At 40.3% G+C, this 72089-nt stretch overlaps 1 protein-coding gene across 13 annotated transcripts; it reads left to right on the top strand.

The window, feature by feature from the left end:
- Positions 1-13233: 13233 nt before the first annotated feature.
- On the top strand, positions 13234-49202 carry LOC103350842 (uncharacterized). Of its 13 annotated transcripts, none has more exons than XR_016212028.1 (3): positions 13234-13803; positions 15320-15386; positions 48636-48914. XR_016212028.1 is itself a non-coding variant. In XM_089302583.1 (3 exons), exons 1-2 carry the CDS (start codon positions 13795-13797, stop codon positions 15340-15342), a joined length of 678 nt encoding a protein of 225 aa, XP_089158709.1. In that variant the 5' UTR covers positions 13248-13794; the 3' UTR covers positions 15343-15386; positions 22032-22050. The 13 variants fall into 13 exon arrangements, 7 of the variants coding, with proteins under 7 accessions (XP_089158709.1, XP_069903775.2, XP_089158707.1 ...); XR_016212024.1 differs by lacking the exon at positions 48636-48914 and adding an exon at positions 26825-27948; XR_016212029.1 differs by lacking the exon at positions 48636-48914 and adding an exon at positions 22032-22086.
- Positions 49203-72089: the final 22887 nt, after the last annotated feature.

Below are 72089 nucleotides of genomic sequence, written 5' to 3'. Positions count from 1 at the left end.
AGCTGGGAAGAGGCCCAAAAGCCAAAATGCTGCTAGGCGGATGAATGACAAGGCAGGGAGGGACCTTGGCCTTGAGGTGCTGGCAGTGACACTGTGGTATCCCATTCTTCATGCAGAATGAAGCTCTCCCCTACCAGTCTGAACTCATTGCTTTGTTGTAGAAGCCTGAGGCACTAAATAAAAGCAGCTGAAAACCATGAAGCCACAAGGTTAAATAAAGAGAGGGAAGAGACTTTTTTAAAAATCTCCTCTTCTATAGTGGGTGCATCACTATAGTTTACATTCCCAGGGGCAGTGGATGAGGGTATGTTTTCCCCCACATCCTCACCAGCATTTGTCATTTGTTGATTTCTGTATAAGAGACTTTCTAAGTGGACTGAGGTGATACCTGCCCATTTTGTATTTCCCTGATGGCTAGTGATCCTGAATGTTTTCTCATGCGTCTGTTCTTTATTTGAATTTCCCCTCTTGAAAAGTTACCTGTTTATTTTGTTGTTGTTGAATTTCTTGTGCTCTTTATAGAATCTGTATGTTAACCCTTTACCCATTGTGTAGTTTGCAAATATTTTCTCATTGCCTCTTCACTTTGCTAAGTGTTTCTTTTGCAGTGCATAAGCTTGTCAGCTTAATGCAATCCCATTTGTTATGGAAGGTCTTTATTTCACCTTCATTCACAAATGAGAGTTTAGCAGAAACAGTATTCTGGGTTGACAGTTTCTTCTTTTTGGACTTGGACTACATCTTCCCATTCCCTTCTATCCCGCAGGATTTCTCATGAGAATTCACATGTGAGTTTAATTGGAAATCCTCTGTAAGTAATCTTGAATTTCTTTCATGCACATTTTAGAATCTTTATGTTTTACTGTGGAAAGTTTGACTAGAGTGTATCATGAAGATCTTTTCTGATCATGCCTTTTAGGAGTTCTGTGTGCTTCCTGTACTTGGACATCCCTTTCTTTCTACAAATTAGGGAATTTTTCTGTAATTATTTCACTAAGTAGGCCTTCTAATCCACCCTCTGTTTTCACACTTCAGGAACTCCTAAGATCCATATGTTGGGTCATTTGATAGTATTCCACAAATCTCCAACAATGTTTTTTTTTTTTTTTTTTTTTTGGCAGGCAGAGTGGATAGTGAGAGAAAGAGAGAGAGACAGAGAGACAGAGAGAAAGGTCTTCCTTTGCCGTTGGTTCACCCTCCAATGGCCGCCGCGGCCAGCGCGCTGCGGCTGGCGCACCGCGCTGATCCGATGGCAGGAGCCAGGTACTTCTCCTGGTCTCCCATGGGGTGCAGGACCCAAGCACTTGGGCCATCCTCCACTGCACTCCCTGGCCACAGCAGAGAGCTGGCCTGGAAGAGGGGCAACCGGGACAGAATCTGGCGCTCTGACCGGGACTAGAACCCGGTGTGCCGGCGCCGCAAGGCGGAGGATTAGCCTAGTGAGCCGCGGCGCCGGCTCCAACAATGTTTTTAAGTTTTCTAATTTCTTCTTCTTTATTCTTTTTTCTTCTTTCTTCTTCTCCTGCTCCTCTTTTTTTTTTTTTTTTTTGGTCTGACTGTAATATTTCCAAAGATTTGTTTTCTAGTTCATATATTCTTTCTTCTCCTGCTCCTCTTTTTTTTTTTTTTTTTTTGGTCTGACTGTAATATTTCCAAAGATTTGTTTTCTAGTTCATATATTCTTTCTTCTGCCTCAGCAGGTCTGGTGTTAAGGCGTTTTACTGCATCTTTTATTTGATCTATTGAATTCTTCATTTCTAATATTTAATTTTGATTTATCCTTACAATCTTAATTTCATGATACAAATTTTAATTCATGTCATGTATGATTTTCTTTAGCTTGTGGATTTTATTCTTATTGATTTTTAGTTATCCTATGATTTACATTTTCATTTCCATTTATAGCATTTCCTCAATCTCTTCATCTTCTCATTCTCATATTGAAATATTGTTTTGTTCCTTTTGGGGGTGTTATGGTGTCTTCCTTATTCTTGTTTCTTGAATTTCTGCATTTGTTTTTAGGCCTTTGTGGAGTTGATTATTGTTTCTTTCCTTTGATGGCTTTTATCTTTGAGGTATGCCTCTTTGGCTTAATGGAATGTTTTCACTTTCACTGACTACCAAGAGGGTGCGTGGTGGGTGTGGCCAGAGAGCTCTGTTCAGTGCTCCAAGGTGGGACAAGTATCCAGGGTAGCACCCCACTTTTGCCCCTAGTGTGTTCTGTGCCACCGTATGAGCTGCACAAATGATCTGCACCTTCCTCACTGTGAGCACAGTTCCTGCTACAATGACCTGCTCTAGGCAGCCAAGGATCTATGAGCATAGGAAGTCACGCCCAGTGATTTCCCAAAGACCCGGCTACACCCTGCACCTTCTCACATAACCACTAATTCTCCATGGTCTCAGCACACAAGTCTCCCATAGTTGCTGGGTGCAGAGGTTTCTCTGTGTTCTGCCAGCCTGAGAGGCAGATATTTCCCAAGACAGTTCTGCATAGGTGTCTTGATCTTGGGAGGCTGTGGGCACCTCACTGTTTTACATGGTTGCTCAGCCACCTCCCAGCCAGGCTCAAAGTCAGTGAGGACTGTGGATTGTTCCCTCTGCTAGAATCTCTGGATCACTTGCATACATAAGAACCACTGGCTGAATGTTGCTCTCTCCCTGCCACTGCCACCAGTACTGCCAAGAAGATGGCATCCCATCTCAGCCAATTGCTGTGTGTGCACAGTTTTCCACAGCTCCCACCCAAACTGAAAATGACACCTGCCCTTTCTCAGCTGGGCAGTGAGTGCTGTTATGGGACAGTTGGGGAGAGATAACCATGCCCCTCCATTTCCACTCAGTCTGTGGGCAACTGCTAGCCAGTAGAGCTCCAGTCAGGACTGATGCCATGCTCTCACCATGGGTTGCTGCAGTCTAGTCTCACCTCCATCTCCAAGCTGCCAACCGTTCTGGCTCTTGGCTGCTGCAATTGTAAGTTGTGTTACTGTTCGTGCTGCAAGTGCACACCCTCCACATGGGTACACAGCATTTCTCCTCCTCTTGTAGGATTTTCAGTGCAGTTTTCTCTCCAATTCACCCCCGAGAGTGCACTTCCCACACCCTTTTCTTGACTGTTTATCCCTAGCCTAGCACAGGATGTTGTTCCCTAATTTACCATCTTGGAATTCTTCTCCTAAGTTCATTTTTTGGCTGAATTATGCTCCATTTTTTGTATCATTACAATTTGTTTACCTAGTTCTCAATTGATGGGCACTTGGATTGTTTTCCTCTTTAGCTAATATAAATAATGCTGCAGTGAACACTTGTGTGCAAATTTGTATGTGGACATATTATCTTTTTTTTTTTAAAGATTCATTTATTTATAAAAAGGTAAAGTAGCATAGTGAGAGGGAGAGACTTTGAGATGTATTTTTCATCTGCTGATTCACACCCCAAATGGTTGAAACAGCTGGGCCTGGACCAGGCTGAAGCCAGGAGTCAGGAACTCAATCTATCTCACCCACATGGATGGCAGGGTCCTAAGCACTTTGGCCATCATCTGCTCGCTTCCCACATTCTTTAGCAGGGAGCTGGATAGGAAGTGGAGCAGCCGGGACTCAAACTGGTGCCCATATGGGATGCCAGCACTGCAGCTGGCAGCTTTACTCGCTATGCCACAGCTCTGGCCCCAACAATAATTCTCCATTTAACTTTTTGTGCAACTGCCACAATATAAAACTGACTTTTTGTATACTCTGATTATCTTTGAGTTTTAAACAACATACTGTGTCTTATCTTGTAATGGTTTCTATTGTAATATAATTCAAATGCCATAATATTCACCACTTGACAGTGAACTATTAATTTATTTCTACTATATTCACAAAGTGTCACAACCAATACAATCAATTTGGAATGATTTTATCCTCAGAAAAAATGCTGTACTCTTCAATGGCCACTTCCTGTCCCACTCATCTCCAAGTCTACACAACCACTAATCTACTTTCTGTATGTACAGATTTGCTTATTTGGGGGTATTTAATATAAAGAAAATAACATGACATGTGTATTTTTTGTGAATGGCTTGCTTTAATTAGCATAGTGTTTTCAGGTACATCCATGCTGAAGCATGTGTGAAATACTTCACTCCTTTTTATGGCTCAACATTTCCTTGAATGTATTTACCCTTTCCTACTTTTCCATTTTTAAAAGATTTATTTATTTTTTGAAAGTCAGAGTTACAAAGAGAGAAAAGGAGAGGCAGAGAGAGAGAGAGAGAGAGAGAGAGAGAGAGTCTTCTAGATGCTTGTTCACTCCCCAGTTGGCAGCAACGGCTGCAGCTGCACTGATCCGAAGCCAAGAAACAGGAGCTTTTTCCAGGTCTCCCATGTGGGTGCAGGGGCCCAAGGACTTGGACCATCTTCTACTGCTTTCCCAGCCTATAGCAGAGAGCTGGATCAGAGGTGGAGCAGCCGGGACTCGAACCAGTGCCTGTGTGGGATGCCGGCACTGCAGGTGGCTTTATCCACTATGCCACAGTGCCGCCCCAGCTTTTCCATTCTTAACTTGATGACCATTTTGGCTATTCATGCTTAATGCTTATTGTGAATACTGCTGGAATAAACACATGTATGCAACTTTTTGTGCAATGATTCTCTTGAACATATACACAGGAAGGGAATTGCTGGGTCATATAATAACTCCAGGCTTAATCTTTTGAAGAATTGCTCAAGGTGATTGTGTTAGGAGGTGGGCTTTGGAGGAGATAATTATATCCTGAGAATAGAGCCTCATGATTGGACTGGTGTCCTTATAAAAGAGACCTCAAACAGAGCCCTCATCCCTTCTGCCCCATAAAGTTACAGTAGAAGATGGCCATCTTGAGGAACTTTTGTTTATAAACCACTCAAACCATGTATATTGTTATAGAGGCACAAGCACACTAAGAAAATTGATAACATGGCCGGCGCTGTGGCTCACTTGGCTAATCCTCCACCTGCGGCGCTGGCACCCCGGGTTCTAGTCCCGGTTGGGGCACTGGATTCTGTCCCAGTTACTCCTCTTCCAGTCCAGCTCTCTGCTGTGGCCCAGGAAGGTAGTGGAGGATGGCCCAAGTGCCTGGGCCTTACACCACATGGGAGACCAGGAGGAAGCACCTGGGTCCTGGCTTTGGATCAGTGCAGCGTGCCAGCCGTAGTGGCCATGTGGGGGGTGGACCAATGGAAAAAGGAAGACCTTTCTGTCTCTCTCACTGTCTAACTCTGCCTGTCAAAAAAAAAAAAAAAAAAAAAAAAAAAAAAAAAAAAAAAAGAAAATTGATAACATTTATCAACTTAATTTTTTTATTAATTTGAGAGGTAGAGTTACAGACAGAGAGAGGGAGAGACAGAGAAGTTTTCAATCCACTGGTTCACTCCCCAAATGTTCACAGTGGCTAGAGCTGGGCCGATCTGAAGGCAAGAGCCAGGAGCCTGCTCTGGGTATCCTACTTGGGTTCAGGGGAGCAAACACTAGGGTCATCTTCCACTGCTTTCCCAGGCACGCTAGCTGAGAACTAGATCAGAAGAGGAGCATCCAGAACATGAACTTGCACCCATATGGGATGCCTGCATCACAGGCATAGGCTTAACCTACTATGCCGCATTGCTGGCCCCATATCACAGCCATCTTGCCATCTTAGAGGGTACAAAGAGGTATGTTGAAGTCTTGATTTACATTTCTCTGACAGTTACTGATGTTTGTTCATGAACTTTTTGCCCAATGGTATAACTTCTTTAGTGAAAACGTGTATTCATATCCTTTGCTTATTTTTAAATTGTTGTCTTTTTATTATTGAGGTGTAAAAGTCTGTTTTCTAGCTGTAAGTCCCTTATCATGTATTTAAGCTACAAAAGATTCTCCCATTTTGCGTTATCTTTTCACATCCTTGATGGTGATCTTTGAGACATGAAAATTATTTTTAATTTGGAAAAAGCTTGATTCATATATATTTTGTTTCTTATGCTATTGGTGTTGCATCTAAGAAATCATTGCCAATCATAAACAAATACATGTATATTTACCACTATTTTTTCCTAAGGGCTTTATAATCTTAGCTTTTACATTTAGGTCTTTGATTATTTGGGGTTGATTTTTATATGGTATAAATTAGGATATAAATTTATGCTTTTGCATGAGGAGATCCAGTTTTCCTTGCTATCACATCTTAAGTTGTTTCTTCCAAAATGTTGAAAAATTTTCCCACAAATACACTGCTCTGCTATATATCTACATTTCCTCCTAGTGATACTATCACTCTTAAACAGCCTGGAATCCTGGAGTTACTCATCCTCATTCCTTGGGTCTTTTAGTTTGGTACTTACCATTTTATTACTATTACTTTCATGTTTTCCCTGATTTCAGTGTCCACACAGCTAATTATTCCATTCTTCTCATGTCTATTTTTTATTTAGCTTCCCTGTCCTTAACCCCTGAAATCTCTGGATCATGGTTGGAAATCCCCAAGTCAGTTTGCATCATGTGCTAGGTGACATGTAGTGTCAGCCCTGTGAGTAGGCCTCATTGTGAGTAGGCCTTATTGATGTCACTAATCTTATAACCACGATAGGTCTCTTAGAGCACACTATGAAGTCAAATAATTCATCCTTTAATCAGATCCAGCTGTGAATGAGGCTCTTCACCTATGGTTCCTTGATTAGGAACCTCAACTTCCTCTTCTTGAGAACTGTTGCTCTCCACCTGAAGACTTGTGGAACTAAAGAGATAAGTTATCTGCTTAACATTTTCCCAGCATACATTTTTCGACAAATGTAGGATAATTGTTATAGTTGTTGCTGCTTAAAAGTTGGGGGAAAAGAATACAGTATTCACCTAGTCCATAGAACTTCTGAAATTCAGCTGGGCCAGTGTTGGAAGTTCTTTGAATAGGATTAAGGCTTACTCCTTCCTGGGAATTATTTTTGGTGGCTCTTGGCTCTGTTCTCTGATCTTTTTGTTTGCTTGTTCTTTTCTGTGCTCTGAGTTCTTCCTTTCTATAAAACATCTCCTGTGCTGTAGCTCCATGGCTTCCTCAGCCTGATTCCTGTCCGTTCTTCACCATGAGCTGACCTAGTGATACAAGCATGCTCTCTCTCCTTAGCATTACATGAAAAACTGATTTAGAAGTTCAAAGAACAATTACCACTTGTTTGAATTAGCAATATAACTGGAAAGTTTGGGAAAGAAATCCTGTTAGGTGGGCTTATTACCTTGTTATTTAAGATTTGAGGGGAAAAATTCACCACTTCTCTCCAAATTTTGGAGGGCTCCTATTATCCAGATTCTTAGATTCATACAGTTCTTTTTTTTTAAATTTTTTTTTTTGACAGGCAGAGTGTACAGTGAGAGAGAGAGACAGAGAGAAAGGTCTTCCTTTTGCTGTTGGTTCACCCTCCAATGGCCGCCGCGGCCTGCGCGCTGCGGCTGGCGCACCACGCTGATCGGATGGCAGGAGCCAGGTACTTCTCCTGGTCTCCCATGGGGTGCAGGGCCCAAGGACTTGGGCCATCCTCCACTGCACTCCCGGACACAGCAGAGAGCTGGCCTGGAAGAGGGGCAACCAGGACAGAATCTGGTGCCCCGACCAGGACTAGAACCCAGTGTGCCGGCGCCGCAAGGTGGAGGATTAGCCTAGTGAGCCCTGGCGCCGGCCAGATTCATACAGTTCTAAGCCCCTAAGACCCCTGCTTAATCAAACTTGAGTAAGTGGGATCAATTTTTTGAACTCAGAGAGAATTTTTCATCTTGTCACTAAGAGTCAAATCCTTCTTTTCTGCTCTTCTACTCTGAAAGAGACTTATAATTTGTTTCAGATTCATTGAAGCCTGACTGTGAGCATCTTTTTTTTTTTTTTTCTTACAGGCAGAGTGGACATTGAGAGAGAGAGAGAGACAGAGAGAAAGGTTTTCTTTTACCATTGGTTCACCCTCCAATGGCCACTGTGGCTGGTGCACTGCGGCTGGTGCACAGCGCTGATCCGAAGCCAGGAGCCAGGTGCTTCTCCTAGTCTCCCATGCAAGTGCAGGGCCCAAGGACTTGGGCCGTCCTCCACTGCCTTCCCAGGCCATAGCAGAGAGCTGGACTGGAAGAGGGGCAACTGGGACAGAATCTGGTGCCCCGACCAGGACTAGAACCCAGTGTGCCGGCGCCACAGGTGGAGGATTAGCCTATTGAGTCATGGCGCTGGCCTGTGAGCATCTTAAAACTTCAGTTCACTTAACTCTTTTTTGCCCATTTCATACTCTGGGAAATTGTCCTCTTAAGAGAGGTTTCTGTGAAATTTCATTCATTGAAATTTGTCAAGTGGCATGCTTAATACCATACACAATTTATTAGGCTACTAAAAATTATTTATTCCAGAGGCAAAGTGACACAGATAGAAAAAGTTCCCATCTACTGATTCACTCCCAGAGCACTCTCATTTGCTGTGGTTGGGCAAGGCTGAAAGCAGGGGCCAGGGACTCAATTCAGATCTCCTACTTGGGTGGCAGAGACCCAATTACTTGAGTCATCACTGCTGTATCCCACAGTCTGCCTTAGCAGGAATCTAGAGTCAGAAGTATAAGCCAAGTATTAAACCCAGGCACAGTGATGTGCAACATGAGTATCCTAACAGATATCTTTACTGCTATGCTAAATACCACCTGCCCCATTTTCTTTATTAAGGTACTTAGTGAACACAATCCACAGGTGGTTGTGCATTACAAAGATGGCCACAAGTCTCCTCATACATCTGCTGCTCTTTGGTAATTTTCTTGGTGAATTTTGGTTAAAATTGTGGTGTTAGGAAATCAATTAGCCTCAAAAATTAATGATGCTAGGCTGGCGCCGAGGCTCAATAGGCTAATCCTCTGCCTAGCAGCGCTGGCACACTGGGTTCTAGTCCCGGTTGGGGCGCCAGATTCTGTCCCAGTTGCCCCTCTTCCAGGCCAGCTCTCTGCTGTGGCCCGGGAGTGCAGTGGAGGATGGCCCAAGTGCTTGGGCCCTGCACCCCATGGGAGACCAGGATAAGCACCTGGCTCCTGCCTTCGGATCAGCACAGTGCTCCGGCCGTAGCGGCCATTGGAGGGTGAACCAACGGAAAAAAGGAAGACCTTCTTCTCTGTCTCTCTCTCTCACTGTCCACTCTGCCTGTCAAAAAAAAATTAATGATGCTAAAAGATATTTTCTATGTGGGTTGGAGTATTTTTCTGTAGTTAAGTGTGAATACAGCATGATTCTTCTAGCCACTTCCTTTGGTCAGTCTTTCTAAATGCATGTAAAACATCAAAATTCCAAATAGGTTTTCAGTTGATCCCCTCTGTGCTTTTAGAAATTATGCCTTTTAAAAAATTTAACTCTTCTCATTTAAAAATCTTGTTTCCTCTAGCATCTCATTTTTGTTTATCTTTCTTCTTTTTGCTTTTCTCCCAAGCACCTTCTTTCTCGTTTTAACTTCCAGCCTTATCTCTCTGTCAGAAGTCTTTGCTTAGTTTTCTCAGTGATCTAGTGGTTGGTACCAGAAGTACTAGTCATTAGACTAAGTGCTCAGTAGGGGTCTTGGCTAGGCTTGCTCTAGAAGGAGGAGATGTGAGGGTGGATGTGCCGCTTGCCTGTTTTATTGCTTTTGAGTTGTACCAGGTGGAGGCAGGGAAGAAGTAGAATACATTTTATTTGGCTTATCATGCCTCTGTAGAGGGCATCCTACTTTTAGATGACAAGGAAGAAAACATGTCTCCCAAATTATTTCACACTGCATATGTCACTGAAATAGAAATCTCTAAACATTTGAGACATAGGACTTAGTATAGGGCTTTGTGGGGCTTTAGGGGCATTATAGTGGTTTCAATACCATTTACAATGCTCTAAAAGGTGAACACTGTTTTCTTATGACAGTGATTGTATTAATTTTCCTTTGGCTATTATAATGAATGCCCACAAACTTAGTGGCTTAAAATAATACAAACTTATTAATTACAGGTCTGATATTCAAAAGTCCTAAAATCAAGATGTGGTCAGGGCTTCTTTCCTTCTGGAAGTTTCAGTGGAGGATTCATTCTTCATGATTTCCAACTTCTAGAGGCTGCCTGTATTCCTTGGTTTCAGGCTCGCTGCCATCATCAAAGCCAGAGTTCACATCTCTTTGACTTCTGCTTCTGTGGTCACATCTCCTTTCACTTTGAGGTTGTGCCTTCCATATAAAGACCATTGTGCTTACATTGGTGCTGTGGTTTGAACATGATTTGGCCCCTGAACTTATATAACCCTAAGTCTTATGTTTATGACACTAAGAAGGAAGAAGCTCAATCTAATTATGGGGCTGAGAGGTTGAAAAGTAAGGATGTTGGGTCATTAGGCTGTTAGGGTGGAGCCCCCATGATTGACTCCTGGTGGCTTTTTAAGGATAAAGAGACAGATATGGACACACATGCTCCCTGTTTCTTGCCATGTGCTGCCCTGTGTCATCTCATGTCTCCGTCAGAAGGAGGCCATGGCCAGAGGCCGAACCAGTGCAGGCTCTTCTTGGTCTTTGACTTTGAACCTCCAGAACCATGAGCCAAAATAAACCTCTTTGTAAAGTTAGCCTGCTCAGGTTTTGTTATAGTGATAGAAAGCTGGCTGACAGAATTGATCACTCTCACATAATTGAAGAAAATCTCCCCATCTCAAGATAATTACATTTGCCAATCTGTCTTGTCATGGAATATAGCATATGCATGGGTTTTAGAGATTAGAATGTGGACATCTTCCGGTGCCCATTTTTCTTCCCACAAAACTATTCTATGACCAACTGCTGTCTTTTACTTCTATCGGTATCAGTTTTAGGCAAACTGGTGTCAGCTGGACTATAGCAATTTGAGTGCTATTTTTACTTTTTTTGAATCCTTCTCCCCATAGGAACCCAAATAACAACTGTGTACTGATGAATCTGTAGAACAACACGGTTTCAAACACTTTGGGCTTTGTTGGTCCATGCATTCTTTGTGCTTGACTCAGAGAATACAATGAGTTTTGACATCTTAGTAGTAACAGCTGGTACATTTCTGAGGTATTGTGCCCTCCAAAGACATACGGTAAATATAATCTTCTGAATAGAGGCTCCAAATCCACAAAATCCCTAATCTCCCTAGTAAGATCTGGTGGTTCTGAGAGTTGCAAGAGTTGTTGATGTTCCAATTTACACAAAGCATGATATAAGAACACTGCATCATTCACACTGAATGTGTAACTGACTGCCAGATTCAGTCAAGGCAGAGAATGGCATTTCTACTGAGTGGTGCCTTGTCACCATACTTTATAGGAACCAGTGTTGAGAGTGTGAGAAGAATGCGCTGGTGAGATGGCAAATGGAGATTTGTACAACATAAGACTAAGCACAGTGGGAAAGAACTTGAAAGGATTCAGAGAGAATTCAGGGACAAGCGAGCAAGAGAAAAGTAAGAGTTTATTGCTGGGTATTTTGGCTTGGGGACATTGGATGAATGGTAGCTTCAGTTACTGAGATGGGAAACCAGAACAAGCGTAGCATGGAGGGGAGATGCAGATGAAGTTGGAAAAAAAATTACTAGCAGAATATCCAACTGGAGATGGCAAAGAGGGAACTGAGGTTTGTCTTGCTATATGGATTGTTGTCTCATAAGTTTAAGTGTGGTAGTTGTCAACTCCACTGGTCAGAGTATACAGAGTTCAAAGAGAAGGCCACATAAGACAGAGACGCAAGGAGCACAGGCAAAGGAAAAGCTTGCAAGGGAGACTAAAAAATAATTAAAGAGGTGACTGGAAAATCAGAAAAAGGTGACACCACCAACAAAAATAATCTGTAGGGGTTGGCACTGTGGCATAGAGGGTAAAATTGCCTCCTGCAGTGCTGGCATCCGATATGGGCACCTGTTGGAGTCCTGGCTGCTCCACTTCTGATCCAGCTCCCTGCTAATGTGCCCGTGAAAGCAGTAGAAAATGGTTAAAGTCCTTGGTTCCCTGCACCTATGTGGGACACCCACAAGAAGCTCCTAGCTCCCAGCTTTGGATTGGCCCAGCTCTGGCTGTTGCAGCCACTTGGGGAGTGAACCAGTGGATCTAAAATATTCATTCTCATTCTCTCCCCCTAACTCTGCCTTCAGATAAATAAATCTCAAAAAAATTTATCTGTAGCTATGGCTTGGATCCTGGTTTTGGAAACCTGTTTAATCACAGTTAAAGGTGCCTTGAATGTTGTTTCTTGTCATATAAAATCGGGACCATAGCAACACAGGGTTCTGATATTCAAATGAAAAAAAAAATCTGTTTGCCATTTTGTGAAGTCTGCCACCAGTGGTTCTCAAACTTTAACGTACATGGAATCATTTGAAGGGCATGTCAACACAAGTTTTGTTTTGTTTTGCCTTTTTTTTTTTTTTTTTTTTTTGGTTCTACTTCGTTATTGTAGTTTCTGATTTAGAAGATCTGTGCTGGGATCCTGGCATTTGGATTTTTGTGTCTCAGGTGATGCTGATGTTACCTGTGAGCACAACTAGGTAACACAAATGTACAGAATTTCTGTTTTGACTTGAAAGCAAAAGTCCCTGCTTCCCTTCAATGTGATGTGTGTCTCGTCCTCTAATGATGCTGTCACCCTGCTGCTTACCTGCAGTCATCCTTTGACCCTTGTGAAGAATCCACTTAGTGCAGCAGTGAGCAACCGCCTGAGGGCAGCCTGCTTAGAGAGCAACAGTGTGTTATTTCTCCGGGGAAAGGAGCTGAGGGAGAGCTCTTTGGGGTAATAGGAGCGATTCCGCGCTCCTACTTGCCCTGAAAGTCAATTCAAAGTAAAATGTTGCTTGCAACCAAGGTCCCATTATCGACCTTGTAATTTGAGTAAGGTGAACTGCATAAGAATCAAAGAGGAAAAACTGACCTGGTGTTTCAGTCCCTTCATAAATCTTGACAAACGTGGGTGCCTGAACATTTCCCTTTTTCAGTCCCACAAAACAGCCTCAGGAAAACCCATCAGCACCCAAGTACTGAGCGGGAACGCAGGGCTGGGGCAGACTCAGCCCCCTGGACACAGGCAGGGGTTGGGGTGCACGGCAGAGCCGTGGGGGGAGAAGAGAAGTGGGGACGTGGACCCTCCAGATGAAGACAGAGCTTTGCCTCGGGGCGTGCGGGGAGGTGAGGGAGGACAGGAAATGCAGTGCCTGAGTGCAGGCGGTAGGGCAGGCGGGCTGGTACGTTCCGTTTCACGGCGCCCCTCCCAGAGGCCATTTCTCCATTTCTCAGCGGGATAAAGTGGTGCGCAGGGCTGAGTGGTGGGAGCCTCTGCACCTCCGACTTCACTTGAGCCCGGGGCCCTGGACTGACCAAACGTGGGTCCCCGAACTGTTGTCGGGGATACTGAGGTTACTTTGTGGAGGGGGTGGGGTCCCCAGGCTCTCATCCAATCTCGGTGGCCGCTCTCGCTATTTGCACACATTACGCTCCTATTTTGGGCTGCGCCGCAGACCTGGTGAAAGTGATTATGGTAATAAGCCGGTCTCCAGCAAGGGGCGCTCCCTCCGCAGCCAGAGCGGCTGGGCGGGCGGAGTCCAACCGGTGCTCGCACTCACACGTGGCCAGTCCGAAGGCTATTTAAGGCTTGCAGGCACGGGGCCGCGGAGAAGCTTCAGATAGCTGCGGCTCGGCCTTTTCGATCTTGTGGTCCCCTGGTGCCGCGCTCTCCTGGTCTGTTGGCCTGCCTGCCTCCAGAGGAGTCCAGGTGGGAAGCAAGCCGGCGTGCAGGAAGACAACGAATCAACGTGGAAAAAAGGCCAAGTGGCGAGGATGCAACAGGTCCGCGCTCCGCGGCGGGGCGAGCGGCAGACCCTCACCGGCTGTCCCTCGGACCCCGAGCTGCCGCTCCCGGGGACCTCGGAGGAGGGGCCCGGTGGATTTCCTTTCGGCTTTCACGCTGTGGCCACCCAGTCCCCCGACGCAGGGTGCTTTTCACGCCTTTCTGGGATGGGGAAGGAAGGTGGAGGATGCTCCTCGCCCGTCCCTTTGGACTCTAAGGCACGCCCAGGTCCCTCTTCGCGCCTGCCTCCGCGCCGCCAGTTAGTTGCGAGGCCACCTATACTGAACTGTGGAGGACTCGGCCCGTGTTTTCCTTTTGCGATGATTGGAGGAAGTCGAGGGGGGAAGGTGAAACCGAGGCAGCCGGCCCCGCACAATGAGGGAAAGAAGCACACACTGAAGGAGGAGGCCAGGAGCCTCTCCGGGCAGCGCTGCGCTGGGCCGGTACCCCAGTGCAGGTCTCTGGCGGCCCTCCAGTCAGTGGTGGCCGTCCTGCCTTGTCTGCACCTCGGGTGCAAACTAAGAACTTCCAGGCTCGCATCGCTGCACCGGAATCCGCCAAAGGGACCAGGATTAGTTCAAGAAAGGTGCCATAGAAAGTGGAGCGCCTTCTGGCTCAGATGTCAGAGGCAGAGGTTTTTTGAACGTGAGTATGATCTTGCAAAGGCGTCATTCTGTGCGCGACCAGGCGCTACCCTCGCTGTGTGCTTGGCTGTGTGCGCAGGGTTAGGTGTCCATCTGCGCTCATTGGAGCTTGTGTTTGCACATCCCTTGATAAGACAGCCTCTGTGTCATCTTCACTCACTCTGCCTTAGTGTTTGCTAAACATTTGTGGAGGTCTAAAAGAGGCAACAGGTTCTAGTTTTGTAGTCTAATGTGATTCGTTACAAATTGTACAAAGACTATTCCTTGTCTAGATAACATCTGTGATAGCCTTCACGTGTTAACAAGTTTAAGATTCTAGGTGTTAGTGATTAGAACAATTTTGCCATTGAACTTTTTCGTAATAAGGGCTTAAACTTTTTTTAGCTTCATTTTTTGGTGAAGGATGCATAGCCAGAGGTACTCATGAGTTCAGAATCATTGCAGTTGAGAGTTGAAAGGAACCTATGTTGTGATTAAGGATGGCTTTAGAGGTAGATTTTTGGCAGTGGTTGCTGCATATCCTAATACAGTTAACCTTCATGTTTAAAGTACTGGCTGTTCCTGATAAGCTACAGCTTACCTGGAGCTGCAGCGTGTTAGTGCCAGGTTTGTGCAATGAGTATGTATGCTTGAGACAAGGGAGAGGGTGTTAATGGTTGAAGAATAGGGGAAAATGTTAGAAATATCCAGCAATCCTGACACCATGTCAATGGCTGTTTTCTTTTTTGAGATCCTGGGTGCTGTTAGCTTTTGACCCAAGTCCAAGTGCACATGTAAATGTTGTCCAGGCTATGAAATGTTGGTAAATTGGACATGTGACCAGAGAGTACCTAATTCTGTCAAATGATTCATAATATTTCTGTTCCTACAGAAATCCTACGGACATATGGCTAAAGGAATTGCGAGAAAAGCACCTTCAGAATGCAACTGCCCAGCAGGTAAATGGATCTTACTTAATAAGGTTTTCTCTATAGCAGAGCATTTTATAACAAAGGTCTGTGTCCATCAGGTCTAGCTGTAACAAAAGTAAAGAAAGAATGCAGACTGAACTTTAATAAAATCAACATGTCTCAGACAAAAGGATGACAAATAGAGCCTCAAATGTTATTTTAATAATGTGCTAAGATTGTTACGGTAAAGCAAAGGAGACAAATTACCAACAGGAAAAACATAGTCAAGATGATGTATATAAAGCCATTTGATCATAAATTAAAATGTATTCATTGATTTTTGCTAACTTATTTTAATGTCTGCAGTAAAAAGGACCTGCATGCTTTGGTGGCTAATGTTGTACATTAGGTGTGGGTTTCTTTTCTGTTCTGATGGGCATTTGAGTGTGTTAGGAAACCACTTTTTTGGGGCACATTTTCTATTCCAGCAAAAAGATTTTCTATCCTACAATTAAAGGTAAGGACTAAAAGGAAAAAGATTTTTTTAATTGGGAGCTTCTCCTTATTAATCATTGCAGCACAGTGGCTTCTCAGAAAATGTTGTGTGTTGACCATTTTTTTTCTGTGCCACTTTGGGGAACTATGTTAGTGACAGCATAAGAGAAAGAAGACATGCATCAATAAATAAAACCCATGAAATCTTTGTTCAGAGACCTCTGAGGCTTGGTGGTTATCTGTCAATGGTACATTGGAATATGGCTATAAGGATAAAACCTTGGAATCTGGCCATTGGGGTCAATTGATAAAATCCTTCAAATCTCTCACAGGATGTCTTGGGATGTTCATTTCAGACAAGCATTGTAGTACATTTATGAACAATTTAGTTTTATTAGACACAAAGTGTTTCTTTAATGTTCAAGAACATAATAGCTATTCATATAGTCACAAATTATATGATGTTGCTTTAGTAAATGACAGACCACATATTCCATGGAACAGTAAGATATTTCCTAGTGACGTTGTAGCCATCCTTGCTTGTGTAAGCATACTTTGAAGTTCTCCCAACAATGCTTAACAAAATTCTCAGAATATATTCCCGTCATTAAGCCATGCATGGCTGGGCCTGGAAAGGCTAGTTTACGTGTTTTTTCATGTTTTGCAGTTGTCTTATTTCTTAACTTGTTTAGACATAGCTATACCAAGCACAAGGTTTAGGAATTTTAATTGACAACCCCGTGTTGTACATCATAATTTTTTGCTATTTTACATCAGTTTTAGTCACAATGGAATTCGACTTTTTTTTGACCGGCAGAATTGGACAGTGAGAGAGAGACAGAGAGAAAGGTCTTCCTTCCGTTGGTTCACCCCTCAAATGGCCACTATGGCCGGCGCGCTGAGCCAATCCAAAGCCAGGACCCAGGTGCTTCCTCCTGGTCTCCCATATAGGTGCAGGGCCCAAGGAATTGGGCCATCCTCCACTGTCTTCCTGGGCCACAGCAGAGAGCTGGACTGGAAGAGGAGCAACCGGGACAGAATCTGGTGCCCCAACAGGGACTAGAACCCTGGGGTGCTGGCGCTGCAGGCGGAGGATTAGCCTAGTGAGCTGCGGCGCAGGCCAGAATTGGACTTTTTAAATGAAGTTTTTGACGCAGAAGACCTACACATCAGACAATAGAAAACAGAGTGAGCATATGACATTGTAGGTTTCTTTCTTAGTTGCTTATAAATTGTGAAAGAAGTAGATGATCAAGGAAGATACTTTACTGGTGCACGAAGCCTCATCAGCCTGTAGGGACTAATTAAATTCCCAGGACAGTTGGTAGAGAACTTCACTAATCACACAAATTTAGAGTTCAGTATTTTTGAATACAGTACTTCTGCTAGCTTTGTGAAAAGTAGCTAGTGTTTAATTACTATGATTCTAAGTGAACTTGGTATAAAGTAGAATAATGCTCTGAAAAGACATAGCTGTTGCATAATGTTTGTTAGACTACTTACTGAAGTCTAACTTGTAATGTGGAAGAAAACTGTTACATTTAGACTTTACACTATCTTAGACTGTTTTGGACTATTTTTCATCTCCTCATGTTAACTTGAGTGATGGATTTCTTGGCTTTTTGTGTTGGCTTTCACTAGCACCTGCTCTATTTCCTTGCCACAACTAAAGTGTCACATTGCATCAGGGCTTATCTGGTAACTTGGGAGGTAACATTTGGAAGGTGTGTATTCCATGACACAGAATCAAACAGGTTTTTTGCTGACAAACCTCTATTACAGAAACATTTCCTTTGGCCTCTAGAATTATCAGACATCATGAAAATAAAGGCATTGCATTGAAATTAGTATCCTGGGGAAAATCTGTTATTTTGCATTATGGTCAATGAGGTATTAGAGAATGAATAGCTGGCTAAGAGGAATAGAAAGGAGATAAACACTTCCCACCTGGTTTGGCTGCAACTCTGGTTTGTAGTGACCAAGAGTTGTCATTTAGACGTCTGTAGGGCAGAGACAGGTCTGTGACCTTAGCTCAGTTCAGGTGGGCACATGAGCACCCCTTGAAGTTGACACTCTTGTTCACAGTCTTCACCACAGAGCCGGAGTCTGAAGAAATAGCACTGTTTTGCTTTCATTCATTATAATTGATTTGGATAGAAGTTGGTTCCAATGAAGTTCATCCAGGTAAACTATCAGGAAATAACAGACTTAATAAAAATCTACATAGGAAGGGAGCTGTGCTGCAGAGGGATGAGAAAGACAACTTAGTGAATAGATTCTGATTATAGGAGTTACACTCTCTAATCTTCCCAACCTCCCAGAGGGTGAGGAACGGGCGATATTTCACAGATGAGGAAGTCTGTCATCAGAGGAAGAGATACTAAAGACAAGGTCAGGATTCATACCCGTATGTAACAAACGCAAAAGCCCAAAGCCTGATGGAGAATATAGGGTGAGCATCTAGGTTTTTGGAGCTGGGTAATTCTAGATTGGATTTCTGTATCTGCCACTAACTGTGTGCCATCTTGGTTGAACTACTGAATTTCACTATGTTCCAGTTTTATCTGCAAAAATGGCTAATAGGATGATCATTACTAAGACATTCTAGCATGTTAGTGGCTATTCATCAGATAACAATTGATCTGTGTGCTATTTCATTCAAATCTGGTTCACATAGACAAATAGTATAGATGGGGAAACTGGGGGGGGGGTGTGTGTTCTAGAACTTGTTCAAAATCCAGTGGTTGCCAATTAGTGGCAGGTTTTGAACTAAAACACTATGCCTAGTAAAATTAAAATCTGTAGCTCATTTGTGCAGATAATCATACATGTCAATATCTCTTACTTCTATCTCAGTTAAATTTGGTTCTTTTTCTCTTTTTTATTTTTTTCAACCCCTTCAATCCAAGTCCCAGGACTGGTCATGGAAAATGTGGGTATAGACTCTGTCACTCCTTCGATACCGAGAAGAAATTTGGTTCTTTATAGATATTTTGGTTAGCCTCTAAATGATCTTTACTGAAATTGCATGGGAAATTTTAAGAGTTGATTTTATTTATTTGACAGACAGTGTCACATAGAGAGGTAGGTAGAGAGGTAGAGATACCTTCCACCTGCTGGTTCACTCCCCAGATGGCTACAATGGCCAGAGCTGAGCCAGGAGCATCCTCTGGGTCTCCCAGATGGATGCAGGGGGCCCAAGCACTTGTACCATCCTCTACTGCTTTCCCGGGCCATGGCAGAGAGCTGGATTGGAAGTAGAGCAACCGAGACTCAAACCAGTATCCGTATGGGATGCTGGTGCTGCAGCCCAGGATGTTAACCTGCTGCACCACAGAGCTGGCCCCTGTGTGGGAAATTGTGTGACCTTTTAAGTAAACCATGATTGAAGTAGCATGGGGATAGTAAAGAATACCTTTACAGTTTTTGTAGGAGATGTTTACAAAAGAAGTAGTTCAAATATTCACCTGATTTTCAGACTTTTAGCAGGTTTTAGCAGCTTTTTTGGAATATGTTTTTAAATATTAACCCATTTTACATAAACCTATAGTTGGGCAACTGTCACCACAACCTAGTTTTGAATCATCTGTGTCACCCCTCATAATTCACACTTTATTTTTTTAATGTGCCCAGGAAAAGGTCTACTTTAAAATGAATCTGCTTTCAGGAAACCCATAAAAATAGAAGTACTGTATAGCAGAATACTTGGTTTAGCAGTAGCTGCCCCATGGAAATTGCATTGGCATTGGTGGTTTGGCTTATGTAAAAAATTGACTCTCACATGAAACAGTAAAATGACACTCTGCTATGGCTGTAGAATTCTGTTTTGGCTTCTGTTCTTGCAGTCCTACATTAAGTATGCATAAACCAGGCATATTTCCGGAAGAGTTTTTGTTACAACGGATACAGAATGCTGGGAACCAGGCACCAAACCAAATGGAGTTTAAACAACAAAGCTTGCTGTATCACACTTAGGAGTCATGTTGCTGTCCAGGGTACCTGATGTAAGACCCTCTGTTGTGTAATGGACAGAGAATAGAAATGAAACTAAAGAATCCAATATTCTGATCCTGGCTTTGTCATTCACTTGTCATACAATCTTGGGCAGGCCATTTCCAAGAATGACTTTCAGAGATACTAGCTTCATATCACCAGAAAAGGAGTGATATACAATAATGATCTTGTAGCACATTTGTCAATTTTCCCATTGATCTGAAGAACCTACCATATGCCCAATACTTTAATATAGATACTAGGAAAGTGCTGATGTTCAAGGCCAACTTGGTATCTGCACTGGTGGTGCTTCATATCAATGAGGATGGATGATTTTTTTTAATTGCAGGAATTTACAGGTGTGACAAGTACCGCTTAGAACAATAGTATAACTTTACACTTTGTAAACAGTTTTCACTTTGTAAACAGTATGGATATTTTTCTCTTCTATGGGTGGAAAAAGACAAATGTATAATTCTCTTAAAATTCATAGTAGAGGAAAGTCTGGCTTTATGAATGATGTTTCTACTTTTTACTTGTTGAGCTATTTATTTAGTAGAGCATTAAGCCCATGACTATAAAGTAAATTAAAACTGTCACAAAAATTAAGAAAGAGGAGTAGGGAATGGCAGTGTCCTTCTTAGAATTGTATGTATGAACGACATGCATCCTGTTATCTTTGTATTAATTGTGAAATTTTTAAAATGTAACAACAAGGAATAAAAAGCTGACTTTCATAGTCTCTTGGCTTTTGACTTTGCAAGAATTTATGGGTAGATAAAGGTAGGCTGAGACTTGGTCTACATGTAGTGGTACCCCAGCTGGAAAAAAAATGACATCTGTTATGGAGAAGGGTGTTGTAGATAGGAAAGATCTCCTGAAAACAGTGAGATTTAGGTTGATTTACTGGGGTATAAAATGGGACCATTAGACCTGGCTCCCATACATTGTGTGTTAACTATTTTTAGCACAGCTATTTCATCTACTTGCATAGTTTAGAGAAAAAGTCACTCTAGAGAACTTGAGAGATTCCTGTATGCCTCTGAGTCTAGGCAAATGATTGTATACAAGGTACAAGTTAATATAGGCAAGCAGAAGTACCTCTCATTTATAATGTGAGTGGTACAGCCCCTGGGGATGGATTTTTGTGAAATCTTCTCAGTTTGGGGTGGAAATCATTGTTAACAATAGCTTTTTTCAAGATTTTGCACTCCATTCTCTTGTTTAAGAAAAACCTTTAAATTAACTTGCTGGTGTGCATTTATCACAGAAAGCCTACATTTCTTCCTATTATGTTTTTTCCTTTGCTGCACCATTTTTGCATAACAGATTACAAAGTGTATCAAGAAAGGGGATAATAATGTGTAGATTTTCTGTTACATAAGGTAAGGAATAATCAAACAGTTGGCAGAAGGAAGACAAATTAAAAAACACTTTTTAAAATGAGAAAGCAGGCATTTCTCTTGTGAGGTAAAACACTACGAATGTGACATCCTAGTACCTCCTAGCATGCGAGTTAAATCCTAGTAACTCCCAATGAGCACAGCCATTTGGATGAACCAGTTAGGTGATCCAGTACTTACTGCTGGCAAAATGTCCCGTTGTTGAACAAACTGAAGACAAATTGCCTCTTGAAGGAGTATCCTTATTTCTTAGGTCTTCTTACTGTAAGTTATTAAGGAACCAATTATCGAGTTACACTCTTCTCTCTCTTAACCTAATAGTTTTGATCTTCCCAGAGCTGGAAATTATTTAAGAGGAAGCTATAAAATCTGCAGTGTTAGATTCTTTAGCTCATTTGAAGAATGTTTAGGTACAAGTAGCCTCTTGGGGTCATAATAAACTGCTGTGCTTCTAATTTCTATGTAACTGAGTAATATCAATTACGATTTTTTTTTAAAGGCAATGGGGCAGGGATTTGGTGAGGCAGTTGGAATGTCATTTGGGATGCCTGCATCCAACATCAGAGCCTGGGTTTGAGTACTGACCCCTTGCCTTCTAATAAAGCCTCCTGCTAATGTACACCATGCAAAGCAGTAGATGGTGGCCTAAGTGCTTGGTTCTCTGCCCCTTCGTGTGAGACTTGGATTAGGTTCCAGGCTCCTGGCTTTTCCTTGGTCCTGCCCAAGGAATTGTGGATATTTGGAGAGTGAACCAGCTGATGCAAGATAGCTGAGTGAAGCACCTTCTGTAATTGTCTTTTAGGACACAAACAGAATGAGGCAGCAAGTGTCCAAGATGTTGAGCTTTGGTGAACAATGTAAGTTTCTTCATTATGAATTCTTTTACTGTGGACTTCAAGGTATACAAAGTGACTTTTCTCTTTTACCTAGTTGCTTATCTGCTGAGAGAAGTCAGTTATTAGTAAAGCAGCAAAGGTAGGAAAGGAGACCAAGCAATAAAGACTTAAGGAATAATCAGTGGCAATGAAAGCTACTGTAAACTATTATATGTCACTAGCAAACTGTATCCCCCAAATTTACCTGCTAGACACTACAGATACACTACCAGTTTCCCAGGCATTTAGGTAGCAAGCCTGACAGTGTGCCTCAGCATTGCTATGTATGTTAGGCATCTGGAAGTTTTTAAAATTATTTTTACCTTTATTCTTAAATATTTTGCATAATTTTTGAGACAAAGTTGCAGACAGAGGCAGAAACAGAAACATCTTTCACCCTCTGGTTTACTCCCCAAATAGCTGCAACAGCTTGAGCTGGGCTGATCTGAAGACAGGAGCCAGGAGCATCTTTTGGGTCTCCATGCAGGTCCAAGCACTTGGACCATCTTCCACTCCTTTCCCAGACTGTAAGCAGAGATCTGGATAGAAGAGGGGCAGTCAGGACAAACTGGTGCCCATATGGGATGCTGGTGCTGCAGGCGGAGACTTAGCCTGCTATGCTACAGAGCTTGCCTCTATTTTTATTTATTTTCTCAAGGTGAACAAATTCCATGTACTTCATACAGATTTAGGAGCAAACAGTGCTTCTCACCCTACCCTCCCTTCCACTCTGGCTTCCACATCCACCCTCCTCCTTCTTTCCTATTCACTCTTTGAATTTTTTTTAAACTTTTCAACTTTTATTTAATAAATATAAATTTCCAAAGTACAGCTTTAGGAATACCATGGCTTTCCCCCCAACCCTATAACTTCCCCCACCCCCGCAACCCTCCCATCTCCTGCTCCCTCCCCCATTCCATTCACATCAAGATTCATTTTCAATTATCTTTATATGCTAAATTGATCTTCTGTACATATTAAGTAAAGATTTCAACAGTTTGCACCCACACAGAAACACAATGTGAACAATACTGTTTGAGTACTAGTTATAGCATTAATTCACATTGTACAACATATTAAGGGCAGAGATTCTACATGAGGAGTAAGTGCACAGTGACTCCTGTTGTTGACTTAACAATTGACACTCTTGTTTATGGCATCAGCAATCACCCTAGCTCTTGTCATGAGTTGCCAAGGCTATGGAAGCCTTTTGAGTTCGCCAACTCCAATCTTGTTTAGACAAGGTCATAGTCAAAGTGGACGTTCTCTCCTCCCTTCAGAGAAAAGCACCTCCTTCTTTGATGACCCGTTCTTTCCACTGGGATCACACTTGCAGAGATCTTTGATTTAGGTTTTTTTTTCCAGAGTGTCTTGGCTTTCCATGCCTGAAATGCTCTCATGGGCTCTTCAGGCAAATCTGAATGCCTTAAGGGCTGATTTTGAGGCTAGAGTGCTATTTAGGACATCTGCCATTCTATGAGTCTGCTGTGTATCCTGTTTCCCATGTTGGATAGTTCTCTCCTTTTTAATTCTATCAGATAGTATTAGCAGACACTAGTCTTGTTTATGTGATCCCTTTGACTCTTAGTCCTATCATTATGATCAATTATGAACAGAAATTGATCACTTGGATTACTGAGATGGCATTGGTACATGCCACCTTGATGGGATTGAATTGGAATCCCCTGGAACATTTATAACTCTACCATTTGGGGCAAGTCCGACTGAGCATGTGCCAAACTGTACATCTCCTCCCTTATTCCCACTCATATTTAACAGGGAACACTTTTCAGTTAAATTTAAACACCTAAGAATAATTGTGTGTTGATTACAGAGTTCAACCAATAGTATTTAGTAGAACAAAAGAAAAATACTACAAGGGATAAAGTATTAAGTTGTTCATCAACAGTCAAGGCATGGGCTGATCAAGTAACTGTTTCAGAAAGAATCCATTTCACTTCAACAGGTTTCCTTTTTGGTGCTCGGTTAGTTGTCACTTATCAGGGAGAACATAGGATATTTGTCCCTTTGGGACTGGCTTATTTCACTCAGCATGATGTTTTCCAGATTCCTCCATTTTGTTGCAAATGACCGGATTTCATTTTTTTTTTACTGCTGTATAGTATTCTATAGAGTACACATCCCATAATTACTTTATCCAGTCTACCATTGATGGGCATTTAGGTTGATTCCAGGTCTTAGCTATTGTGAATTGAGCTGCAGTAAACATTGAGGTGCAGACTGCTCTTTTATTTGCCAATTTAATTTCCTTTGGGTAAATTCCAAGGAGTGGGATGGCTGGGTTGAATGGTAGGGTTATATTCAGGTTTCTGAGGAATCTCCAGACTGACTTCCATAGTGGCTTGACCAGTTTGCATTCCCAACTACAGTGGGTTAGTGTCCCTTTTTCCCCACATCCTCGCCAGCATCTGTTGTTGGTAGATTTCTGTATGTGAGCCATTCTAACCGGGGTGAGGTGAAACCTCATTGTGGTTTTGATTTGCATTTCCCTGATTGCTAATGACCTTGAACATTTTTTCATGTGCCTGTTGGCCATTTGGATTTCCTCTTTTAAAAAATGTCTATTGAGGTCCTTGGCCCATCTCTTAAGTGGGTTGTTGGTTTTGTTTTTGTGGAGTTTCTTGATCTCTTTGTAGATTCTGGTTATTAACCCTTTATCTGTTGCATAGTTTGCAAATATTTTTCCCTTTCTGTTGGTTGCCTCTTCCCTTTCCTGACTGTTTCTTTTGCAGTACAGAAACTTCTCAATTTGATGCAATCCCAAATGTTAATTTTGACTTTGCCTGTGCCGCTGGGGTCTTTTCCAAGAAGTCTTTGCCTGTGCCTATATCTTGCAGGGTTTCTCCAATGTTCTCTAATAATTTGGTGGTGTCGAGTCATAGTTTTAGATCTTTAATCCATGTTGAGTAGATTTTTGTGTAAGGTGAAAGGTAGGGGTCTTGCTTCATGCTTCTGCACATGGAAATCCAGTTTTCCCAGTACCATTTATTGAATAGACTGTCCTTGCTCCAGTAATTGGTTTTAGATCCTTGATTGAATATAAATTGGCTGTAGATGTTGGAACTGATTTCTGGTGTTTCAATTCTGTTCCATTGGTCTATCCATCTGTTTCTGTACCAGTACCATGCTGTTTTGATTACAACTGCCCTGTAGTATGTCCTGAAATGTTGTATTGTAATGCCTCCATCTTTGTTTTTGTTGTACAAGATTGCTTTAGCTATTCGAGGTCTCCTGTGTCTCCATATGAATTTCAGCATCAATTTTTGCAGATCTGAGAAGAATGTCTCTGGTATTTTGATTGGTATTGCATTGAATCTATAAATTGTGTTTGGGAGAATGGACATTTTGATGATGTTAATTCTTCCAATCCATGAGCATGGAAGATTTTTCCATTTTTTGGTATCCTCTTCTATTTCTTTCTTTAAGGTTTTGTAATTCTCATCGTAGAGATCTTTGACATCCTTGGTTAAATTTACTCCAAGGTATTTGAATGTTTTTGTAGCTATTGTGAATGGGATTGATCTTAGCAGTTCTTTCTCAGCCATGGCATTGCTTGTGTATACAAAGGCTGTTGATTTTTGTGCATTGATTTTATATCCTGCTACTTTGCGGTTGTTTGACTTCTTCCTTCCCAATTGAAGTCTTCATTTCATTTTGGTTTTTCTTCAATGTCTCAATTTCATGTTCTACTAAATTCTTCATTTCATTTTGATTCTTCCTTAAGATTTCATTTTCATGAGAGAGATTTTCTGTCCTGTTCTATATGGATTTCTGTATTTCATGCATTTGTTTTTGACAACTTCTTAATGTTTTTGTCATAAATATTTTGAACTCCGTAGCTTGCATTTCTTCTATCTCATCATCTTCATATTTTGTATTGGAGTGTCATGTTCATTTGGGAGCATCATGATGTTTTCCTTGTCTTGTTTTCTTGGTTTTTCCTTTGTGGTTTGGCATTGTGGAGATATTCTTAAGTTTCTTCTTCTTTCTTTTTTGCTGTGGTGGCTTTTCTCATTATACTATGACTCTAGGTTAAGTGGACGGTCTGCTTTTGGTGAATCTCTAGAGGCCTGTGGTGGGTGTGGCCAGAGAGCTCTGCTCAGTTTTTCAAGGTTAAGATGACACACCCAGGTTTGGCATGGTAAATCTTCTCTCCCTCTTTTTTTTTTTTTTTCAGAAGGGAAGTAATTACGCTCAGCTGAGCTCTTCTCCTTGCTGGCAATCAGTGACTGAGCGCTATCCCCAGTGGGTATAGTATTCATTTGCTCTGTCCCAAGGACCACACAAAGGATCTGTTCAGTCCTCAGTGTAAGCTCAGATTCCCCAGTGATGTCTCTCACTGGGTAGCCAAGGCTACGGAGTTTGTGCTGTCTCACAATGAGACTACTCCCATCTCCGCCACACCGTGAATTCTCCCACACTCCTGTTATTTCTCCCCACCAGAGTCGGGTTTTTCTGCTTTGTTGAGGGCGGGCACAGCCCCAAGCTGGTGCAGCTGTTAGCTGTTACATATATCCAAAATGGTGCCTGCTCTGTTTGGCTCTATTTGCCATTTGGGAGGTGAACCAATGAAAAAAGGAAGACCTTTTGCTCTGTCTGTCTCTCTCTCTCTACTGTCTAACTCTGCCTGTCAAAAAAAAAAAAAAAAAAAAAACCTGTTTTTAGATTTTACCCTGTTCTCTGAATACTTCCCTTTCAGTTTCAGTGGAAAGAATCCTAGGGGCCGGTGCTGTGGCCTATCAGGTAAGGTGGCCACTTGCAGCACCTGCATCGCATATGGACACCAGTTTGAGACCTGGCTGCTCCACTTCTGATCCAGCTCTCTGCTATGGCCTGAGAAAGCAGTTGAAGATGGCCCAAGTCCCTGGGCCCCTGAACCCATGTGGGAGACCTCGAAGAAGCTCCTGGCTCCAGCTGTTGTGGCCCTCTGGGGAGTGAACCAGCAGATGGAAGACCTCCTCCTCCTCTTCCTCCTCTCCATCCTCTCCATCTCTCCCCCTCCCTCCCTCCCTCCCTGTAACTGCTTTCAAATAAATCTTATAGAATAAGAGCAAGACTCTTCTTTAAAAGTGAGAAAAAATGTTAAATGATATGTTCTAAGAAGATTGCCTATCATTAAATTTGAACCTTTTACTCCCCAGATGGCTGCAACATCCAGGGCTGGGCCAGCCAAAGCCAAGAGCTTCATCTGGGTCTCCCATGTTAGAAGGAGATGGTCAAGTACTTTTCTCAGGGCCTCAGCAGGGCGTTGGATCAGAAGTGGGACTGCCAGGACTTGAACTGACATCCATATGGGATGCTGGCATCACTGTTGGCTTAACTGCTATGCCACAATGCCACCTCCAAGGTTTTTTAATGAGCCAAAATGGAAGTCTAAACTAAAATGCTCATTTCTAAACTCAAAAACTTAAAAATAAAAGTATTGTGTTGAAATTCCAGATTCCTTTGGATATGGTTCAGCTCAGGAAATCATGGCCAAGGAAGGCTTCTGGCATAGGGGTTAAGACACTGGGATGTATGTAGCGCACATCCAGGGTGCCTGGTTTGAGTTCAGGCAGTGCTTCTGATTCCAGCTTCACGCTAAATGTTTAGGATGGGAGGCAGCAAGTGATGGCTCAATTACTTGGGTCCCTGCCACTCCCATTATAAATGTGGCTTGAATTCAAAACTCTTGGCTTCAGACTGGCCCAGCTCTGGCCATTATAGGCATTTGGGGGAGTGAGCTACTGATAGAATGCTCCTTTCTCTCTGTCACTTTGCTTTTCAAATACAATAAAAATAAGTGGATAAACCTTTTGTCAAAAATCCTTTGCATTCAACTCCTGTTTATGTGTAAATCCACTGTAGTTAGAAACTGCATATATTAGTATAATTATATTGCAATTAATTTCTTTAGACAGTTCTTAATATTATGGAGATAGTATAACAATTTAAATCATAATTTTCTCATTAGAATACACTGTCATGTACAAAATGATATTTGCATATGCTTAAAATGTGTATATGCACTAACTTCATATTCTTGATTTCAAGTTAATGATTGCAAATTAGAAATAATTCTGATTTTAGGTCTGGCTGTTTCTGGAATGGAAACTTTTGTCTTAGTCTGTTGCATAAAGACTCTGTAGCCATTCTGCATATCCTGTTTGAAAGGGATAAAACTTCCTTTAAAATTCCAGAAACATTGCTTTCTTGATTAACTGAAGGCAAAATCTTAATTTGATGCTTAACCGACTTCTACTTTTTGATACCTCAGAGAATAGACAATCTAGTCTTATGTGCAAATGATGTTAGTTGAGCATCATCATATGGTGCTTTTCCCTCTGGAGGTAAGTTTTTTGTTACAAACATGTGGAGATACCTCCTGAATTCAGGTATGGAATCTAAAATCATAAGACAAAGTGGGGCTATGTGGCTCTGGGATTATGTTTCTCTGAGGCACCAAACTAGGCTTAATGATAAGTGGACTACTGAAAAGTCAAAAGATGCTCTTTTATCAAAGTAGACATGATTGTGATAATTCACCTAGAGATTCAGTTTTGAAACTTTCATTTTGCTAGCTAAGATCATAAACCAAATTGTGAAATTGCCTAAAATATGTAAGAGACCACACGAGCTAGGCATTTGGTGTAGTGATTGGGATGCCACTTAGAACAGCACCTGCTATCAGAGTGGCTGGGCTGGGTCCTGGCCCTGCTTCCAATTTCAGCTTCCTGTTGGTGCATACCCTGGGAGGTAGAGGTGAGTGCTCTAGTAATTATATCCATGTCACCCATGCTGGAGACCCCAGTGAGCTCCTGGCTTCAGCCTGGTGCAGCCCCAACCACTGTAGGGATTTGAGGAGTCAGCTAGCAGCAGGAAGACTGATGTTTGTGTTTTTCCCTTTGAAATAAAATGAAAAAAGTAAAAAAAAAATCACCCTAGAAAAAAGCATCTCCAGACAGCCCACATACATAGAAGAACCCATTAGAAAAACAAGTTTTTAGAATTCTTTATATCCATTTATAGAAACATGCTCCCAAGATAAATTTTGAATAGATGAACAGATAATATGACTAATCTGTATGAAAATTAGTAAGAAAATGTTGACCTAGGTTAAGAATCTGGAATCATTTCACTAGTCAAGGTAGGCTCACTGTAATTTCCCCAAATACAGGTTAAGATTTTGATTTATCTGAAAGAGAGAATGATTATCTCTCCCTTCCACTGGCATACTTCTCAAATGCTTACCACATCCAGGGCTAGACCAACCCAAAGCCAGGATCTTAGAACTCCATCTGGGTCTCCCAACTGGGTAAGGACCCAAGTTATTTAGTGGGTTGGAACCTGCTGACACGTAGGCAGATGCAGAGAAAGTGTTTGACAAAAATACAACAGCCTTTCATGAAGAAAATTCTAAACAAATTGGGTTTAGAGGGAACATTGCCCTATACAATCAAGGCAATTTATTTCCAACCAGTGGTCAGTGTCCTGCTGAATGGGGAAAATTAAAAGCATTTCCACTGAGTTTGAGAACCACACAAGGATGCCCACTCCCACCATTGCTATTCAATATAGTCCTGGAAATGTTAGCCAGAGTCTTTAGGAAAGAAAAAGAAATCAAAGTGATACAAATTGGGAAGGAGGAAGTCAAACTATCCCTATTTGCAGATGACAGGATTCTATATATAGAGGATCTAAAATCCTCCACCAAGGCACTACTGGAACTCACAGAAGAGCTTGATAAAGTCGTCAGATACAGAATCAATTTCCAAAAATCAACAGCCTTTTTATACAGAAACAATGCCATAGCTGAGAAAGATCTTCTAAGATCAATCCCATTCAAGGGACATATGTTCATATGTTCTCCCTGATAAGTGACAACTAACCGAGCACCGAAAAGGAAACCTGTTGAAGTGAAATGGACACTTCGAGAAACAGTTCCTTGATCAGCCCTTGCCTTGACTGTTGATGAACAACTTAATACTTTATATCCCTTGTGGTATTTTTCTTTTGTTCTACTAAATACTATTGGTTGAACTTGTAATAAACACACAATTATTCTTAGGTGTTTAAATTTAACTGAAAAGTGATCCCTATTAAATATAACAGTGAGGAATAAGAGAGGGAGAAGATGTACAATTTGGGACATGCTCAGTCAGACTTGCCCCAAATGGTAGAGTTAGAAACATACCAGAGGTTTCCAATTCAATCCCATCAAGGTGGCATGTACCAATGCCATCTCACTAGTCCCAGTGAACAATTTCTCTTCACAACTAATCATAATGATAGGACTAAGAGCCAAAGGAATCACACAAACAAGACTAGTGTCTGCAAATACTAATTGATAGAATTAAAAAGGGAGAGAACGATCCAACATGGGAAGTGAGATACACAGCAGACTCATAGAATGGCAGATGTCCTAAACAGCACTCTGGCCTCAGAATCAGCCCTTAAGGCATTTGGATCTTGCTGAAGTGCCCATGAGAGTATCTTAGGCATGGAAAGCCAAGACACTCTGGGAAAAAAAAATATGAAAGATCTCTGCAATTGTGATCCCAGTGGAAAGAACAGGTCATCAGAGAAGGAGGTACCTTTCTCTGAAGGGAGGAGAGAACTTCCACTCTGACTATGGCCTTGTCTAAATATGATCAGAGTCAGTGAACTCAAAAGGCTTCCATAGCCTTGGCAACTCATGAAAAGAGCTAGGGTGATTACGGATGCCATAAACAAGAGTGTCAATTTGTTGGGTCAACAACAGGAGTCACTGTGCACTTCCTCCTCATGTAGGATCTCTGTCCTTAATGTGCTGTACATTGTGATTTAATGCTATAACTAGTACTCAAACAGTATTGTTCACTTTGTGTTTCTGTGTGGGAGCAAACTGTTGAAATCTTTACTTAATATATGCTAAACTGATCTTCTGTATACAGAGAGAATTGAAAATGAATCTTGATGTGAATGGAAGGGGAAAAGGGAGTGGGAGAGGGGAGGGTTACAGTTGGGAAGGAATATGGGGAGGGAAAAGCCATTGTAATCCATAAGCTGTACCTCAGAAATTTATATTCATTAATTAAAAGTTAAAAAATCCCATTCACAATAGCTACAAAATATATCAAATACCTAAGAATAAATTTAATGAAGGAAGTATGTCAAAGATCTCTATGATGAGAATTACAAAACATTAAAGAAATAGAGGAAGATACAAAAAAAAAGGAAAAATCTTCCATGAATCTGAATAGGAAAAATAAATATCATCAAAATATCCATATTGCCCGAAGAAATTTACAGAATCAATGCAGTACCAATGAGAATACCAAGGATATTCTTTTTTAAAATTTTTTAACTTTTATTTAATGAATATAAATTTCCAAAGTACAGCTTATGGATTACAATGGCTTCCCCCCATAACGTCCCTCCCACCCGCAACCCTCCCTTTTCCCACTCCCTCTCCCCTTCCATTCACATCAAGATTCATTTTCGATTATATACAGAAGATCAGTTTAGCATACATTAAGATTTCAACAGTTTTCTCCCACACAGAAACATAAAGTGAAAAATACTGTTTGAGTACTAGTTATAGCATTAAATCTCAATGTACAGCACATTAAGGACAGAGATCCTACATGAGGAGGAAGTGCACAGTGACTCCTGTTGTTGACTTAACAAATTGACACTCTTGTTTGTGGCATCAGCAATCACCCTAGGCTCTTGTCATGAGCTGCCAAGGCTATGGAAGCCCCCTGAGTTCACTGACTCTGATCATATTTAGACAAGGCCATGGTCAAAGTGGAAGTTCTCTCCTCCCTTCAGAGAAAGGTACCTCCTTCTTTGGCCCATTCTTTCCACTGGGATCTCACACGCGGAGATCTTTCATTTAGGTTTTCTTTTTTTTTTTTTTTTCCCAGAGTGTCTTCGCTTTCCATGCCAGAAATAAAAGTTTAAAAAAAAAGCTTTAGTAACGTTACAATCATGAGTTTAGCAACAATAAAAAGCAGTAAAGAACAATATAATGTAAGTAATGCCACAGACATAAAAAGATTTTAAAAAAAACTACTTTAAAGCATTTAGAACTAATATTTATTTGAAATAACCTTGGCAGCTCATGACAAGAGCCTAGGGTGATTACTGATGCCATAAACAAGAGTGTCAAGAGAATCAAAAATGAATCTAGATGTGAATGGAAGGGGAGAGGGAGTGGGAAAGGGGAGGGTTGCGAGTGGGAGGGACGTTATGGGGGGGAAGCCATTGTAATCCATAAGCTGTACTTTGGAAATTTATATTCATTAAATAAAAGTTTAAAAATAAAAAAAAAACAAATTGACACTCTTGTTTATGTCATCAGTAATCAACCTAGGCTCTTGTCATGAGCTGCCAAGGCTATGGAAGCCCACCTTGATGGGATTGAATTGGAATCCCCTGGTATGTTTCTAAATCTACCGTTTGAGGTAAGTCAGCTTGAGCATGTCCCGAATATGTGTGCAACACATCTTTAAGCATCTTTTGCAGGGCTGGATGAGTGGCAACAAATTCTTTCAATTTCTGTTTGCTATGAAAAGTCTTTATTTCACTTTCATTCACAAATGATAGCTTTGCAGGATATAATATTCTGGGCTGGCAGTTTTTCTCTCTTAGTACCTGTGCTGTATCTCGCCATTCCCTCCTAGCTTGTAGGGTTTCTGATGAGAAGTCAGCTGTGAGTCTGATTGGAGATCCTCTGAGAGTAATCTGACGTTTCTCTCTTGCACATTTTAGGATCTTTTCTTTATGTTTCACTGTGGAGAGTTTAATTACAACGTGTCATGGTGAGGATCTCTTTTGGTCGTGTTTATTAGGGGTTCTGTGAGCTTCCTGTACTAGGATTTCTCTGTCCTTCTCCAAACCTGGGAAATTTTCTGCTAATATCTCACTAAAAAGGCCTTCTAATCCTTTCTCCCTCTCCATGCCTTCAGGAACTCCTAGAGCCCGAATGTTGGGTTTTTTAATAGTATCCTGAAGATTCCTGACAATATTTTTTAGATTTCTAATTTCCTCTTCTTTTCTTTGGTCTGACTGTATCCTTTCCTGTTCTCTGCCTTCTAAGTCTGAGATTCTCTCTTCTGCTTCACCCATTCTGTTTGTAAGGCTCTCTATTGTATTTTTCATTTGATCTATTGAATTCTTCACTTCATTATGATTTCTCGTCACTATCACAGTTTCCTGTTGTACTAGTTGTTTCATTTCATTTTGATTCCTCCTTAATATTTCATTTTCACGAGAGAGATTTTCTATCTTGTCCATTAAGGATTTCTGTAGTTCAAGAATTTGTTTTTAAGAACTTCTTAATGTTCTTATCAATTTTTTGAGATCTGCTTCTTGCATTTCTTCTATCTCATCATCTTCATAATCTTGAATTGGGGTATCTTTTTCATTTGGGGCATCATAGTGACTTTCTTGTTTTTATTACCTCAGTTTTTGCATTTGTTATTTGGCATATTGGAGATATTTGGTTTCTTCACTGTGGTGATTTTTCTTGTTATACTATGACTCTAGATTAAGTGGGCTGTCTGTCTTTTATGGAGCCTTAGAGGCTTGAGATGGGTGTGGCCTGAGAGCTCTGTTTAGTGTGCTAAAAGTGGCACTCCCAGGTTAGGCGTGGTAGATCTCTCTCTCTCTCTTTCTTTCTTTTTTTGATTCAAACGGGAAGTAATTCCACACAGCTGAATGAAGTTGGAGGTAGTTAGCAGGCAAATGATATACCCACAGGAGCCAGAGATTGGAAGCTCTTTCCCAAGGACCACACAGGGAATCTGTTCTGCCCTCAGAGTGGGCTCAAATTCTCCTTCAGTCTCCCACTGGGTTGCCAAAGTTACAGAATTGTAGTGTCTCTGGAGAGCACTCACGTGAATTCTGTGAGTTCTATCCCCCACTGTCTCTTTTTTCATAGTCTCAGTTCAGTAGCACCACAAATTCACTAGGTCCTAATCTCCTGTTAATTTGCCCCGCCCAGAGTCAGGTTTTTCTGCTAGGCTCAGGGCCCGTGCAGACCTGAGGTCACTCTGCTTATGACATATGTCCAAGATGGCACCTGCTCTTTGTCTTGCTAGCCTTTGAGAGGTGAGCGGAGAGAGAGAAACCCATGTCCGTATCGGTCACTTTTTTTTTTTCTTCTCTCTCTCTTCTAGTTAGCCTGGTGAACTTTTCCCCCCGGGGTCGTTCCCTCTAGTCTCCTCTTTCCGCTTGCCTATCAGTGTCTCTCGGGCTATTGAGGTTCGGCTCACCTCACGTTCCAGCGCTGGTGTGTTGAGTCTGCCGCTAGTGTCCCGAACTGTGGGCTCCCATGCTCTCCACGCAGGTCCACTGTGAATCACTCATTCCAGAAGAGTTTTTTCTGATGTTTCCTCCCCTACTCTTCCTTGAACCTGCAGTATCTCCACTTTTATTAAACTGTCTCTCCCCGGACTATCAGTGTGCTCCCTTCCTATTCCACCATCTTGCCTGCCCCAGATAATCTGACTTTCGGATATTCTTAGATAAAGAAAAATTATGTTGAAAGTTCATATGGAAACACAGGAGACACCAGATAGCTAAAAAATCTTATACAACAAAAGCAAATCCAGAGGCATCACAATACCAGATTTCAAGAAGTCCTACAAGGAATTTATAATTATAACAGCCTGGTACAGGTATAGGTACCAAAACAGATGCACAAACCAATAGAACAGAATAGAAACATGAGAAATCAATCCTAGCATATACAGGTAACTTATATTTGACAAAGGAGCTAAAATCAATCCCTAGAGCAAGGACTGTCTCTTCAAGGAATGGTGCTGGGAAAACTGGATTTCAGTATGTAGAAGTATGAAGCAAGACCCCTACCTTACATAGTACACAAAAATCCACTCAAAATGGATTAAAGACTTTACTCTCTGACCCAATACCATCAAATTGTTAGAGAAAAGTAGGGAAACTCTGCAAGACATTGGCATAAGCAAAGACTTCTTGGAAAAAAACCCCAGAGGCACGAGTATTCAAAGCCAATATTCACAAATAGGATTATATCAAATTTAGAAGCTTCTGTACTGCAAAAGAAAGTAGGAGAGTGAAGAGGCAACTGACAGAATGGGGGAAATTATTTGCAAACTATTCAACAGATAGCAATTAACAACCAGAATGTATAAAGAAATCAAGAAACTCAACAACAACAAACAACTCAGTGAAGAAAGGGGCAAAGGACGTAAATGGATATTTTCCAAAGAGAAAATCAAATGGCCAACAGACCTATAAAAAACTGCTCAGGATAACTAGCTGTCAGAGAAATTCAAATCAAAACCACAATGAAGTTTCACCTCACACTGGTTAGAATGGCTTTCATACAGAAATCAACAAACAACAAATGGTGATGAGGATGTCGGGGAAAATGTACCCTAATCCACTGTTAGTGGGCATGTAAACTGGTAAAGCCACTATGGAAGACAGTATGGAGATACCTCAGAACTCTAAATGTAGACCTACCATATGACCCAGCCTTCCTATTCCTGGGAATTTACCCAAAGGAAATGAAATCAGCATATGAAATATTTATCTGCACCCTCATCTGCAACTCAATTCCCAATAGCTAAAACACAGAATCAACCCAAATTCCTGTCAACTGAAGACTGGATAAAGAAATTATGGGATATGTTCACTATGGAATACTACACAGTGGTAAAAAAAAATCATTTACAAAAAAATGGTTGAATCTGGAAAACATAATACTTAATGAAATAAGGCAGTCCCAAAGGGACAAATACCACTCATTCTCTCTGACCCATGATAACTAATACAGCACCTAAAAGGCAATTTGTAGAAGTGAAATTGACACTTTGAGAAGCAATGACTTGAACAACCTTTGTCTTGACTGTTGAGAAACATTTGTTGAACTCTATGCACATACGGTTAACTATGTTAATAGATCTCAGTGAAAAATAAGAGTGGGAATAAGAGAGGGATGAGGAAGAGCAGTTGGGAGTGTAAGTGAGAGACTGGGCACAGTGGGGAGAATCACCATATTCCTAAAGTTGTAATTATGAAGTTTGTAAAGCTGTATAATTCTGCATATATCCCTATGGACTTCTAAGGGTACAGTTAAAGTTACCATGGGACCTCAAATCCTCTTAAGCCGAGTGGTAAACATACTGTCTTCAGTGTTTAAGTGATCCTATGGATAGGATTAGGTGTCTGGTAATAATAATAATAGAATTAAGAGGGAGTGAATGCTCCAACATGAGAAGCAGTACACCCAGCAGACATAGAATGACAATTGCTTTAAGTAGCACTCTGACTTCAGAATCAGCCTTTAAAGCATTTGGATGTGGCTGATGAGCCAATGAAAGTATTTCAGGCATGGAAAGCCAAGCCAATGTGGCAAAAAAATGTCCTACATGAAGGACCTCCATGGGTGAGACCCCGTGGAAAGAAGAGGTCATCAAAGAAAGAGGTACTTTTTTTCTGAAGGAGGAAAGAACTTCCACTTTGCTTAAAGCCTTACCTAAATACTGATGGAGATTGCAGATTCAAAAGGCTGCCCTAGCCTTGGCAGCTTATGTCAAGAACTTCAGGTGATCACTGACATCATTCATAAGAGTGTTAACTGTTAAACTAACAACAGGAATCACTGTGTAGTAACTTCACATGCAGGTCCTCTGTCCTCAGAATTGTATTATTATTATGTCATAGTGCTCACAAAAGATTTATCATTTTTGGGTTTTTCTTTAAGTTCATAATGGAATGACATTGAAAAGTCTTTGACTGTTGAGGAACATGATTTTTTTGTTTTGTTTTGTTTTGTTTTCCCATGCAAATTATTGAACTCTTTACTTAGTATTCAGTTGGTCATGTTAATCGAAAATGGATGTTAGTGGAGAATGCGATTGAGAATGGGAGAGGGAGGAGGAAAAGGAAAGTTGGTAGCATAAGAAGAATCACTATATTCCTAATGTTGCACTTATGAAATGCATGAAGTCTGCATTCCTTAAATAAATGGTTTCTTTGGGGAGAAAATAAAATTAAAAAATTTATTTTGTGCTATTTCGTGTTATTTCTATGTAGGTGATTGGCTTTAGTTCTATCTACCCATCATTTTGTTATTGTTTAATGATTGGCCCTCTCAGTTAGCCCATGAGTATTTTTCTGTCTCTGAGGATGCCACACTTCCACTTCCAAAATGCTAGAAAAGGTCACCATTGTTTATACTATATAAAATCTGTTATCTTTCATAAGATTTCAGACATATATCCAGAACCCTGTCATGCGAGATTAGAATAGCTCAGATTGAAGTGTGTTCCTGAGAGTTCCCTTCTCAATTCAAGATGTCCATTACTTAGGCAGACAAAATAGTATCTGAGCGAGCAGGCAAATCTTGCAAATATCTCAGACAAAAGCAAAAAGTTAGTAAAATCGAAGTGTTTGAGATTTATTGGATGCTATTGAACAGTGAAACATACCGGTCTTAGGAGTTCCTGAAGGTATGAAATACATTATAACACCCATTTAGTCAAATACTAGCAGATGTCTTCCCTAATTTGGACAAAGACAGGGATATACAAGCACAGAAAGCATATAGAACTCCTCATTGACATGATTAGCAAATGTCTTTACTAGGACATATTGTAGTCAAACTTCCAAGAGTAAAACATGAAAGATGCTAAAATATGCAGGAGACAATGCCAGATTACCTTCAGAGGATCTCCAATTAGACTGACAGCTGACATCTCATTAGAAACCCTATGGACTAGAAGAGAATGGAGAGAAATAGTCCTAAAAGAACAAAACTGTCAACATGCAATACTGTATCCAGCAAAGCTCTCATTTATAAATGAAGGTGATATAAAGACCTTCCAAAACAAATTCAAAGAATTTGTTACCACTCATGCAGCCTTACAAAGGATGCTTAAGAATGAGTTACCCACAGAAATGGAGACAGTCTCCATCATGAAAGAATGGGAAGGCAAAAAATCTAGTAAAAGCACAAAGGAAATCCAAAATATAAACAAGGACTGCGTATGGAAAAATGGCTTGACCAAATCTACTTATCAATAGTAACCTTGAAGGTTGATGCCTTAAATTTTCCAATTAAATGATATAGACAGGCTATATGTAAACAAGATATAAACAAGACCCATTTATTTGCTGCCTGCAAGACACACTTCACCCACAAAGACACAGACTCAAAATGATAGCATGGACTACCATTTTCCATCCTAACAGAAAGCGAAAATGAGCAGGAGTAGGCATCCTAAGGTAAGACAAAATAGACTTTAACACACAAACTCTTAAAGAGATGAAGAATGGCATTATGTGATGATTAAGGGATCAATTCAACAGGAAGTTGAAACTGTAAGAAATATATTTGGGGCCAGCGCTGTGGCTCAACAGGCTAATCCTCCACCTAGCAGCACCGGCACACCAGGTTCTAGTCCCAGTTGGGGCGCCAGATTCTGTCCCGGTTGCCCCTCTTCCAGGCCAGCTCTCTGCTGTGGCCAGGGAGTGCAGTGGAGGATGGCCCAAGTGCTTGGGCCCTGCACCCCATGGGAGACCAGGATAAGCACCTGGCTCCTGGCTTCGGATCAGCATGGTGCGCCAGCTGCAGTGGCCATTGGAGGGTGAACCAACGGCAAAAGGAAGACCTTTCTCTCTGTCTCTTTCTCTCACTGTCCACTCTGCCTGTCCAAATAAATAAATAAATAAAAATAAAAAATAAAAAAAGAAATATACTTGGACCGAATTCATGGGGCCAGTCCATTCAAAACAAGTGTTAATGGATCAATGAGACAGGCTCTAGTACCATAATATTGGGGAGGATGTCAACACCTCACTTTATTTTTTTTAACTTTTATTTAATGAATATAAATATCCAAAGTACAGCTTATGGATTACAATGGCTTCCCCCCCACCATAACGTCCCTCCCACCCACAACCCTCCCCTTTCCTGCTCCCTCTCCCCTTCCATTCACATCAAGATTCATTTTCAATTCTCTCTGTATACAGAAGATCAGTTTAGCATATATTAAGTAAAGATTTCAACAGTTTGTACCCACACAGAAACACAAAGTGAAATATACTGTTTGAGTCCTAGTTATAGCATTAAATCACATTGTACAGCACATTAAGGACAGAGATCCTACATGAGGAGTAAGTGCACAGTGACTCCTGTTGTTGACCCAACAAATTGACACTCTTGTTTATGGCATCAGTAATCACCCTAGGCTCTTGTCATGAGTTGCCAAGGCTATGGAGACCTTTTGAGTTCACCGACTCTGATCATATTTAGACAAGGTTGTAGTCAGAGTGGAATTTCTCTCCTCCCTTCAGAGAAAGGTACCTCCTTCTCTGATGACCTGTTCTTTCCACTGGGATCTCACCATGGAGATCCTTCATTTAGGTCTTTTTTTTTTTGCCACAGTGTTTTGGCTTTCCATGCCTGAAATGCTCTCATGGGCTTTTCAGCTGGATCCACATGCCTTAAGGGCTGATTCTGAGGCCAGAGTGCTGTTTAGGACATCTGCCATTCTATGAGTCTGCTGTGTATCTCACTTCCCATGTTGGATCATTCTCTCCCTTTTTTATGCTATCAATTAGTATTTGCAGACACTAGTCTTGTTTATGTGCTCCCTTTGGCTCTTAGTCCTATCATTATGATCAATTGTGAACAGAAATTAATCACTGGGACTAGTGAGATGGCATTGGTATATGCCACCTTGATGGGATTGAATTGGAATCCCCTGCTTTGTTTCTAACTCTACCGCTTGGGGCAAGTCAGCTTGAGTATGTCCCAAATTGTACATCTTCTCCCTCTCTTATTCCCACTCTTATATTTAACAGCAATCACTTTTCAGTTAAGTTTCAACACTTAAGAATAACTTTGTATTGGTTACAGTATTCAACCAATAGTATTAAGTAGAAGAAACAAACAAAAAATACTAAGAGGGATAATGTATTATGTTGTTCATCAACAGTCAGGGCAAGGGCTGATCAAGTCACCATTTCTCATAGTGCTCATTTCACTTTAACAGGTTTCCTTTTTGAACACCTCACTTTCAACAATGCACAGATAAACTAGACAAAAACTAACAGGACATGTACAGCATAGAACAAATGGACCTAATTGATATCTACAAATATTTAATCACATAGCTACAGAATACAAATTCTTTTCATCTGTGCATGGGGCTTTGTCTAGGTTAGACCAAATGCTAGGCCAAAAAGCAAGTCTCAACAAATTCCAAAATAGTTAAATCATACCATGTATTTTCTCTGACTGCAATGGAATGGAATTGGAAATTAACAATTCAGTAATCTCTAGAAGACATACAAAAACATGGAGATGGAACAACACATTCCTGAATGAACAGTGGATCATAGAAGAAATCAAAAGGGAAATAAACTCCTAGAAATGAATGAAGATGCAAATACAACATATCAACTTACAGGGCAGAGGAACAGCAGTGTTCAGAGGAAAATTTATAACAATTAATGCCTACAGAAAGAAGTTGGAAAGGCTGGGGACAGTGTTGTGGTGCATTGGGTAAAGCCATTGCCTGCAATTCTGGCATTCCATATAGATCCTGATTTGAGTCTAAGCTGTGCCACTTCTGAACCAATTCCCTGCTAATGGCCTGGGAAAAGCAGCAGAAGATGGCCCAAGTCCTTGTAGCCCTGCATACTGCTGGCTTCAGATTGGCTCAGCTTCAGCCATGGGGGCCGTTTTGGGAGTGAACCAGCAGATGGAAGACACTCTCTCCTCTCCCTGCCTCTTCCTCTCTGTAACTCTGCCTTTCAAATAAAATAGATGAATCTTAAAAAGTGAACAAACCAAATCACAAATTAGAAGAGGAAAGAAATAATTAAAATAAGAAATCAAGAAAATTGAAACCAAGGAAGATATAAAAATGAGTGTAATAAAGAGCTAGTTTTTTTTTTTCAAAATATAAAGCATACAAAACAGGCCCAACTAACAAAATGGGGGGAGATCCAAATTAATAAAATCAGAGATGAAAAAGGAGATGTTAAAATGCATAGTGCAAAAAAAAAAAATCACCAGGAATTACTATGCCAATTAATCGGAAAATCTAGAAAAAATGTTCTGAACATATACAGTCTATGAAAATTGAGTCATGAAGATAGAGACAACCAAAATAGTCCAATAACCAAGAGAGAAACAACCAGTAATAATGGCTTCCCAATAAATAAAGTCCAGGACCAGATGGCTTCATTGCTGAATTTTACCAGACTACAGAAGAACCAATTCCAATTATTCTTTAATGATTCAAAACAATTGAAAGGAAGGGAATACTCCCAAACTCCTAGTATGCCACCAATACCTTAACTCCCAAACCAGAAAAAGATACATCAAAGAGAATTACAGACCAGTGTCCCTTATGAACATAGATGCAAAAATCCTCAACAAAATACCAGCTAATCAAATCCAACAACACATCAGACAGATCATTCATCTAGACCAAGTGGGATTTATCCCTGATAGGCAGGGATGGTTCATCACAAGCAAATCAATAAATGTGATATATCACATTAACAAATAGAGGAATAAAATCCATCTGATTATCTCAATAGATGCAGAGAAAGCTTTTCATAAAACACAACATCCTGTCATGATAAAAACCTTCAGCAAATTGAGTATAGAAGGAGCATTCGCCAATACAGTCGAGGCAATATACAGAAAATCCTTAGCCAAGATCTTACTGGATGGAGAAAATTTGGATGCATTTTCAGTAGAATCTGGAACATACAAGGATGCCCACTTTCACCATGGCTATTCAATATATTCCTGGAAATTTTTGCCAGAGCCACTAGGTAAGAAAAGGAAATCAAGGGCATAGAAATTGGAAAGGAGGAAGTCAAATTAGCCCCAGTTGCAGATGACATGATTCTATATGTAAGGGCTACCAAAAGACTCACTAAGAGACTATTAGACCTCATTTGAGAGTTTGGTAAAGTTTCAGGATACAAAAACACACAAGACACAGCAGACTCAGAAAGAACATCTGAGGTCAGTCCACTCGTAATAGCTACCAAAAAAAAAAATAAGCAAATACCTTGGAAGAAACATAAACAAGGATGTCAAAGATATCTGATGAAAATTACAAACATTAAAGAAAGAAATAGAAGACACAAAACAGAGAAGAATCCTCCATGTTTGTGGAGTGGAAGAATTAGTATCATCAAAATGTTTGTACTACCAAAAGCAATTTACAGATTCAATGTGATCTCAATCAAAACACCATGACATTCTTCTAAGATCTAGACGAAATGATGCTAAAATTCATATGGAAACATTAGAGACCCTGAATACCTAAAGCCATCTTAACAAAAACAAGGCCGGAAGTATTGCAATACCAGATTTCAAGATATACTATAAGGGCAGTTATAATCAAGACAGCCTGTACTGGTCTTGATACTGGTACTTGACTAAGGTCAAGAAAAAGAAACTTACTCTGTGAATGGAATGTGGTCATTATCTGTTTGCAATGTAATTATTTGGGCTTCTGCTTGCTGGCACAGAGTAATGATGTTAATCCTTCCCAGACAGCATACAGTTCAAGATGTATGTAGAAGAAACATCAGTAACTAGAAAAAGGTCAGTGTCTTCAACAAATGACACTGGGAAAATTGGATCTCTGCATGCAGAGGTATGAAACAAAACCCCATCTTACACATTTATACAAAAATCAACACCACGTGGATCAAGAACCTAATTCTATGACCTGTTACCATCAAATTACTACAGCACAACATTGAGGAAATTCTGCAAGACATTGGAATAGGCAAGGAATTCTTGGACAAGAGCCCAGAAGCACAGGCAAGCAAAGTAAAAGTTGACAAATGGGATTACATCAAGCTGAGAAGCTTCTGCATGACAAATCAAAACCACAATGAGGTTTCACCTCACCCCAGTTTGAGTGGCTCTCATTCAGAAATCATCAAACAACAAATGCTGGCAAGGATGTGAGGGAAAAGGGTCCCTAATCCACTGTTGGTGGAAGGCAAACTAGTATAAGCATTGTGGAAAACCATATGGAAATCCTGCAGAAAGCTGAAAATAGATACCATATACCCCACCCATTCCCCCTCCTGGTAATTTATCCAAAGGAAATGAACCAGCATATCAAAGTGTTATTTATACGCCATGAGTATTGCAGCTCATTTTACAATAGCTAAGATATGGAATCTACCTGTATGTCCTTCTGATGACTAGTAAAGAAAATGTAGTTTATATATACTATGTGTGGGGAGCAACCCGGACTAGACTAAGTTACTGGAATTAAGACTTATTCTATGCATCTGCTCTCCCACAATATGGCGCTGAGAAGGGAGAAACAACTTCTACGCAGCTGCCTCTCGCCAATTTGATTGACTGAGCTGCAGGAGCTGATCTTGCTCCTGATTGGAGGAGAGCAGCATACTCGGCATGTGGGTAGCAGAGTTGGGATTGGTGGAAGAGGACTATAAAGGAGGAGAGAGACAATATGCACCAGGAACATCTAAGGGAAACATCTATCTGAAGGAACACCTGTGCAGCCCCCGAGAGAGCCGGCCGGTGGTGTGCCGCTCCCCCGCGGAAGTGGGGAAAGTGGCTAGGGGGAACCACCCTTCCACGGAGGTGGAAGGGTCGGTAGCCAACCCGGGAAGAACCAGCAGCAAACCCGGGGAGGGCCGAGCAGACAAAAGAACAACGCAGGGTTCAGTGTCGCTCCGCCACGAAGACGGGGAGCGACACTATGGAAAACTACTCAGCTGTAAAAAGAATGGAATTCTGTCTTTGACAGCAAAATGGATACAACTGGAAACCAGTATACTTAGTGAAATAACCTCATCTCCAAAAGACATTTATGTTTTCTCTGGTCTGTGGTAACTATTTGAGTACAAAAACTGTACTGTTTATGAGCAAAATTGACATTCGAGAATTATTGTTATAGCCCTTGTCTCTATTGTTGAGGAACAGTTTTATTTAATGCTTACTGCATGTTGAATTCTTTACTTAAGGGAGGGTTAATCCTATGATTACAAAATAAACACAGTATGTAAAGATTGAAACGAAAGAAGGGTAGAGTGGGAAGCATCACTATGCTCCTAAATCTGTTTATATGAAATACATGTGATTTGTTCACTTTGTATAAATAAAAAAGTAAGAAAACTTGCTTAGCTTGAATGAAGGTATTTTTGAATCTTTCAGAAGTGTTTACAGTTAGCTCTATCTGAATCTGAAATGAGCTAATTTTAGCAATTTTTCACAGATGAGAGAAAAACCTTCAGTGACATGGAAATATGGCAAGCAAAAAAGAATGGGTATTCTTGGGCTTCAGATTTGTAATGCAGAAGCACCATTTGCTCAAGTTCCTATTCTGAATGCATCATGTATGTGACAAGTAACATACTGCTCCAAGTATGATGGATTTTTAAGTAAGTAATTTCTAAGGGTTATCTCATGAGAAAAGTGACAGTCATCACTTTAGCAAATGGGAATAATGCACTACCAAACTCTTGGACACTGCATTCTCTACAATTTTAGATACAGTGATGTTAAAACTAGAATCAAACAGCAGTGATATGTCAGAATGAAATCAAGCACTCAAAGTCTTAAACACAAAAGGGTGTAGAAGTCACACTGGCTTCAACCAAAGTTACTCAAGAAGAAGGATGATGGTGTTGGGAAAGTGCAAAGTGATAAATAACAAGAGCTGGTTATTCATTTTCATAGAAATTACCATTTTTTACTGTATTCCCATAGATATGTAGGTGGGTACAGATGCAGACAGGCAAGGAGATTATAGAGAATATGGTTTTTATATTGTAGAGATTTTATTTAGGGATCACAGAATAAAACACTTCAGTATATAATGTATATACCACCCTCATGTCAATGGGGCCTACTTAATCCCAGCTGTTGAGCTGTATTCAGCTCAGCCCAGCCATTATCAGTCAGTACACCACTGTGCCCTGGAATACAGTTCCAAGAGACCCTCATGGCAACTTTACCCACCTGGAAGGTCACTGACCACCTCCAAATTAAGGAGGAGACACAAACTCATCAAATACACTTAAAAAAAAAAGGCAAAACAAATAGCACCACATTCAGGCCACCTTTCCAGGTCTTCTATTGAACACATATTGTAGAGGACACTGCCTAAGCGCTTCTCAGGGGAGCACACTCCCCTGAAATTAAGAGGTATGGTGGCAGTCCTGTCTTTGGCACCAGCAGGCCAGGGATAGGCACACCTACTACAAAGGAATGCGCCACAGAGGCAGCAGGGGCTAAAGGGCTTTAATTGATGCCTGGTGTTTTTGGAAACTTGTGTACTTTTGTTAGCTTTTGAATGGATCTATCTGTAAAGATATATGCCACCATTCTGTCCCTGTCATGGATCACCATACGGGATTCCTTTTCCACATTCCCACCATAAAGTTAATGTACAACTGTGCCTACATGCTTACCAGCTTGTAGACTTGCTGGTACCCTCTAATGAAAAGTGCTGGCTGTGAGCTATCCAGAGGCACACTCTCCATATGGAGGCTCCTGTGGTCCGTCTCATTTGAAAATCCCCAGAGGATATTATACCTGTGCTCAATGGCCTGAGGTTATTGCATTCATTCTGAAGACATAAGAATATTTCATTCATAGTTTTTGGAACTTTTCCATCACTTTGATCCCTTAGTCTGGGCAATACTGGTCATCTACATTTAAAAAGCAAGACAGCGAGGGTCATTTGTACTATCAGTTATGCCAGCTAAGATATCCAAACCCCGTATCAGTGTTCCTGGGTTTGATACCAATTGTGGTTCCTGACTCCAGCTTCCTCTATGACAGAAGGTGATAACTCAAGTAATGGGGCTTCTGCCACCCACATAGAAGACCTAGGTGGAGTTATCAGCTCCCAGCTTTTGGCCCACAGAACCCCAGCCATTGCAGGCATTTGGAAAGTGAACCAGCAGATGGGCACATATCCTCTGTACCTCTGTCTCCCCCTGCCCTGCGTTTTAAATAAATTACTTCTCAAAAGGAAGAAGTAGAGTTAATGTTATGAGTATAAAGTTAACTAAAAATAAATCTTTGTTAAAAAAAAAAGAATGGGAAGAGGAGATGGAGGAGGAAGAAGGGTTGAAGCATGTGCAGTAGGGAGGGAAAAGTATCACTCTGTTCCTGTGTCTGTATACATGAAATACACACAATTTTTATACCTTCAATAAAATCTAATATTATTCTAAAAGCTTATAAAATATAGATAATTTAGAAGTATAAATATGATTCATAAAATGTACAAATATGGGTACTATACAAAAGTAATAACTGGCAAATCAACTTTTTAACTGCAAATGAAAATAGATTGAAATAGGAAGACAAATAAAGCTATTTTGCTTAAAGAACAATCAACAATCAGGCCAATTCATTATTCTTCCTTAGGCAGTCATGAATTATAGAACCTGGGGTACATGTCTCATTTTTGTTCTTTTATGGATAAAATAGGTCTGAATTTAAAACTGATTAACTCAATGAATAATTAATTTCCAGGCAACACCATAAAGAGCTTCCAGGAAGACACATGACATAATATACTTTGTCTTTGTAAGAGATTTATTTATTTGAAAGGCAGAGTTAGAGGTGATGTGGGGAGAGACAGGAGTATTGTTCATCCACTGGTTCACTTCCAAATGGATTCAATGGCTAGGGGCTAAGGATGGGCCAGGCCAAAGCCAGCAGCCAGGAACTTTAGGGACTCCCAAATAGGTGCAGAGGCCCAAGTGAATGGTCCATCCTCTGCTGCTTTCCCAGGCACATAAGCAGGGAGCTGGATCAGAAGTGGAGCATCTGGCACTACTTCAGCTGGCACCCAGATGGGATGCAGGCACTGCAGAGTGGCTTAACCCACTGCACCGCAGCACTAACCACTAAACTTTGCTTTTAAATCTACTTTTAAATAATTCTTTCCATCCAAAGTGATTCAAAGTACCCTCAATGAAACATAAGTTTGGATAAATGGCGTATGTCTTATGACTCTCAGGGATCTTTTCAAGAAAACGGAAGTCTAGGGGCCAGTGTTGTACAATAGTGGGTTAAGCCACTGCCTATACTGCTGGCATTCTATAGAAACATTGTTTCAAGCATTGGCTGCTTTGCTTCTGATGCAGCTCCCGGCTAATGTACCAGGGAAAGCTGAAGATGCCCTAAAATCTGGGGTCACTGTCTCCCACATCAGAGACCTGGAAAGAGTTTCTGGCCCCTGTTTTCAGCACTAACATTGCAAGCATTTGGGGAATGAGCCAGCAGATGTAAAATCTCCATTTCTCCCTCTCTAAATCTGCTTTTCAAAAAAGTAAATAAATCTTAAAATAGAAGTCTATTAGCAAAAGGATGACTTAGTAACCCAATACTTTACTGTCTGCAAGTCACTCTGACACAGTTACCTTATCCAACCATCAGAGCAGCACTCTCAGGTTATCATTAGGAGGAGCAAGGGGTGCATGCTCGGAATATGAAGTGCTCTGGCTTAAAGTCTGGCGTACATTATCTCTTTCTAATATGCAGAAATGTGTTATTTTGCTGATAAAAGCAAATATGGAAATGTGTCGGTAAGAATACAAATTCAGTATTTCAGAGGTCCTAAGATGTTATTTTTTGGCTTTTGTTAAAGATTTACAGAGAAATTACAGGGGCTTGCACTGTGGCATAGTGGGTCAAGATGCTGCCTGTGGTGCTAGCATCCCATATGGGTGCAGGTTCAACTCCCGACGGCTCCAGTTCTGGTCCATCTTTCTGCTAGTGTGTGTGGGAAAGTACAGAGGATTGTTCAAGTGCTTGGGGTCCCACAGCGAGGTGGAAGGCCCAGAAGAAGATCCTGGCTTCGGCCTGGCTCAGTCTGACTATTGTGGCTATTTGGGGATTGAAACAGAGGATCAAAGAACTCTCTGTAACACTTTCAAATAAATAAGTCTTAGGCAATTTTTGTCTCTAGGTTATTTTACCATAGAAACAATGGATTTGGGATGCCAATCCATTTGTTTCTTCTACCTCCAAACATGTAAGTATACACACACACACTGAGACATGACCTTAGAATACATGACATATCTTGACAGGTATGCTAAAATTTGGAATAGTATAAAAACTGAGCTTAACAAAATTAACAGGGTTTCTTTAATAGTGTGCTTTACTCAACAATCAAATCACTATCATGTTTACCAGCTAAAAACACATTCTGCCAGTTAGGCATGTTTAAAAGATGAGTAAATTACAGATATATTTATAATGCCTAACATCTGAAATTTATCATTGAATACAGATTGTGATTACTGTGTAAAATAAACAGCAACCATGGCATATTTTCTGATGCATATTTAGAAGACTGTATAGTCTTTCTTGGGAAAATGTAATTAATGATAATTTTATTGTGGCCAGCACTGTGTGGCAAAGTATGTTAAGCCTCTTACTGAGGCGCTGGCATCCCATAGGGGCACCGGTTCATGTCCTGGCTGCTTTTTCAATTGAGATCTCTGCTTAGGACCTGGAAACACAGTGGATGATAGCCCAATTGCTTCAGCCCCTGCACCCATGTGGGAGACCCAGAAGAGACTCCTGGCTTTGGATCAGCTCAGGTCCAGCCATGGTGCCCATTCGGCGAGTGAACAAGTGGATGAAAGATATCTGTCTTTCTGTCTGTCTATAACTCTACCTCTCAAATAAATAAATCTTAAAAGATATTTTTATTTTGGTGTACAATTTTTTTAAATACATAGATTTGGAGCCAGCACCATGGTGCAGTAGGTTAATCCTTCTCCTGTGGTGCCGGCATTCCATATGGGCGCTGGTTCTAGTCCCAACTGCTTCTCTTCCCATCCAGCTCTCTGCTATGGCCTGGGAAAGCCTTGATCACTTGGACTAGTGAGATGGCATTGGATGTACCTTGGACCCCTGCACCCACGTGGGAAGATCTGGAAGAAGCTCTTGGCTTCAAATTGGTGCAGCTCTGGGCATTTCAGCCAATTAGTGAGTGAAGCAGTAGATTGAAGACCTCCCTCTCTCTCTCCCTCTCCCTCTCCCTCTCCCTTGTGTAACTCTTTCAAATAAATAAATCTTTTAAAAAATTGAAAAATATGATGCCAAAGTGTCCTGTCCTCCTTTAATAGGTAAGGTTTCTTTTTTTTAAAAAATTTATTTGAAAGGCAGATTTACAGAGTGGCAGAAAGTGAGACCTAGAGGAGAGGACTTCCATATGTCGGTTCACTCCCCAAATTGCTGCAATGGCCAGAACTGCGCTAATATGAAGTTAGTTTTACTTGTTGAATATTATGGTTCATGGTGCATTAAGATAATAGAGTGGATTGAAATTATATTTTTTCAAAAGCTTGAAGGTGAGGGATTGAGGGAGAGAGAGATGGAGGGGTAATATGGTTATCATCTTAGAGCTGAATTTAATACATGAAATTTGTTCTCTTACATGAAAATATCTTCAAAAGAAATATTTGAAATCTAACATGAAAACTAATTGCAGAACCAAAGTAGCAGTTTGCATAATCCAAGAAAATCATACATAGATTTTTCATATTGCACTTTCAATGAACAATTTAAAGACCCTGATACACAGATGCATATAAACAATGTGATATACAATACATATTATACATACATATATGCATACAGCTGTATATGTGTACAAATATACCTCATGTAAATATCAATATGTCTTGTATCAAGAGATATAATGGGATTGAGACTTTTTGTGGTAATTTGCATTTTTATTAAATACTATATCATTGTCACTGTTAAAGCAAGTGGTAGGATAACTTTTAATGAATTTGACACAAACTTTGTTGTGCTAATGAACCGGGACTGTGAAAAAAACCTGAGGTGTGGGGGAGGAATAATGCCGTGGCTGGGACTTTGAGCAGTCTCAGTGATACACACCAAAAGCTCAGGGGTTCCTGGTTAACTGGTGAGAAACACTGCTGTGGAATCTGAACTTACACTGCACAGATCCTTTAGTGGTCCTTGGGACAGAGAAGAAGATTTTATACCCACTGGAGCTCATGCTCAGGCACTGGTTTCCATTGAGAAGAGCTCAGCTGAGCAGAATATACTTCCCTTCTGATTAAAGGAAAAAGAGATTTACCAGACCAAACCTGAGTGTGTCACCTTAGGCAAACCCTTAACCCTGGAAAAATGAACAGAGATCTCTGGCCACAACTACTAGAAGCCTCTAGAGATTCACTGAAAACAGACATTCCACTTATCTATGATAAAAGTTGCCACAGTGGGGAAAAAGAAGAAGAAGAAGAAACCAATAGGTATCTCCACAAATGCTGAACAAATGCAACAATCCAAGAAATGAGAATAAGGAAGACAACATGATGCTCCCAAAAGAACATGACAATTCAATACTAGATTATGAAGATGAAGAGATAGAAGAAATGCAAGAAATTCAAGGAACTCAAAAAACAGATCCCAAGATTACATAAAAGTAATCAAAAGTGAATGCAAGAACTACTGAAATCCATGTAGGACATGAAAGAAAATCTGTACCATGAAATTCAGAACCTAAAGAGGAATCAAAATGAAATGAAGAATTCGATAGAACAAATTAAAATGCAGAGACAGAAGAGAGAATATCGGTCTTAGAAGACAAATCACAGGAAAGTATACAGTGAAATCAAAGGCAAGAAGAAGAAATTAGAAAACTGAAAACGACTGTTGGAAATCTAGAGGATAATATATATATATATATAAAAAAACAATGTTCGGGTTCTAGGAGTTCCTGAAGGCATGGAGAGAGAGAAAGGATCAGAGTGCCTATTTTGTGAAAAACTAGTAGGAAACTTCCTGGGTTTGGAGAAAGATAGGAGTGTCCAAGTACAGGAAGCACACAGAGCTGCCAATAGACATGACCAGAAAAGATCCTTGCCATGACACATTGTAATCAAACTCACCACAGAGAAGCATAAAGAGAAGATACTAAAATGTGCAAGAGAGAAATGCCAGATTACTTTCAGAGGATCTCCAATTGGACTCACAGCAGACTTCTCAACAGAAACCATGCAGAGTAGGAGGGAATGGTGAGATATAGCCCAAGTACTAAGAGAAAAAAACTCATCCCTTAATATTATACCCTGCAAAGCTCTCATTTGTGAATGAAGGTGAAATAAAGACCTTTCATAGCAAACAGAAATGGAAAGAATTTGTCACCACTCGTCCAGCCCTGCAAAAGATACTTAAAGATTTGTTACACACAGAAACACAGAAACACGGTCATCAATATGAAAGAAACTAAAGGGAGAAAATCTCTCAGTAAAAGATCACAGAAAGTTCAAAATATAAATTAGGAATATCTTTGAAAAGATGGCAGGGCAAAATGATTACTTATCAATAGTTACATTGAATGTAAATGGCCTCAACTCTCCAGTTAAAAGGCAGACTGGCTGAATGGATAAAAAAAAAAAACCTATCTATTTGCTGCCTACAAGAAACACATCTCACCAACAAAGATGCACACAGACTGAAAGTGAAAGGATGGAAAGAAAAGGTCAACAGAAACCAAAAAAGAGCTGGCTTAGCCATCTTAATGTCAGACAAAGTAGACCTTAACACAAAAACTGTTAAAAGAGACAAAGAAGGGCACTATGGTATGAACAAGATCAATTCAAAAGGAGGATGTATCAATTATCAATGTATATGCATTTAATTACAGGGCACCTGGCTATTTAAAAGAAATGTTAAGGAACTTAAAGGGAGACTTAGACTCCAATACAGTAGTATTGGGCAACTTCAATACTCCACTTTCATCAGTGGACAAATCAACCCAGCAGGAAATCAAAAAGGGAACAGCAGATTAAATCAACATTATATTCCAAATGGATCTAACAAATATCTACAGAACTTGTCATCCTACAATTGCAGAATACACATTCTTCTCTGCAGTGCATGGAACTTTCTCTAGGATTGACCACATACTAGGCCATAAAGCAAGTCTCAGTGGATTCAAAGAAATCAAAATCATGGCCGGCACCATGGCTCACTTGGCTAATCCTCTGCCTGTGGCACCAGCACCCCAGGTTCTAGTCCTGGCTGGGGCGCTGGATTCTGTCCTGGTTGCTCCTCTTCCAGGCCAGCTCTCTGCTGTGGCCCAGGAAGGTAGTGGAGGATGGCCCAAGTGCTTGGGCCCTGCACTGCATGGGAGACCAGGAGGAAGCACCTGGCTCCTGGCTTTGGATCAGTGCAGTGCACCGGCCATAGTGGCCATTTGGGGGTGAACCAACGGAAGGAAGACTTTTCTCTCTGTCTGTCTCTCTCTCTCACTAACTCTACCTGTCCAAAAAAAAAAAAAAGAAAAGAAATCAAAATCATACCATGCATATTCTCAAACCAACAATGGAATGAAGCCAGAAATCAGTAACTCAGGATTCTCTAGAGCATATGCAAATACATGGAAACTGAACAACATGCTCCTGAATGAACATTGGGTCATAGAAGAAATCAAAAGAGAAATCAAAAAATTTCTGGAACCAAGTGAAGTTAAAACACAACATATGAAAACATCAAAAGCAGCGGTAAGAGGAAAGTTTATAGCAATAGGTGCCTACATCAAGAAATTAGAAAAGTACCTAATAAGGAGCTATTAATGCATCTCAAGGATCTAGAAAAACTAGAGCAAACCAAACCAAAAACTAATAGGAGAAAAGAAATAATTAAAATTGGAGAATAAATCAACAAAACTGAGTCCAAAAAATTATAAAAGATCAGCAAAAGAAGAGCTGGTTTTTTGAAAAAAAAAATTGCCACAACTAATGCAACTAATGGCCGAACTAATGAAAAAAGGAGAGAGGTGACCAAAATCAATAAAATTAGAGATGAAACAGGAAATGTAACATCAGACACTACAGAAATCAAAAGAATCATCAGAAATTACCATAAAGAATTGTATGCCAGTAAACTGGGGAATCTAGCAGAAATGTATAGATTCCTGAACATATACAACCTACCTAAATTGAGCCATGAAGACATAGAAAACCTAAACAGACCCATAACCAGGACAGAAATTCAATCATTAATAAAGGCCTTCCCCAGAAAGAAAAGCCCAAGACTGAATGGATTCACTCCTGAATTCTATCAGGCTTTTAAAGAAGAAAAACTCTAATTCTTCTCAAGCTATTCAAAACAAGTGAAAGAGACAGAATCCTCCCAAATACTTTCTACAAAGCCAGCATCACCTTAATTCCTAAATCTGAAAAAGGTGCAGCAGAGAAAAAGAATTACATACCAATTTCCCTGATGAACATAGACACAAAAATCATCAACAAAATCATAGCTGGTAGAATCCAACAACGCGTAATAACAGATCATCCACTCAGACAAAGTGAGATTTATCCGTGTTATGCAGGAGTGGTTCTACATTCGGAAATCAATGTGATACACCACATCGACAGACTTCTGAACAAAAATCATATGATTATCTCAATAGGTTATCTCAATCAATAGATTATCTCAAAGAAAGCATTTGATAAAATACTACACACATTATATGATGAAAACTCAAAGCAAATTGGGTATAGGTATGAATATAGGTATGAACATTCTTCAACACAGTCAAGGCAATTTATGACAAACCCATGGCCAGCATCATATTGAATGGGGAAAAGTTGGAAGCATTCCTACTCATATTTGGTACCAGCCAGAGATGCCTACTCTCACCAATGCTATTCAATATGGTACTGGAAGTTTTAGCCAGAACCATTAGGCAAGAAAAAAAAATCAAAGGGATATAAATTGAGAAGGCAGAAGTTAAACTATCCTTATTTACAGACTACATGATTCTTTATATAGGGGATCCAAAACTCCACTGAGAGACTATTGGATCTCATAAAAGAGTTGGGTAAAGTAGCAGGATATAAAATCAACACACAAACAGTTCGGCACATGCTTACCCGGACTTACCCCTACTGGTAGAGCGAGATACGTGCCAAGGGGTTCCAATTCAGTCCCATCAAGGTGGCACATACCAATGCTCTCTTACTTGTTAAAGTGATCAGTTTACGTTCATAATTGATCATAATGAAAGGATTAAGTGTCAAAGGGATTACATAAATAAGACCAGTGTCTGCAAATAATTGCTAGAATTAAAAAGGAGAGAATGATCCTACATGGGAAGCAGGATACACAGCAGACTCATAAAATGGCAAAAGCTGTAAACAGCACTCTGGCCTCAGAATCAGCCCTTAAGGCATTCGGATCTGGCTAAAAACCCATGAGAGTTTTGCAGGCATGGAAAGCCAAGACACTGTGGCAAAAAAAAAAAAAAAATATGACCTAAATGAAAGATCTCTGTGAGTGAGATCCCAGTGGAAATAACGGGCCATCAAAGAAGGAGGTACCTTTCTCTTAAGGGATGAGAGAACTTCAGCTTTGAATATGGTCTTGTCTAAATAAGATCAGAGTTGGCGAACTCAAGAGGCTTCCATAGCTTTGGCAGCTCATGACAAGAGCCTCGAGTGATTACTGACACCATAAATAAGAATGTCAACTGTTAAATCAACCATGGGAATCACTGTGCACCTGCACTCCATATAGGGCCTCTGCCCTTAATGCGTTGTACTATGAGAATTAATGGTAAAACCAATATTCAAACAGTATTCTATACTTTGTGTGTCTTTGTAGGTGCAGTCTGTTGAAATGTTTTCTTAGTATATACTAAGTTGATCTTCTGTATATAAAGATAATTGAAAATGAATCATGATGGGCATGCCAGTGCGGGAAGGGGAGTGGATGTGACACAGACACCAGAGGGGAGAGGAGGGTTGCCCAGGCCTCCAAGTACACACATCGGCGCTGGAAGGGGAGGTGAGCTCAGTAACTGGAGACATTGTCAGGGAAACGGCGGACAGAATTTAGAGGGAAGCGGGTTTTGAAGCAGGCAAGTTCACCAGACTGACTAGGGAGAGAAGGAAAAAAAAAAAAGGTGGGGGGGTACTGGTACAGACAAGTTTCTCTCTCTGCCAACCTTGCAAAGGCGAGCAAGAGACAAAGAGCAAGCCCCACTTGGGATATACATAATAAAAGGGGAGAGCTAAGGCTATAATTCAGTAGCCTAGGCAACCCAGTGGGAGTCCGCAGGAGAAACGGAGCCTGCACAGACTCTTTGGGTGGAAGCCAGAGATCAGAAGCTAAATACCATCAATTCTGCTCAGCTGTGCAGTATTACTTACCTCCTGAATAAAAAATAAAATAAAATAAAATAAAATAAAATAAATAAATAGAGATTTACCACTTATAACCTGAGGGTGTCACCTTTGCGCACCCGTAACCCCAAAGAACCAAGCAGAGCTCTCAGGCCACACCCATCTCAAGCCTCCAAGGCTCCTCCAACAGCAGGCAGTCCACTTAACACACACATAGTATAAACAAAACAAAACAAAACCAAAAAAAAAAAACAAAAAAACTCACAGTGCAGGAAGAAGAATTAACTATGCCAAGCAACAAACACAAAAATCGAGGGAACAAGATCAACGCTGACTCTATGACAACTCCAAATAAACAAAACACCCCAAGCCAAGATTATGAAGATGATGAGATAGAAGAAATGCAAGATACAGATTTCAAAAAATTTATGATAAGAACATTTAGAGGTTTTCAAAAGCAAATTCTTGAACTACAGAAATCCTTATTGGACAGGATTGAAAATCTCTCTCGTGAAAATGAAATTTTAAGGAAGAATCAAAATGAAACGCAGAAACTAGTAGAACAGGAAAGTGTGATAGTGAAGAGAAATCAAAATGAAATGAAGAGCTCAATAGATCGAATGACAAACACATTAGAGAGCCTTAAAAACAGAATGGGTGAAGCAGAAGAGAGAATATCGGACTTAGAAGATAGAACACAGGAAAACATACAGTCAAACCAAAGAAAAGAAGAGGAAATTAGAAATCTAAAAAATATTGTTGGGAATCTTCAGGATACTATTAAAAAACCCAACATTTGGGTTCTAGGAGTTCCTGAAGGCATGGAGAGAGAGAAAGGACTAGAAGGCCTTTTTAGTGAGATACTAGCAGAGAACTTTCCGGGTTTGGAGAAGGACAGAGAAATCCTAGTACAGGAAGCTCATAGAACCCCCAGTAAACATGACCAAAAGAGATCCTCACCATGACACGTTGTAATTAAACTCTCCACAGTGAAACATAAAGAAAAGATCCTAAAATGTGCAAGAGAGTAATGTCAGATTACTCTCAGAGGATCTCCAATTAGACTCACAGCAGACTTCTCATCAGAAACACTACAGGCTAAAAGGGAATGGTGAGACATAGCACAGGTGCTAAGAGAGAAAATTGCCAGCCCAGAATATTATATCCTGATAAGCTCTCATTTGTGAATGAAGGTGAAATAAAAACCTTTCCTAGCAAACAGAAATGAAAGACTTTGCGGCCACTCGTCCGGCCCTGCAAAAGATACTTAAAGATGTGCTACACTCAGAAACACAGAAACATGGCCATCAATATGAAAGAAGGTAAAGGAAGAACACCTACCAGTAAAAGAGCATGGGAAGTTCAAAGCATATACTAGAAAATATCTCCAGGAAAATGGCAGGCCAAAGTCACTATGTATCAATAGTCACATTAAACATTAATGGACTTAACTCTTCAGATAAAAGACACCAATTGGCTGATTGGCTCAAGGAACAGACCCCAACTATTTGTTGCCTACAAGAAACACATGCAGTGCATGGAACCTTCTCTAGGATTGATCACATGCTAGGCCATAAAGCAAGTCTCAGCAAATTTAAAAGAATTAGAATCATACCATGCAGCTTCTCAGACCACAGCGGAATGAAGCTGGAAATTAGCAACTCAGGAAACCCCAGAAAGTATGCAAACACATGGAGACTGAACAACATGCTCCTGAATGAACACTGGGTCATTCAAGAAATCAAAAGAGAAATCAGAAACTTTCTGGAAGTAAATGAGGATAACAACACAACATATCAAAACTTATGGGATACGGCAAAAGCAGTATTGAGAGGCAAGTTTATAGCAATAGGGGCCTATATCAAGAAATTGGAAAGGTACCAAATAAATGAGCTTTCAGCACATTTCAAGGACCTAGAAAAACTGCAGCAAACCAGACCCAAATCTAGTAGGAGAAGAGAAATAATTAAAATCAGAGAAGAAATCAACAGGATTGAATCAAAAAAAAATTACAAAAAATCAGCCAAGTGAAGAAATGGTTTTTTGAAAAAATAAACAAAATTGACACCCCATTGGCCCAACTAACTAAAAAAGGAAGAGAAAAGACCCAAATCAATAAAATCAGAGATGAAAAAGGAAATGTAACAACAGACACCACAGAAATAAAAAGAATCATCAGAAATTACTACAAGGACCTGTATGCCAGCAAACAGGAAAACCTATCAGAAATGGATAGATTCCTGGACACATGCAATCTACCAAAATTGAACCATGAAGACATAGAAAACCTAAATAGACCCATAACTGAAACAGAAATTGAAACAGTAATTAAGGCCCTCCCAACAAAGAAAAGCCCAGGACCAGATGGATTCACTGCTGAATTCTACCAGACATTTAAAGAAGAACTAATCCCATTTCTTCTCAAACTATTCAGAACAATCGAAAAAGAGGGAATCCTCCCAAATTCTTTCTATGAAGCCAGCATCACCTTAATCCCTAAGCCAGAGGAAGATGCAGCACTGAAAGAAAATTACAGACCAATATCCCTGATGAACATAGACGCAAAAATCCTCAATAAAATTCTGGCCAATAGAGTACAACTACACATCAGGAAAATCATCCACCCAGACCAAGTGGGATTCATCCCTGGTATGCAGGGATGGTTCCACATTTGCAAATCAATCAATGTGATTCACCACATTAACAGACTGCAAAAGAAAAACCATATGATTATCTCAATAGATGCAGAGAAAGCATTTGATAAAATTCAACACCCTTTCATGATGAAAACTCTAAGCAAATTGGGTATAGAAGGAACATTCCTCAATATAATCAAAGCAATTTATGAAAAACCCATGGCCAGCATCCTATTGAATGGGGAAAAGTTGGAAGCATTTCCACTGAGATCTGGCACCAGGCAGGGATGTCCACTCTCACCACTGCTATTTAACATAGTTCTGGAAGTTTTAGCCAGAGCCATCAGACAAGAAAAAGAAATCAAAGGAATACAAATCGAGAAGGAAGAAGTCAAACTATCCCTCTTTGCAGACGATATGATTCTGTACTTAGAGGATCCAAAGAACTCTACTAAGAGACTATTGGAACTCATAGAGGAGTTTGGCAAAGTGGCAGGATATAAAATCAATGCACAAAAATCAACAGCCTTTGTATACACAAGCAATGCCATGGCTGAGGAAGAACTGCTAAGATCAATCCCATTCACAATAGCTACAAAAACAATCAAATACCTTGGAATAAACTTAACCAAGGACGTTAAAGATCTCTACGATGAGAATTACAAAATCTTAAAGAAAGAAATAGAAGAGGATACCAAAAAATGGAAAAATCTTCCATGCTCATGGATTGGAAGAATCAACATCATCAAAATGTCCATTCTCCCAAAAGCAATTTATAGATTCAATACAATCCCAATCAAGATACCAAAGACATTCTTCTCAGATCTAGAAGAAATGATGCTGAAATTCATATGGAGGCACAAGAGACCTCGAATAGCTAAAGCAATCTTGTACAACAAAAACAAAGCCGGAGGCATCACAATACCAGATTTCAGGACATACTACAGGGCAGTTGTAATCAAAACAGCATGGTACTGGTACAGAAACAGATGGATAGACCAATGGAACAGAACTGAAACACCAGAAATCAACCCAAACATCTACAGCCAACTTATATTTGATAAGGATCTAAAACCAATTCCTGGAGCAAGGACAGTCTATTCAATAAATGGTGCTGGGAAAACTGGATTTCCACATGCAGAAGCATGAAGCAAGACCACTACCTTTCACCTTACATAAAAATTCACTCAACATGGATCAAAGACTTAAATCTATGACCTGACACCATGAAATTATTAGAGAGCATTGGAAAAACCCTGCAAGATATAGGTACCGGCAATGACTTCTTGGAAAATACCCCAGAAGCACAGGGAGTCAAAGCCAAAGTTAACATTTGAATTGCATCAAATTGAGAAGTTTCTGTACTGCAAAAGAAACAGTCAGGAAAGTGAAGGGAGAACCAACAGAATGGGAAAAAATATTTCCACATTATGCAACAGATAAAGGGTTAATAACCAGAATCTATAAAGAGATCAAGAAACTCCACAAAAACAAAACCAACAACCCACTTAAGAGATGGGCCAAGGACCTCAATAGACATTTTTCAAAAGAGGAAATCCAAAGGGCCAACAGGCACATGAAAAAATGTTCAAGATCACTAGCAATTAGGGAAATGCAAATCAAAACCACAATGAGGTTTCACCTCACCCTGGTTAGAATGGCTCACATACAGAAATCTACCAACAACAGATGCTGGCGAGGATGTGGGGAAAAAGGGACACTAACCCACTGTTGGTGGGAATGCAAACTGGTCAAGCCACTATGGAAGTCAGTCTGGAGATTCCTCAGAAACCTGAAGATAACCCTACCATTCAACCCAGCCATCCCACTGCTTGGAATTTACCCAAAGGAATTTAAATTGGCAAACAAAAAAGCGGTCTGCACCCTAACATTTATTGCAGCTCAATTCACAATTGCCAAGACCTGGAACCAACCTAAATGCCCATCAACGGTAGACTTGATAAAGAAATCATGGGATATGTACTCTTTAGAATACTATACCACAGTAAGAAACAATGAAATCTGGTCATTTGCAACAAAATGAGGAATCTGGAACACATCATGCTGAGTGAAATAAGCCAGTCCCAAAGGGACAAATATCCTATGTTCTCCCTGATCGGTGACAATTGACTGAACACCAAAAAGGAAACCTGTTGAAGTGAAATGGACACTATGAGAAATGGTGACTTGATCAGCATAGCCCTGTTAATGAACAACTTAATACATTATCCCTCTTAGTATTTTTTTTGTTTGTTCTACTTAATATGACTGGTTTAATTCTGTAATTAATACACAGTTATTCTTAAGTGTTGAAATTTAACTGAAATGTGATTCCTGTTAAACATAAGAGTGGGAATAAGAGAGGGAAGAGATGTACAATTTGGGACATACTCAAGCTGACTTGCCCCAAATGGTAGAGTTAGAAACATACCAGGGGATTCCAATTCAATCCCATCAAGGTGGCATATACCAGTGCCATCTCACTAGTCCCAGTGATCAATTTCAGTTTACAATTGATCATAATGAAAGGACTAAGAGTCAAAGGGAGCACATAAACAAGTCTAGTACCTGCAAATACTAACTGATAGAATAAATAAAGGGGAGAGCGATCCAACATTGGAAGCGAGATACACAGCAGACTCATAGAATGGCAGATGTCCTAAACAGCACTCTGGCCTCAGAATCAGCCCTAAAGACATTTGGATCTGGCTGAAAAGCCCATGAGAGTATTTCAGGCATGGAAAGCCAAGACACTCTGGCAAAAAAAAAAAAAAAAAAAAAAAAAAAAAAAAAAAAAAAACAAACAAAAAAAAACACCTAAATGAAAGATCTCTGTGAGTGAGATCCCAGTGGAAAGAATAGGTCTTCAAAGAATTAGGTACCTTTCTCTGAAGGGAGGAGAGAACTTCCACTTTGACTATGGCCTTGTCTAAATAAGATAAGAGTCAGTGAACTCAAACGGATTCCATAGCCTTGGAAACTCATGACTGGAGCATAGGGAGATTACTGATGCCATAAACAGGAGTGTCAATTTTTAAAGTCAACAACAGGAGTCACTGTGCACTTACTCCTCATGTAGGATCTCTGTCCTTAGTGTGCTGTACATTGAGATTTAATGCTATAACGAGTACTCAAACAGTAAATTTCACTTTGTGTTTCTATGTGTGTGCAAACTGTTGAAATCTTTACTTAATGTATACTAAACTGATCTTCTGTATATATAGAAAACTGAAAATGAATCTTGATATGAATGGAAGGGGAGAGAGAGCGGGAAAGGGGAGGGTTGCGGGTTGGAGGGAAGTCATGGGGGGTTGGGAGAAGCCAATGTAATCCATAACCTGTACTTTGGAAATCTATATTCATTAAATATAAGTTAAAAAAAAAGAAAAAAAAGAAAATGAATCATGATGAAAAATGGGATGGGAGAGGGAGTGGGATATGGGATGGCTGTAGGTGGGAAGGAGGTTATGGGGGGAAAAGCTGCTATAATTCAAAAGTTGTACTTTGGAAATTTATATTTATTAAATAGAATTTGAAAAGAAAAAAAATGAATACAGAAAAATCAAAAGCCTTTGTATACACAGACAATCCCACAGACTGAGACAGCACTTTTAAGGTCAATCCCATTCACAATAGCAACAACAACAAAAAATCAAATACATTTGAATAAACTCAACCAAAGATTTCAAAGATCTCTGCAATTAGAATTACAAAACATTAAAGAAAGAAGTAGAAGATACAAAAAATGGAAAAATATTCCATGTTCATGGATTTGGAAGAATCAGTATCATCAAAATAATTTCTTCCAAAAGCTATTTACAGATTCAATGTGATACCAATCAAAATACCAAAGACATTCTTCTCAGATAAGGTAAAAATGATGCTGAAATTCATATGGAGGCACAGGAGACCTCAAATAGCTAAAGCAACCTTATACAACAAAATCAAAGTGAGAGGATCACAATACCAGATTTCAAGACATACTACAAGGCAGTTATAATCAAAACAGCCCGGGGCCAGCGCCGCGGCTCACTAGGCTAATCCTCCACCTAGCGGCGCCGGCACACCGGGTTCTAGTCCCGGTTGGGGCGCCGGATTCTGTCCCGGTTGCCCCTCTTCCAGGCCAGCTCTCTGCTGTGGCCAGGGAGTGCAGTGGAGGATGGCCCGGGTGCTTGGGCCCTGCACTCCATGGGAGACCAGGAAAAGCACCTGGCTCCTGGCTCCTGCCATCGGATCAGCGTAGTGCGCCGGCTGCAGCGTGCCGGCAGCGGTGGCCATTGGAGGGTGAACCAATGGCAAAGGAAGACCTTTCTCTCTTTCTCTCTCTCTCTCACTGTCCACTCTGCCTGTCAAAAAAAATAAATAAATAAACAGCCCGGTACTGGTACACAAACTGATGGATAGATGAATGAAACAAACTAGAAACACCAGAAATCAATCTACACATCTACAACCAACTTATATTTGATCAAGGAGCTAAAACCAATTCCTGGAGAAAGGACAGTCTGTTCAACAAAAACGGTGCTGGGAAAGCTGGATTTCCACATGCAGAAGTGTGAAGCAAGACCCCTATCTTACACCTTACACAAAAATCCACCCAACATGGATTTAAGATCTAAATCTATGAACTGACACCATCAATTTGTTAGAGAATATTGGAGAAACCCTGCAAGACACTGGCACAGGCAAAGGCAAAGGCTTCCTGGACAAGACCCCAGAGGCACAGACTGCCAAAGGCAAAATTAACAACTGGGATTACATCAAATTGGGAAGATTCTGTAATACAAAACAATCAGGAAAGTGAAGAGGCAACAGATTAGGAGAAATTATGTGCAAATTATGCAACTGATGAAGGATTAATAACCAGAATCTACAGAGAGATCAAAAAACTCCACAGAAACTAGACAAAAAACCCACTTAAAAGATAGGCAAAAGAGGAAATCCAAATGGCCAACAGATACATGAAAAAAACATGCAGTATCACTAGCCATCAGGGAAATACAAATCAAACCACAGTGAGGTTTCACCTTACCCCAGTTAGAATGGCTTTCATACAGAAATTAACAAACAACAAATGCTAACAAGGATTTTTGGGGAAAAGGCACAATAAGGTACTGTTAGCAGGAATACAAACTGGTAAAGCCACTCCGGAAGACAGATTGTAGGAAATCTGAATACAGCCCTACCACAGGACTCGGCCACCCTTCCCCTTGGAATTCAAGCAAAGGAAATGAAATCGGCAAATAAAAGAGCTATCTGCACCTCCATGTTTATTGCAGCTCGATTCACAATAGCAAAGACAAGGAATCAACCTAAATGCCCATCAACAGAAGACTGGATAAAAAAATTATGGGGAATGTACTCTATGGAAATCTACTCAGTGGTGAAAAAATGAAATCCAGTCATTTGCAACAAAATGGAAGAATTTGGAACACATCATGCTGAGTGAAATAAGCCAGTCCAAAGGGTCAAATAGCATATGTTCTCCCTGATCTTTGACAACTAACTGAGCACCTAAAAGGAAACCTGTAGAAGTTAAGCTGACACTATGAGAAGCACTAACTTGATCAGCCTTGGTCCTGCCTGTTGAGGAAGAGCTTACTATCTTATCTATTTTAGTATTTTCTTTTTCTACTTAATACCAATGGTTGAACTCTTTACTTAATACGGAATTATCCTTAGATGTTTAAATCCAATTGAAAATTGATCTCTGTTAAAAATAAGAGTGGGAAAGGCCAACGCCGTGGTTCAATAGGCTAATCCTCAACCTGGAGCACTGGCACCCTGGGTTCTAGTTTTGGTCTGGGTGCCGGATTCTGTCCTGGTTGATCCTCTTCCAGTCCAGCTCTCTGCTGTGGCCCAGGAAAGAAGTGGAGAATGGCCCAAGTGCTTGGGCCCTGCACCCACATGGGAGACCAGGAGGAAGCACCTGGCTCCTGGCTTTGGATCAGCATGGTGCGCCGGCCACAGTGTGTTGGCCACAGCAGTCATTGGGGGGTGAACCTACGGAAAAATGAAGACCTTTCTCTCTCTCTCTCTCTCACTGTCCACTCTGCCTGTCCAAAAAAAAAAAGAGTGTGAATATAAGAGAGAGGAGATGTACAGTTTGGCACATGTTCCCTTGGACTTACCCCTAACAGTAAAGCTAAAAACATGCATGGGATTCCAAATCCCATTATGTTGGCAGGTACCAATGTCATCTTACTTGTTAAGGTGACCTATTTAAGTTCATAATGGATCATAAAAATATGAATAAGTCTCAAAGGGATCATATAAATAAGAAAAGTGTCTGTTAATAATAATAGAATTAAAAGGAGAGAACAATCCAACATTATAAACAGGCCACACAGCAGACTCATAGAATGACAAATGCCCTAAACAGCACTCTGGCCTCAGAACCAGCCCTTAAGGCATACAGATCTGGCTAAAAAGCCCATGAGAGTATCTCAGGCATGGAAAGCCAAGACACTGTGGCAAAAAATGACCTAAATGAAAGATCTCTGTGAGTGAGATCCCAGTGGAAAGAAGGGGCCATCAGAGAAGGAGGTACCTTTCTCTGAAGGGAGGAGAGATCTTCCACTTTGAGTATGGTCTTGTCTAAATAATGTTGGAGTTTGTGGAGTCAAGAGGCTTCCATAGCCTTGGCAGCTCATGACAAGAGCCTCGGGTGATTACTGATATCATTAATAAGAGTGTCAATTGTTAAATCAATAATAGGAGTCACTGTGCACTTGCTCCCCATGTAGCACTTCTGTCCTTAATGAGTTGTACCATGAGAATTAATGCTGGTGCCAGTGCCATGGCTCACTTGGTTAATCCTTTGCCTATGGTGCTGGCATCCCATATGGGCGCTGGGTTCAAGTTCCTGTTCCAGTGCAGCTCTCTGCTGTGGCCCGGGAGGGCAGTGGAGGATGGCCCAAGTGCCTGGGCTCCTGCACCCGCATGGGAGATGAGGAGGAAGCACCTGGCTCCTGGCTTTGGATCGGCATAGCTCCAGCTGTAGCGGCCCTTTGCGGGGTGAACCAACAGAAGGAAGTCCTTTCTTTCTGTCTCTCTCTTACTGTCTACCTGTCAAATAAATAAAAAGAATCATTTTTTTAAAAAAAGAATTAACGCTAAAATTAGTCTTCAAACACTACTTTATTTTTTGTGTGTCTGTGTGGCTGTAAACTGTTGAAATATTTACTAAGTATAGAGTTGACTTTCTGTATATGAAAATAATTAAAAATGAATCTTAATAAGAATGGGATGGGAGAGGGAGTAGGTGGTGAAATGTTTTGGGGGTGGGAGGGCAGGTATAGGAGGAAGAACAGCTATAATTCAGAAGTTGTACCTATGAAATTTATATTTCTTAAACAAAATATTTCTATAAAAAAAAGAAGTGGAGAAGCCAGAACACGTGCTGGCATCCATATGTGATCCTGGCACTGCAGGCAGTTTCTCTACTGGCTATGCCAATTGGTTGGCCCCAAATTATTTTTGTTATGATCTGTATTGTCACACATTTGCAATGCTATGAGGTCATTTCTATTTCCTGAGCTTTTCAGGATACTAACTTAACTGAAGACCATTCTTTTCCAAAAAGGAGGAGGTGAGTATGTGAGGAAAAAAGAGTGATCTCTCTTAAAGGCAAATTTATAATAACTGTAAGTCAAAAAATTATAATATACTTTAACCAAAACTGTATAGGAGTCATAGATTAATGTTACTTTTATGATTACTAAATGATATTTTAAGGCAGAAATAATGCATCTGAATCCAAACATTCCAAAACATCTCAAAGATGTGTATGTTCTACATCTGCAGTAATAACAAGTACAAATAGGTGAGGTGGGTAAGGCAGCATACAATTTGCTCATTTAATCATGGTGACAGAATTTCTCCTACACAACATGGAGAGAACTTCAATGAAGATACAGGAGATTAAAATTATTTTAAAAGAAATGAGAGAAATAAGATGGCAATTCACATTTATTTATTTATTTATTTATTTTTGTCAGGCAGAGTTAGACAGTGAGACAGAGAGACAGAGAGAAAGGTCTTCTTTCCTTTGGTTCACCCCCCAGATGGCTGCTACGGCCAGTGTGCTGTGTTGATCTGAAGCCAGGAGCCAGGTGCTTCCTCCTGGTCTCCCATGTGGGTGCAGGGCCCAAGCACTTGGGCCATCCTCCACTGCCTTCCCAAGCCAAGCAGAGAGCTGGACTGGAAGAGGAGCAACCAGGACAGAATCCGGCGCCCCAACCGATACTAGAACCCAGGGTGCCAGTGCTGCAGGTGGAGGATTAGCCAAGTGAGCCACAGCACTGGCCAGCAATTCACCTTTTACCATTAGCAATAGTAAATATTTTTAAATACTTTAATGAATGATAACTCAATTAATTAGCATATACTCATTTTCCAATGATAGGAATAAATGTCATTGAACAGCCAGATTCAATCCTAGGTATTGCCATTCTAATACAAGAAAAAATAGCCTTTAATATAACAACTGTTAAAAGAGACAAAGAAGAGCACTATGTAATGCTTAAGGGATCAATCCAACAGGAAGATGTGGGTATAATAAAAGTAGATATACTCAATTATTGGGTACCTGGCTACTTAAAAATACTGATGGACCTGAATGGAGACAATAGTAATGGGGAATTTCAATACCCCATTTTCAGCAATAGACACATCATCCAGACAGAAGATCAGCAAGGGAACACCACAGTTCATCAAAAATTTCTGGAAACAAATGAAGATGGCAGTCCATCATATCAAAACCTATGGGACTGATGCGCTACCTGAAAAAATATTTGCAAACTATGCAACAGATAAAGGGTTAATAACCAGAATCTACAAAGAAATCAAGAAACTCCACAAAAACAAAACCAACAACCCACTTAAGAGATGGGCCAAGGACTTCAATAGACATTTTTCAAAAGAGGAAATCCAAAGGGCCAACAGGCACATGAAAAAAAGTTCAAGGTCACTAGCAATTAGGGAAATGCAAATCAAAACCACAATGAGGTTTCACCTCACCCCGGTTAGAATGGCTCACATACAGAAATCTACCAACAACAGATGCTGGCGAGGATGTGGGGAAAAAGGGACACTAACCCACTGTTGGTGGGAATGCAAACTGGTCAAGCCACTATGGAAATCAGTCTGGAGATTCCTCAGAAACCTGAAGATAACCCTACCATTCAACCCAGCCATCCCACTCCTTGGAATTTACCCAAAGGAGTTTAAATTGATAAACAAAAAAGCGGTCTGCACCCTAATGTTTATTGCAGCACAATTCACAATAGCCAAGACCTGGAACCAACCTAAATGCCCATCAATGGTAGACTGGATAAAGAAATCATGGGATATGTATTCTTTAGAATACTATACCGCAGTAAGAAACAACGAAATCCAGTCATTTGCAACAAAATGGAGGAATCTGGAACACATCATGCTGAGTGAAGTAAGCCAGTCCCAAAGGGACAAATACCATATGTTCTCCCTGATCGGTGACAACTGACTGAACACCAAAAAGGAAACCTCCTGAAGTGAAATGGACACTATGAGAAATGGTGACTTGATCAGCATAGCCCTGACTGCTAATGGACAACTTAATACATTATCCCTCATAGTATTTTTTTTTGTCTGTTCTACTTAATATGACTGGTTTAATTCTATAATTAATACACAGTTATTCTTAAGTGTTGAAAATTAACTGAAATGTGATCCCTGTTAAACATAAGAGTGGGAATAAGAGAGGGAAGAGATGTATAATTTGGGGCATGCTCGGGCTGACTTGCCCCAATTGGTAGAGTTGGAAACATACCAGGGGATTCCAATTCAATCCCATCAAGGTGGCATGTGCCAATGCCATCTCACTATTCCAAGTGATCAATTTCTGTTCACAATTGATCATAATGAAAGGACTAAGAGTCAAAGGGAGCACATAAACAAGTCTAGTATCTGCTAACACTAACCGATAGAATAAATAAAGGGGAGAGTGATCCAACATGGGAAGTGAGATACTCAGCAGACTCATAGAATGGCGGATGTCCTAAATAGCACTCTGGCCTCAGAATCAGCCCTAAAGGCACTCGGATCTGGCTGAAAAGCCCATGAGAGCATTTCAGGCATGGAAAGCCAAGACACTCTGGCAAAAAGATCTCTGTGAGTGAGATCCCAGTGGAAAGAACAGGTCTTCAAAGAAGGAGGTGCCTTTCTCTGAAGGGAGGAGAGAACCTCCACTTTGACTATGACCGTGTCTAAACAAGATAAGAGTCGGAGAACTCAAGGGGCTTCCATAGCCTTGGAAACTCATGACTGGAACATAGGGAGATTACTGATGCCATAAACAGGAGTATCAATTTGTAAAGTCAACAACAGGAGTCACTGTGCACTTACTCCTCATGTAGGATCTCTGTCCTTAATGTGCTATACACTGAGGCTTAATGCTATAATGAGTATATTTCACTTTGTGTTTCTATGGGGGTGCAAACGATTGAAATCTTTACTTAATGTACACTAAACTGATCTTCTGTAAAAAAAAAAAAATTATCAATTCCCAACTTGACTCTCACTGGGATTAAACATGACAATAGGTCTGATCTGATTTCATCATCATTTAAAAAAAATCATCTATTATTTTTCACTTTATGTTTCTGTGTGGGAGCAAACTGTTGAAATCCTTACTTAAGGTATACTAAGCTGATCTTCTGTATATTAAGATAATCGAAAATGAATCTTGATGTGAATGGAAGGGGAGAGGGAGTGGGAAAGGGGAGGGTTGTGGGTGGGAGGGACGGTATGGGGGGGGAAGCCATTGTAACCCATGAGTCGTACTTTGGAAATTTATATTCATTAAATAAAAGATAAAAAAAAAAAGCCAGGCATGCAAAGGTTTTGTAAGGAAACCTATTCAATAGGTGTTAGCTTTCAATGTTATGAGAATAAATAAAGTGTTTGTTATTAATAAATACTAGCTTTTGATACAAAAAAAAGACCTATGAAGTACATAAAGATCTATAACGTATAACAAATAAAGCACAATAAAAGGAAAAAAAAAAACCAAAACCTATGGGATACAGCAAAAGCAGAGTTAAGAAAAAGTTTGTAGCAATTGATGCCTACATGAAGAAGCTGGAAAGGTACTAAATAAAGAGCTATTAATGCATCTCAAGGACCTAGAATATCAACAACAAACCAAACCCAAAACTAGTAGGAGGAAAGAAATAATATTAGAGAAGAAATCATCAAAATTGAAACAAAAAAGTACAATATATCAATATAATGAAAAGCTAGATTTTGAAAAAATAAACAAAACTGATACAGCATTGGTGCACCTAAGCCAGAAAAAAAGACACAAATTAATAAAAACAGGGATGAAAAAGGAAATGTAACATATACCACAGAAATAAAAACAATCATCAGAAATTTTTACAAACAGTTGTATGCCAACAAACTAGGATACCTAGAAGAACTGGATAGATTCTAGAAAGATTGAATCTGCCAAAATTAATTCATTAAGATATAGAAAACCTAAATGGACCAATAACCAAGATGAGATTGAATCAGTAATAAAGACCCTCCCACAAAGAAAACCCCAGGAATGGATGGCTTTACTACTGAATTCTACCAGACATTTAAAGAATAATTCCAATTCTTCTCAAGCAATTGAAAACAACTGAAAAGGAGGGAATCCTCCCAAACTCTTTCTGTGAGGCCTGCATCACTTTAATATCCAAACCTGGAAAAGATGCAACAGAGAAAGAATACCATAGACCAATATTCCTGATGAACACAGATGTAAAAATCCTCAACAAAATATTAGCTAATAGAATGCAACAGCACATCAGAAAGATCATCTACCCTGACCAAGTCGGATTTATCACCAGAATGCAAGAATGCTTCAGGATTCACAAATCCTGTGATTTGTGATATACCACCTTAACAAACTAAGAAAAAAATCATATTATTATCTCAATAGATGCAGAGAAAGCATTTGATACAATATAACATTCTTTCATGAAGAAAACCTTAAGGAAACTGGGTATAGAAGGAACATTCCTCAACAAAACCAAGGCAATATATGACAAGCTCACAGAAAACATCCTATTAAATAGAGAAAAGCTGGCATCATACTTCCTAAGATGCAGAACCAGACAAGGATGCCCAGTATCATCATTGCTATTTAATACAGTCCTGGAAGTTTTAGCTAAAGCCATTAGGCAAGAAAAAGAAATCAAAGGGGTACAAATTAGAAATGAGGAACTCAAACTATCCTTATCTGCAGATGGCATGATCATATATATGCAAGATCCCAAACACTCCACTGAGAGACTACTGGAACTCATAAAAGGGTTTTATAAAATGGCAGAATATACAATTAAACTAGAAAAGTCAATAGCCTTTATATACACAGACAGTGCCATGGCCAGGAAAGAACTTGTGAGATCAGTACCATTCACAGCAGCTCCAAAAAGAACCAGATACCTTGGAATAAATTTAACCAAGGATGTCAAAGATCTCTATAATTTTCCATGTTCATGGATTGGAAGAATCAACATCATCAACATCCATACTACCAAAAGAAATTTACAGATTCAGTGTGATCCCAATCAAAATAACAATGACCTTCTTGGCAGATCTAGTGAAAACTATGCTGAAATTCAAATGGAAACACAGGAGTTCCCAAATAGCTAAAGCAATATTATTCTACAAAAACAAAGGCAGCTCATGACAAGAGCCTAGGGTGATTACTGATGCCATAAACAAGAGTGTCAATTTGTTAAGTCAACAACAGGAGTCACTGTGCACTTACTCCTCATGTAGGATCTTTGTCCTTAGTGTGCTATACATTGATTTAATGTTATAACTAGTAATCAAACAGTATTTTTCACTTTATGTTTCTGTGTGGGAGAAAACTGTTGAAATCTTTACTTAATGTATGCTAAACTGATCTTCTGTATATAAAGAGAATTGAAAATGAATCTTGATGTGAATGGAAGGGGAGAGGGAGTGGGAAAGGGGAGGGTGGCGGGTGGGAGGGAAGTTATGGGGGGGGGAAGCCATTGTAATCCATAAGCTGTACTTTGGAAATTTATATTCATTAAAGAAAAGTTTAAAAATAAAACAAAGCTGGAGGCATTCAATACCTGATTTCAAGACATACTACAGGGCAGTTATAATCAAAACAGCCTGGTACTGACACAAAACTAGACTTATAGGCCAATGGAATAGAATAGAATCTCCAGAAACCAATCCATGCATCTACAATCAACTTATATTTTATAAAGGGGAGGAAATTAATCCATGGAGCAGAGACAGTGTCTAACAAATGGTGCTGGAAAAACTGGATCTCCACATGCAGAAGTATGAAATTAGACTCCTGCCTTACAGCCTGCACAACAATCCACTCAAAATGCATCAAAGACATAAATCTACAACCCGACACCATCAAATTATTAGAGAACATGGGGGAAACTCTTCAAGACATTGGCATAGACAAAGACATCTTGGAATAGAGCCCAGAAGAACAGGCAATCAAAGCCAAAATTGACAAATGGGAGTAGAACAAGCTGAGATGCTTCTGCACTGCAAAAGAAAAACTCAGAAAAACAAAAAGGCAACTGACAGAATGTGAGAAACTATTTGCAAACTACAGAACTGATAAAGGGTTAACATCTAGGATCTATAGAGAGCTCATGAATTTCAACAACAAACAATCCAGTAAAGACATGAGGAAGAACTTAAACAGACATTTTTTTAAGAGAGGAAATTCAAATGGCCAACAGATACTTGTGAAAATGCTCAGGATTCCTAGCAATCAGGGATATGAAAATAAAACCACAAAAAGTTTCCACCTCTCTGCATTTAGAATGACCTTCATACAGAAATCAGCAAACAACAAATGGTGGCAAGAATGTGGGGAAAAAGGTGCTCTGGTCCACTACTGGTGGTAATGTAAACTGGTATAACCACTGTGGGAGACAGTATGGAGATACCTGAGAAACCTGAATATAGATCTACTACATGATCCAGTTTTCCCACTCCTGGGAATATACCCAAACCAAAAGAGAACAGTACATGAAAGAGGTATCTGTACCCCCATGATCATTACAGCACAATTCACAAGAGAAAAGATGTGAAATAACCCAGCTGTCTATCAACTAG

The sequence above is a fragment of the Oryctolagus cuniculus genome, chromosome 8 (assembly GCF_051225735.1).
Source record: "Oryctolagus cuniculus isolate XC-2025 breed Fujian yellow rabbit chromosome 8, ASM5122573v1, whole genome shotgun sequence".
Classification (NCBI taxonomy): domain Eukaryota; kingdom Metazoa; phylum Chordata; class Mammalia; order Lagomorpha; family Leporidae; genus Oryctolagus; species Oryctolagus cuniculus.
Note: the sequence above shows the minus strand (reverse complement) of the source record. Positions and strands in the feature narration are given on the sequence as shown.

Coding starts and splice junctions, on each gene's coding strand:
- LOC103350842 (XM_070047674.2), top strand. CDS start 13,795: ATGCAACAGGTCCGCGCTCCGCGGCGGGGCGAGCGGCAGACCCTCACC. Junction 14,450..15,319: donor GAGGCAGAGGTTTTTTGAAC/GTGAGTATGATC, acceptor CTGTTCCTACAG/AAATCCTACGGACATATGGC.